The sequence below is a fragment of the Typopeltis vanoorti genome, chromosome 5 (genome assembly GCF_054136105.1).
Source record: "Typopeltis vanoorti isolate ZY-2024b chromosome 5, IOZ_Tvanoo_1.0, whole genome shotgun sequence".
In the NCBI taxonomy this organism is placed as follows: Eukaryota; Metazoa; Arthropoda; class Arachnida; order Uropygi; family Thelyphonidae; genus Typopeltis; species Typopeltis vanoorti.
In genome coordinates, this window is record NC_143553.1 from 163,948,908 (window position 1) to 164,020,996 (window position 72,089).

General features: G+C 35.5%; 1 protein-coding gene across 1 annotated transcript; it reads left to right on the forward strand.

Moving 5' to 3' along the window:
• The first annotated feature begins 32,085 nt into the window (after positions 1-32,085).
• Positions 32,086-60,076, forward strand: LOC150107020 (lysozyme-like). The gene is made up of 5 exons (XM_090392894.1): positions 32,086-32,243; positions 44,343-44,434; positions 46,856-46,916; positions 54,523-54,598; positions 58,485-60,076. The coding sequence occupies exons 1-5, from the start codon at positions 32,114-32,116 to the stop codon at positions 58,570-58,572; spliced, it is 447 nt and encodes a 148-aa protein (XP_090249020.1). The 5' UTR covers positions 32,086-32,113; the 3' UTR covers positions 58,573-60,076.
• Positions 60,077-72,089: the final 12,013 nt, after the last annotated feature.

Sequence of the window (72,089 nt, forward strand, 5' to 3'; positions counted from 1 at the left end):
AAGTAACGTGATAGACTAAAATATCAGTTGTCTCTCTGTAAATAACCAAATTCTAACAGTCGTATTGTTTGAATTTGGTACGATTGTTTTTCTAGTCTGGTGAAGGTATCTACAGATGTAGTAACAAAATTGTCACTTTTCAGTTCATTTGTACTTTATTCACCAAACTACAAATATGTGTTGTCAAGTTTTGAAAAAAAAAAAGAAAAAGAAAAAAAAAAGTTTCGACTGGCAGTGATATGTTTTTAAACTTTTATCATGTACAAATATCTTAAAAGAAAAGAAAAATGTACCTTCTTTTCTTTTTTACATCAAGCTTTTTTAAGAGTTTGGTAACGTGATGAGTTAAAATATCTGCACTCTGTAAAATAACCAAATTTTTATCTTACTTTGTGTTGGGAAAGGTAAAATTTGTATTTGTGTTATCTGGAGAGTATAAACCTTTTTTCTATACTAAACTTTAAGAGTTTAAGTTATGTTTTGGGTAAAATTATCTGCTTTCTCTCTGTAAAATCACCAAATTCTAACAGGTAGGGTTTTCGAGTATGCGAACGAAATGTTTACAGATAACTCAAAAAAAAAAAAAAAAATGTCAATAGGTAGCATTAGACAAATTTCTAAATACTTAATTACAGGATATCAGGTTTCCCATGGTCCTTGCATTAATTTCACATTAGTGATTTTTTTACAATAATTAAACAGAATTGCATTAAGGTATAAAGTTATGGATTTTATTATCAAATTCTAAACTGAATAACTGAGTAAAAATTTCACTGTGGAAAACACAACAGCAACACACACATCTTTGTTCATTTAAGTTTTACAAATGCTTATTTTATTTTGCTGAAATATTACTTACAACGAAAAAAAAAATCGAAACTTGTAATTACCTAAAAATATTTCATAATATTTAGTTTACACTATTTTCCTGAAGAAAGAAAATTTCAAAGACTTTTGTGGTTCACTCATTATTTTACTTTACTGGACCTAAACACCACAACACAACACAATACGATAGCTGCACTGGACAAACGAATTGCAGTAACTGAAAAGACACTCGACTCGATTGTTTTACTTTATAGTACTGTTTACCTGACCCTTTACCCTGACCATTCCTTCCAAATGAAACTTTCGCGCAGGTGACTCACAGACATGTTTTCGCATGCTGATGGATTGATGTTGATGTGCGTTTATCTTACTTTGTGACATTATGGTACAAACTTTATCTCTGTGGCTCGAATTCATCCAAAGGAAGATGAGCGAGCTACCCATTTGTAGATATCTTTTAGTGATGTCACCTCAAACTGATAACCAATGAGATGAACGATCTCGCCATTGCGGATGTCCGAAATTGTTTGGATGGAAAAAAAAAAATAGCATTATGTGTTGGGTGTGAAAGGGTAGTCAAGAGGTTGACAGTGGTCTTCCCTGCAAGGCTCCCCCACCCTCCCTATCCTCCAGAAGATGTCTGCTCATCTAAGGGAGATGAGCTAGTTTGCCGTTGTCGGATTTCTTTTAGTCATGTCACTTCCAACTGATGCTAAATGCTCCCCCATCCCATACTCTAACCCATCATCCCTCTCTCCTCCAGCAGATGTCTGCTCAGGCTAGCGGAGATTAGCGAGATTATTATTCGCGGATATCGTTTAGTGATGTTACCTCCAACTGATACTGATAACTTTGGAGGAAAAAAAATAGCATCAGGTTGTGGAAGTGAAAAGATAGTCAAGAGGGTGACTGAGGTCTTCCCTGCAATACACCCCTAACCCCCTCTCCTCCAGAAAATGTCTGCTCAGCCTCGTGGAGATGAGCGAGCTCATCATTTGCGGATATCTTTTAGTGATGTCACCTCCAATTGATACTGATAACTTTTTTGGGAAAAAAAAAATTTAAAAAACTGGTTTTTTATAATAACTTTTTAGGAAAAAACACGTTTTTTATGAAAACTTTTTTGGAAAAAAAATAAAAAAACGCGTTTTTTTATTTTTTTTCCTACATTTAAACATAACTGATCGCATGTTGTTTGGTAAGCGTAATTCTAATACTGAATAGTTTTTTTTTTCCCCATAAGAATAATCATAGGTTATATATTAGAGTATCAACATGGACACATTAGCGATTTTTTATGTCTAATGTGTGTGTGTGTGTGTTTAAGGACAGGTACTTTAAGTATATAATTAATTATTCAGAAAAGATCGAAACACGAGAGCCATCACGACTTTCTCTAAGAATTCCCACACTTTAACAGGAAAGAAATACCCAAAATGTATTGGAAAATTAGTACAACCATCTAGAGAAGAAAAAAAAACTGTATGTTTGTATGACATAGAATATAGTTAAATTAAATTATCAATCCAAACTCAATAACAACAAACATTCACGTCACGAATCCTAATGTTATCTTGATCTTGTCAGAAGTGTCCCACCAATCACGAGACGATTACTTAACCACTAAAATCATCCTTCCCATTCAAAACAATAACGTCACTTATTTACAACTAACAACAAATATTCACGTCACATTTCCTTATCTTATCTTAATCTTGATCTGGTTTAAAGTGTCCCACCAATCACGACACGATTTCTTATCCGCTAATATCATCCTTTCCATTCAAAACAACAACGTCACTTATTTACAAATGACGATATTTATTTACAAATAACAAATGACGTCACTTATCTACATCTGAAAACAACACACACCCACAACACGAATCCTTATCTCTACCATCACCCATAATTCCATACGCGAACCAAAACACAAGAACTGAAGCCAGTGACACATATGTCCACAGGGAAATTCCAAACGTTCCAAACCCATGAAGCCACGCACACCGGAAGCATTTTGTTCAAAGTGTCCCACCAATCACAACACGAATCCTTATCTCAACCATCACCCATAATTCCATACGCGAACAAAAAAAATCACCCATAATTCCATACGCGAACCAAAACACAAGAACTGAAGCCATTGACACATATGCCCACAGGGAAATTCCAAACATTCCAAACCCATGAAGCCACGCCCACAATGACGTCAACCAATCACGTCACGATTCCTTATCTTATCTTGATCTTGATCTTGTTCAAACCGTCACCCCTACTACTTAGACATATTTGGGATCAGAGATCAATTGTAAAAAGTGACGTGTTGAGGTTCCAAAAAAAGTATTCTTTGCAAAGCGTTTTCACGGGCTTAGAAAGCGCTTAAAGTTCCATTTGATCTCTTAAAGAAAGCAAAAATGCTGATGTACACAAATACTGTTAAGACCACTATTAACATATTATGACTAAAATCAACTTCATGGAGTCCGTAAGACTCATCGAGGATGCCCTAAATGTGTCTAATACTGTCCAATAGTTATTTCTTAGTAACTGAATTAATTCCATTTCCTTCCTCCTTCCGATCTATGTTCCAATTACTGACTTCCCATTCATTGAGTTTATTTGCTGATGCATACGATTCGTATCATCCTTCCCTCGTCCCTAGCAACAACCAAATGTACATTTTTTGTTTGTTTTGTTAGCCTCTATTTCACGCTAGATGGCATCGAGTGCATTATTTTCACTGACTTCCAGCTGAACAATCTCTTACTCTTTTCTGGCCGAAGTTCATCAGCTGTCATTACCGATACCCCTTTATCTCATTCTTCTTTCCCTATCTTCCCTGAAAATACTATATCTTTACATCCAATCCACTCACTATAATAATCTGTCAACTACGTCTCACTACCAATAATTTGGGGCCAAGCAGAACTAACCAATGCTAAAAACTTCCCCGTCTTGTTCCGAATGCTCCTGAAATTAGCGTGCATGAAATCTCTCCCCAGGCTCGGAGCTACCCTTACATTTTATACTAATTATCCTATTCTGATTTGTTACCAGCGGTATTAACTTAGACATTTTTTGTACTTTCAAACTCACTTTGCCTCATTGGTATCTGTAGGCTCACTCAACAGCTTCCCTCTCCCTAGTAGCACTATTTCCCCTGATTTTGCGCCTTCAGTTTCGGTTTATTCAACAACACTTTTTCCAAACTCTAAATACAAAATCTGTTCAAGTACAAACCAACTTTTGGCTAAGAGGAATCTTGTATAAGTCCTTTCTTCTGTCAAACTCAGAAGAAAGGACTTATACAAGATTCGTCTCCCCATCATTCCTCCTGCATGACCAACGCATAAATTCATTTCGTTATCATGATGCTCCTTCTCAGCTCACCTCTGTCATACCATAGCAATAGACTTACTGTCTTAACTCACGCTCTTCCATTTCGCTATTGTAAGCAAGTCCTTCATGTCTTCTCTCATGCCATTCTTGTCTCTTTTAAAATCATTCGTTCCTGCCAAAACAATCAACTCTTTTATCTTTTTCCTTCTGCAAATAACCTCGCTTACATCGTTAATCTCGACACGAAGAAGCATGATCTCTTCACTGCCTCGTCAAACACTCTTCTTATGGAATCGCCATATAAGACACTCTCCTTATTTTTCATTTTTGTTAGTCAAGAGTTCATGTTTCCTTTTTCTTTTCTCGTACTTCTTTCTGTCTGTTCTCAGATATACCATTCAAGTGACTGTGAAACTTGGGCATAATCAAAGGCAGATGAATGATTATTAGAAAGATTATCAGCTTTATAAGAAAATGGTGTGTTATGTGTGAGTAAAAGATATATGAATTATACTAATTGCTTCAATTTTTTTTCTTGAAAAAAAATTCTACTATTATTATCGCAGTCTGTATATGTTTTTGATAGTCTTTCGTATATGGTATTCGTTTATTTATAACAGGAAAATACTCAGATTTTCTGTATTAATGGCAGAAGAGAGAAAGAAAACGCCTCTTACCCAGACTGTTATTCCCACAAAAATATTGACGAACAACACTGAAACAACCATCGCAGTCCGATGTCCTGTCTCTTACTAAACCTTGGTCTCCAAAATTAAGATCTGACTAAAACAGCCTTGCCTAATCCCTGTAGGAAATAAAAGGCGTAAGTGCATTTATTTATTTATTTACTAATAATAATGCAGCGTGTGGAATTGCAAGGACTGTGGAGACATGATTTGAGGAAAGGAGAATGGAAATATTAGACGGTCAGCAGAAATCCCAATTTTTAGCAAATCTCAGAGTCTTTGGGAAGAACTGCAGTTGAAGGCAAAATCAACACATTCAACTACGCTAATTAAACCCATTGCAATTTTGGCAGAGGAATAGACCGAAATGCTGCAATTTGACTGACATCTGGTGGAGAGTTTGCCGAGGGCGAGGGGTATCAGTAATTTGGACCAGGTGGACCAATAGTGTGTTAAGATTAATGAAAATAAAGACATCAGGGAAATAATGCTGAATGCTATGCATTCAGCATTATTATTATTATTATTATTATTATTATTATTATTATTATTATTATTATTATTATTATTATTATTTGAAAAGATTTCTTTTATTGATAAATTGCAAACCAATATTGTATCACCAGATAAATGCTTTTTAAAGACGTGTACAGTACGTGTTTCAGTTTTCAAAAGTGTTTGATCAAGCAAACAATATCCACCTGGAAAGTATGCAGTCTAGAAATGAGAAGCTACTGCGATAACGTGGAAATTTTCCTTGTTCAGTGATTAATTAACATGGTAAGGAGTTAACTTGATAACACGAATAGTGAGTGACTATTACTGAAACCATATTTTGAAAGTATTAGATCGTCTTATGCTTTAAGCATCAGATGAGGATTCGTGTGTTGTAATTAGTAGGTATTCTACACTACAGTAAGTAATTCGTAATGTGGGCGAAAAATGTTATTTGGAAATTTGCAGTTCAAATGTGAATTGCCAATTTCACAATGCGTTTTATTAAAAGGGAGATTTTTAAGCGATTATCTTGAAATAGATTTTTACCTGAAGCCCATAGAGAGGAAACGAGCCTTAAAGGTGTGGGAATGAAGATTCATTGGGTTGAATTGGTACCCAAATCCTCATTGAACTCAGTTGGAATAAACCACTCCAATACAGACGTGGTATTGCAATAAAAAAAATAAGCTTTAATTAAAGTAATCACGGATTATATAAAACAGATAATCAGATTTCAAAAAGAAATTCAAATACTGTACATGTTTTAATATAGCGAAAGGCTTACCTTTGGTCCACAACATCAACCTGACCATGATACTTTTAATGTGACTTTCGAGAATATTTGTAGGAATGGGTTTTTCAAGCTATTGTAGCCTACACGCAAGCACGTATTTAATTCTTTGTATACACGTATAGTATATACAGTACATTCCAGATCAGATGTGTATAAACGTGGTTATACGCGTGTCAGGACAAAATTACACAGGAAAAAATTACACGGGATAAAATTGCGCTGCAAAAATTACACGAGGACGAAATTACACAGGGAAGAAATTACACAAAGAAAAAAATGACACAAACAAAAAATTACACATAAATAAAAATACACTAAGAAAACAATTAAAAGGAAAAAATACACAAGTAAGAAATTACACATAAAATAAAATTTATCAAAAATTGTATAAAATTTATAGGCAGCAAGGAATAAATCACTAGTGCAGATTTGGCTAAGGGGATTAGGGAGGTGGTTGAGTTGGAAACTCAAAATGATGCAGCGATTAGCTACCCTAATTAGTACTCTTACCTCAGATTTACAAGGAATAATTCCTAAGGTAAAACCAATCGACAATTGTTAATCACCATGAACTGCTCAAGAATTTCTAAGAATTGTTTGGATGAAGGTATATAAGTAAATTTTTGTCTAACATTCTTCAGTTCTAGTTTAGTGACTCGTAATACAACCGGTGTATAACGTGCGACATAATAAATTTCGTGATTAATTTTTTAAAATTAATTTTTAATTTACCCATGGCTGATTTTGAGTACAGCGTTAGTAATAAAGGTGGTCAAATTATAATTTACAAAGGATTTGAGTTTGTTCGTCACCGTGAATCTGCTATCGGAAATATTCATTGGCATTGTGCAAAGTTTAGAACTTTACATTGTCGATCGCTGCTTCATACCAAAGACAACAAGATTATCCGTGAGTCTTCAGAACACTGTCATGTTAATAGGACTTTTGAATCTGAAGCTCATAAACTTGCAAATCAAATGAAAAGAAAAATGTCGAATCCAGGCGCAACGGCTCGTGCAATTATAGCTAACAGTTTATTGACTGTATCAGACGGAATAAAAATGTGCCTACCGAAGAAGAGCTCCATGACGAGGCGATTAAATAGATCCAAAGCTAAAACTGGATTATTCATGATTCCGGGTATAATACTAATTGGTCACAAGACTCTTCTAGATCAACTTGTAGTTAACGATTTTTCGCTAGCAGATGATACATTTAAAGTGGTTCCAGAAATATATTATCAGTTGTACAGTATCCATGTCCAATATGATTCAGGCGTCGCTTTTCATTGTCTACTGGCTCATCTACCAGGAGAAAAGGAACAAATATACGTGAAGATGCTAAACATGTTACTGGAGAAAATTCCTCAAGCTCGATCACGAAAAATTTTGACCGATTTTGAAACAGCAGGAATGAATGCTTTGCGTACCGTGTTTGAAATCGAAATTCGTGGCTGCTTTTTCCGCTTATCACAATCTATTATACGTAAAGTAAATAAATGTGGACTAAAATCTCTATATGAATCCAATCAGGCATTTGCAGTACACATTAAAATGTTGCAATCACTTGCACTTTTACCAGAAGAAGAAGTGTTAGAAACATTTTTAGAAGTTGCCGATCTGTTCTCTAATTTAGACGAATATAATGAACAAATCGAGCAAGTTCTCCTTTACTTCGAACGTACATATATTCGAGGTCGCCAGCTCAGGAACGGCACTTATAGCAGATGATACATTTAAATTTTTTTTACTAAATTAAATTGATGACTTATAGACAACCTCTATTCAATATTTCTACTTGGAATCATAGACACTCTGCAGCCAACTGTATAGCTAGAACTACAAATTGTATCGAAGGATGGCACTATGGACTTCAGTCGCTCTTTCAGTGTTCCCATCCAACTGTGTGGAAATTTTTCGATAACATTGTTAAAGAATTATCTTTACAACATACAAACTATTTGCAGCATTTAACTGGTCAACGAAACCCAGGACGTAGTAGGTACATTATGTTAAAACAATATATTTCAAATACAGTGGTATCTCGCTAATCCGAACTAATAAAAACCGTGCTCGTTCCAATTAGCAAAAAGTTCGGATTACCGAATTTCCCCCCCAAGAGACAATAACTAGCGTTTAAGACAAAAATAATGAGATTCTAATGGTACATCAATTTAATTCTGTAAATAAATGAAGTAACTGATAGAAAAAAAAGCTACTGTACTATAATGTAAAACTTAAAAAAAATACAATTTTTTTTTTATTTAGTAAAAAAAATGAGTTTGTATGTACTCTATTGTTGAGGATTCTGATTTAATAAAATTGCAGAGTTCAGTACATAACCTAATTTGCGTAAAAAATATCACTTTCTTGAATACAACACAAGAAAAAGTTTCACAAAATAACACACGCACAAAAAAAGTTTTATTTCTTTGTAAAAACGTCACTGATTTGCTTTTGCTTCTTGGAAGCTAAACTTTTTTCAGATGCGTCTTCTCCGAGCTGCATTAGCAATAAAAGTTTATGGAATGGGGCATCGTTCTGCTTAGCCCATTCTATAAGCTTATTAAAGCTGTCAACTTAATCTTCATGCTTTACTTTTTTTTCTTCGAGTTCTTTATCGTCATCATCGTCTTCTAATTCATTCTGTAGAGTCATATTTATAATTTCAGCATCTGATTTGATTTCGAATTCACTTTCGGTTCTACCTGTAATCCATTCCTTAACATCCGCTTGTGAAATTTCAACATCTGGATTTATATTTTTAACCAAATTATGCACGTTTTGAATTTCTGCTTTTTGTGTATCACTGTACTTATACTGTATTGTAATAATAATAAATAAATAATAATAGTTAAAATAATAATTATTAAATAAAAATAATAGAACACAAAATAATAATGCGTAATAAATAAAACTTGTTTTTTTCTTTCAAACCACAGTTCGGACTAAAGAAGTTCGGATTAGCGAGATACAACTGTATTGTACAAAATTACGACTCTAATAGACGATTGGATTTTTTATATGACTATAGCTTATATGACTTGGTGTTTGTTTTTTTTATTATTTTTTAAAATAAAAGTAATTTTTGCAATATTAAGAAAGTTTGTGTTTAATTTGACAACAAAATACCAATAATATTTTAATCGAATTAAAATCATCAGGTAGGTCTTATAAAGTATTACAAAATTAACGGAACTCTTATCTGAAAATAAATATAAAATTCATAATAAAAATTTAAAAACTCTAAAGTAAAAATCTTCGGTGTGAATATTCAAATTTGTGTAATTTTTTCTTAGTGTATTTTTATATATATGTAATTTCTTCCCTGTGTAATTTCTTCCTTGTGTAATTTCTTCCCTGTGTAATTTTGGCAGTGTAATTTTATCCTGTGTAATTTTAACATGTAACCGGTTATACGATGTTGCACTGGATGCGCTGTTTTAATTTATGTAAAAATTCTTCATTGGAGCTGCTGTAGTTATCCTCTCATGGTGATGTTTCTATAGGGCCCCTTTTCAGCTATCTACATATCGCAAGGTTTCTCTTATGAAATGTCAGGTTACTGATCGATGTCCTAATATAAAACGTCCAAGCAATTCTTCGGTAATGATAGCAATACTATTTAAATGCGAATTTGTTGATTGCAGTCTTGTTTATCTGTTATGAATTTTTAGCAAATTAATATTTTGTTCTGTCTTTGCTACTATAACAGTGGCGTGTTTGCTTTGTTCCCAGAATATCTTAAATATTTCAAAATGTTTTCACAAGTTGTAAAAACATCTTGCGAAAATGTCTGAAGTTGTTTTCACATAACACGTTAGAGATTAGCGTTTAAAATGTATCTGGGATGTTTCATGTATAAAAATGACTTATTTTTATTCGGAATTAGTTTTGTAAATAGTTATTATAATAATAATTATTATTATTACCTAGAACCTTCAAGGAGTTCACGAAATTATTGTGGGTGACTCTTCTTCACACAACCCACCGTACCGCTACCTAATCCTTCAAATCACAGTTCATGTGACTATTCTAGTTTAGATCGGCATCGAGGCGGAGTCTACTGTATCACATTAACCTTTGAGAGCTGTGATTTTACTGGAGTTTTTTTTTTTTCTTTTTTTTTCCCGATTTACAATGTTGGATTGCATGATATTTAGTTTCGATTAATTGGGTCTATGGGGTATGAATACTTTATATTATTAGAATTTCTATGTAGACGTTTTCAGTTAGTAACTGATGATCAGATGAATGTCGTGTCGAATTTTGCATGTTGGTGAACTCCATGAATGAGAACTACCATGTTTATACTGTTCGTGGTCCAAATGAAGGAGCATGTTTAACAAAAAAAAAAAAAAAAAAAAGTGGGAGTTGGAAGAATCCCTTCCTTTAGTCATATGATGAGATAAAGTTCTGCTTGAAATTATTTGCTAACTGTTTTAGGAGAATATTCTCACCCACAAACAACTGTTTTTATTATTATTATTTTTTTTTTAATTTCAGTGTGTGATATCCTTAATGTATGCATTCTACCATCTTACAGATTAGATTTGTTTCACATACATTTTGCAGAAGAAGTTTCTTTTTTTCCCCGATTTTAATGGGGGAAAAAAATGAAGTCAATATGGAAATGAAGTCAATGCAAATGTCTGAAGTGCTACAGACATTTGCATTGAAGTACAATAACTCAATTATTTTTCCTTGTGCTTGATTGTACAGACTACGTGAAGTTATATATTGATAAATGATAAGCACTGTACATTTGTTTGGGACGCCATACTGAGACGCGTTGCTCCTCAAAATTCCCCTCCAGCAAACAAACAAGCCTTATCCATGCTCTAAAGGAGGAGTGTTCAGTTAGCCTCAAGAACTCTTGAATTACTTTGTGTTAAGCATTGTACGACGTTGTGAGAGCTGCATCGCAGTTCAGGAGTGGACATATTCCACACTGAAACGTCTCTCCGCATAGTTTTCTGTAAACACTGTATATTAATTCCTTAACCTACGCCCATAGGAAATTTGTAACTTTTGCAAAAACCTTTTGCAATTATTTATTTATTTATTCAAATTATGATGATAAAACAGCCGTGAGTTCCTTTTTACAGGGAATGAGTATGGCACCAGCTCTTATCTTATTTGATTCCAAGATATCTTATTTGAGATAAGATATCTTGGAATTTTCCCAGGATGACACACATCCGTCATTGTCATCATGTTTTGTCTATAGATGGCAGTACTAATTTTCCAATACAGTTTGGGGTATTTCTTTCCTGTTAAAAGACTATGGGAATTCTTAGAGTATAGTAGAGTCTAGTGGCGGCAGCGTTTAAGCTTTTCTGAATAATTTAATTATATGCTGGTGTCCCTCAAATACACACACACACACACACACACAAGACATGAAAAGTCGCTAATATATCCATGTTGATACTCTAATATGTACCCTATGATTATTCTTATGAAAAAACAAAAAACTATTTAGTATTAGAATTACGCTTACCAAAACATACGAGTAGTGATTATTGAAATTACAATGATCAATTGTTATGTTTAAGTTAAAAAAAAAAATTAACTTACATTTCTTTCCAGAATGGGACATCTTGGTACTATCTAGGTTTTCTGAATATTCCAAATTGTTGATTTTTAACATATATTCACAGCACAGAACACAAACACAATCTGAAAATGCAGTTGACTTTTCATTATAGGTTACTGGGGCGTTTTGTTTATTTCCATCGCTCATGGCTATGCTTTTCCCCCCTTTTTAACCTTCTCTGTTTACCGACATAATGTAAGAAAAGTAAACTCAGTGCTTGCCTTTTCTGTTAATTTCACAAGGTAGTGCGACATTTTGTACTTAGACATGGTATTTGCACTCGTAATTTTTTTTGTCTAATGATTGGTTGTTTTTCTATTTTACTTTTAAAATTCAGTTAACTACATATTATAACCAGAATAACTGAGTAAAATAAATAAATAAACTGTGTGTGAATTATTTTCCCACACTGTAAATTTTCATTTGTCTTGTTTGTAGATAACTTAGTGACTCATATCCGGTCATTTCTTTTCAGTCCTCGTTCAGAGCGAGGGAACATTAGTTTAAAGATTTGTAAATAATCACTTCCTTTCACGATATTCTTCAAAGATAAAATTTTCCCATGGCTGTGCATTACTCACGATTTCTGATGTGCCTAAATGTTTCGAGGTGATACAGGAATTGATTACAATAGTGTTAGGTACCAAAGGTTTGCAGTTTGACCTCATGTGATCGATGAGAACTAAGTTATTCGATGCCACGTGTTCTTGTTATTGTTTTCCATTGGTTCTGATTTTTATAAATAGACAGTAATTGGAGCTTCCCACTTGTCTTTCAGGTATTTGGAATATCTATATGCAATCAGAAATCTGTAGTTCCAATATGAGTTATTCTGGAGAAAATGTAAGTTAATTTTTTTTAACATGACGATGTCATTGAAAATATTAGCAGTAGTTTAGTTTTTAGTTATACATTAGCGAATTTTGTCTAAGTTTTAATATAAGGTTATAAGGTGGTTTTGCAATGGAAATTAAAAATCATGTTCATGAAATATTTCAATCTGTTTTTGTGTTAGTGAAAGCATCACGTAGTGTCGCAATGCAAAATCACTTTATGATTAACTTTTATTTATAAAAGAGATTTCTGAATCTAGAAAGTAATTTTTTAAAGCGATCACTGAAAATATTAACATTAGTTGAGTTTTTTTAGTTACTATAGCGAATTTTGTCTAAGTTTTAATATTTGCAAAATCACTTTATGATAATTATCATTTATTTATTTTTTTATAAAAGAGATTTCTGAATCTAGAGAGTATTTTTTTAATAGCGATCATCAGTCATTCGGTTTGTTAGTGGTGGCAATGTGCATAATCATACACCACTTATTGTCGAAGTTGATTTGACAGCTTCATCTGTAGGTGAAAATGAACAACAACACACAGGTCATGGTGTTAATCCACGTGTTTCTCTTGCTGGTGTGGTTGGAAGCAGCTGTGACCCCCCATAATTTTTACAATCTGAATGTGCAACTAAAACCTCTTCTACCACTACTGACCCTTCAATCTACAGGGATTTTTATACTATTTCAGTGGGCCGATCATGTCATTCTCTCAATTATCAAACTCATCAAATGGAGTATCAAATTATAATTTTGTGATATTGAACTCCTCTCACCAGTCTTTTTTTTGGAATGTTTCGAGATATGCTTAACCACCTCACCGGCCATTATGGATCAAATATGGATACGCATATGCTTCGTATCCATCACATATTTCAATGTAATATCAATGGTATTAAAATTTTAATATGCACTTCACATCCATGATAAACTTGACGTCTATAGACATCTTGGCCGGTAGCGTAGTTAATGAGATCATTCAGCGTTTATCGGGTTCTGGAACTTTTTCTCACGTTCGGTTGGGCATTGATGCATCCAGTTTAGAAAGCAATATTAACTTGCCATTCATGTTGCTTTCTGAATTAACTATCCAAAGGATAATTGATGCATTTTATGATGTCGTCCAATCGAAACGTGAGTTTCTTTTGGCAAATTATCTTGTTATCGATGTCATACTTATCAATATAAGTCACACTGGTGGTGGAAGAACCAATGTAAAAAGAAGAACACTACTTAGCCTGGATGAATTTATGAAAATCAAAAGAGCTATTGTGGAAATTAACAACGAAGACAATCTTTGCATGGCCCCAGCACTTGTTCTGTGTGTTTCTGCATACACTGATGATGCCCAAACATACAGACAAGTGCAGTTAGATAGTAAAAAGATACAAACCAAGAGGGCTTTAACTCTCCATAAAATTGCAGGGGCTCTGTTCACTTCTTGCAGTATTGCAGAAGCAGGCCTCTTTCAAAAGCATTTGACTCTGAAATACCAAATCATAATTTTTTTTTGGCTGATGCTGATTTTTCTGTGGTGTTTTGTGGACCAAATGCCAAAAAACAGATGTCTTTTATTTCGCTCATCTCATTATGATTTAGTGCGTAGTGTCCCAGCTCTGTTTGGTAGTTCCTATTATTACCCCAGCTATTTGAAAACATTCAAAGAATCTATCCAAATGCAGATGCACAGATGAATAAATGTATGCATCTGTTGTCGCACAAACACCTGCCATAGTGTGCAGAACCTTCTTTTGTGTGAGTTATACAATAGATTTTTCTACAGCAATGATTGTCTGAATTTGCACATACAAAATAATATTTGTTCAAAACTCCATCGTTGCAGACAGTGTTTGGCTACTTTCTCTACAGATAAAAGCCACATCTGTCCACCTGAAAATTTCTGCCATCACTGTAAATTAGTTCACCCAAGGCAGATGTGTTTTGTGCAAAAATCAGAGGTCTCAAATAACCAGGTTTCTATGATCTATTTTGACACAGAAACTATTGCAAAAAATCATCGTCATGTTCCAGTATTATGTATAGCTGATTTCTAGTCACGAACGCGAATTCTGGGTGAAAACTGCATGGGTCAGTTTCTAGATGAGTTGTTTTCTGTCAAGAATATCATGAAACGGGATCGAGATGATAGGATCCTTTGGACTGTCAAACCAAAATACGAAAATATCCATGTGATTGACACACTTTCATGGTTTTGACGGGTATTTTATTTTGGAATATCTTTTTGCAAAAAATTTCCAACCCTGTGTAGTGTTTGATGGATGATTTGACTTGCTATCTATTATGACCCATTAAACATATTTCTTGACAGTTTTTTGTACATAAGTGTCACTCTTAGGAAACTACCAGCCATGTTCGATCTCCCAGAAGTTCGTAAGGGTTTCTTTCCTCATAAGTTTCATACATCCGATTCTCTGGATTATCGCAGCGTCATCCCCGAAAAATCATATTTCCAGCTGGAATTTATGAACAAAGAAACTTGCATAGAGTTTGAGACTTGGGAACTCTATGCAAGTTTCTTTCTGTCTGAAAGGGAACTATTAGCTTATACAAAAAATGATGTGCGTGTTTTGCATGACAGTTGCAACACTTTTTGCACTCTCTTCATACAGCTCACCCAGATTGATCCTTTTCTCCATGACATTACAATTGCAGGAGTATGTTTGAGAGTATTTCTCCAAAACGTTTTGAAACCTAACACTTTGGCCATACTTCCTGCCTGGGGTTATTACATAGGGGAAAACGTGCAAAGTCGAAAAGCTTTGGCTTGACTCAAATGGCAAGAACAACAGAACAACATAACCATACAACATGCATGTTCTGTGGGGGGAGAAGTCTGCATCGGACCTTATTTTATCGATGGGAAATGTGGAAGATTTTTACATGAATTCTATGACTGCTTCCATCATGGGTGCCAAAAATGTTACAGACCAAGTACATTCCAACCATGCAGAAACACAGACATAATTTCCCTTTTTGAGCAAATAAAGGATTGCGAAAACTATTTTTGTAGCAAAGGATTCGACGTGATCTCAATTTGGGAATGCCAATTTAATACAGAAATTTCAAAAACACAGCCATGAAAAACTTTATAAAGGCTATTGGTCTTCAATAGCTTTTATCCATGGGTGATGAAATACCAGGTACTTCCTAATTGGCATCCCATAGTTATTCTCGATAATTTTGACTATTCTCCTGGGATATACTTTGGTATTTGCCATGCAAAAGTGGAAGCACTTGCCGAACTCTTTTTACCGGTTTTGCCCATCACAGTGAACGAAAAATTAATCTTCCTCCTGTGTGGAAAGTGTGCTTCTGAAATGGCCCCCATTGTGCTCTCATATGGACGATCTTTCACAAGTTTTTGGTGCAATCCAGAATTAGATTTAGCATGTACTCACGGTTATAAAGTTACTGAATTTTACAAGGTGTGACATTTTTCTCAAAATTTGAAGGTGAAGAAAACGTCTTTGCTCACTACACTGATACCTTTCTGAAGCTGAAACAGGAGGCATCTGGATGGCCTGAAGGTAAAAACTGACAGTCTTATCTGGATGAGTTTTTGCTAAGGGAAGGTGTTATGTTAAATAGTGAACACATTAGTAAAAATCCAATTAAACGTTCACTTGCTAAGCTTTGTTTGAATTCCCTATGGGGAAGGCTTGGTATGAGGATGTTGAGAACTCAGACTCAGGTGATTTCTTCTTATGAAGACCTCACAGAACTGTTTTTAGATAAGAGTAAAATTACTAGTTTCAGAAGAGCAGATGATGGTTGCCTGCTCTCCTGTTGAAGGCACCGAGCCTGAAAATAGGAAAGGGAATGCTGTCATCTCTTGATTTGTAGTTGCCTACAGTAGGATAAAGTAATATGAGGTCATGCACTTTGCAAAGATGGATTTTATACACAGATACCGATTCTGTCATTTTCCGGGTGATTACTCACCTGGTCAGAAGTGTCCCACCAATCACGACATGATTCCTTATCCACTAAAAAAAAATTTTCCATTCAAAACAATAACGTCACTTATTTACAACTAACAAATGATGTCACTTATCTTCATCTGATAACAACAAACATTCATGTCACGATTCCTTATCTTATCTTGATCTTGTTAGAAGTCCCACCAATCACGACACGATTCCTTATCTCTAATATATCTTCCTTTCCATTCCAAACAATAATGTCACTTATTTACAACTAACAAATGACGTCATTTATCTACATCTCATAACAACACACACCCACGTCATCATTCCTTATCTTATCTTGATCTTGATCTTGGCAGAAGTGCACCATCAATCACAACACGAATCCTTATCTCTACCATCACCCATAATCCCATACGCGAACCAAAACACAAGAACACACGTCATTGACACATATGCCCCCAGGGAAATTCCAAACATTCCAATATCATTACGTCACGTCCACAATGACGTCATCATCTCAACAACCAATCACGTCACGATTCCTTATCTTATCTTGATCTTGATCTTGTCAGAAGTGACCGGACTACTACTATCACCGTTTTTGTCTTTGATATAGATAGCTTGCCAATGTTGTCCTGGCAACCACGTCAGATCTGTGTTTACGATGAACATCGACTGTCATTGTCTGATCGGATGTTGTGGCAATTCATCACGAGCACAAACTCCTAAATCCGCCTTTCTTGTGGTGGGTTCTAACTCTAGTATGCTTACTAATTGTTCAGTGTTCATAGGCCAGTAACACAGAACAATCCTTTGTTACAGATAACATACACTCAAATTCTGCATAAAGAACCACCGTGATCTTTTCAGGAAGAGGTTGAGCAAATTTAACTTCGAGGTGCACACTTCCTCTTCTTAACAAATTGACATGGGGGTAACGGCATTTTGATCTGGCGATAAGTTAAATCCATAGAGAACGTTTCCCTTTACGTATTCCTCATAAGAAATGTCATTACCACAGTCTCTGTTCAATTTGCCTAGTGATGTGAATAGCGACATGTAACATCTGCTGTAATACCTTTCTTTGAAGTTCGGAGTCAATGGTTGCGATGGATACTGAATATCATCAGCTGTCACCACAAGAAAATTCAGATTGAAATAATGAAAATTAAATGGATTTCTGTTGAAAGTGCCATTAAATCCATCACTAGCGACCAGTACAATGATTAATCTAGATGGTATTTCACGTAGATACAGATTGCCTCATGTGGCATCTGACATACCCTTAGGAATCGAAAAATAAGACACTTGCACTCGATTGATGGGATATACCATGTTTGACTTGTCTAACACAGACAAGTGAGCCAGTTGAATCTTTGGGTTTATTTTGACTTTGCGGACAAAAAGTGCAGCCTCTTTAATTTGCACTTTAGCATCAGCATTTGCAGTCGGTAAACAAAATTCGGGAGAACTGCAAACCATACGAACACGAACAGAAACGTTGTTGATCAAGTACCGGTCTTGATGCATGATGTCAGCATGTATTCGCCTAAGCATCTCGACACTTTTCGATTGGTTAATTCGAGCAATCGTCTACGCATCCCACATTCCCTTTTGGTAAACATATCACTAACATCAGCCACATCATCTTTAACAAATAGTTCATTTGTCAGTTGACTGTTTTTAGCATCTCTGTCATAATTTAGCAGGTTTTCAATATAAGCCCTATAAGGATACGTGTCTGATGCCACATTCACCAGATTATCTTGGAGAAAAAAGTCAATTTGACTGAACAGGGAATGGAAAAAATTGTTCACCCCACCAACTGAAGAATCTTCAATAGTTTTACTATCATTATTAGTGATGTGCACATGAACGTGTAGGTATGATTTTCCCAAATCCAAGTATTCTTCAGATGTGCCTGGTATGCAAAATTCCACAGGATCTCCACTGTAAGTACTGGATATTGGTTGGTAGGTGACATAAGAACTTTCCACACACAAGTTGACATGAGGGTGGGAAAAAGACCTAACTCTGACATCATATCCTCAGCAAAAGATGTCATATCTCTTGAGCTTTTTTGTATTCGTTTTCTTCTTCTTGCTTCTTTGACCTCTCTGAAGTAATCGGCTCTGAGCTTTTTCAGCAATGGTTTCTCAGCTTCTGATGCTCTGTTTATAAAGGCTCGACGTACAGGTACCCCTTCCAATACATCTCCTATCATATGCTGACCGGCTTTAAAGGCTTGACGACCGACAAATTGAGCTGCAGGTTTTAAAAGTGGACTTAAAAATGAGAAGGCACTTCTGAAAATGCTACCTAATCCGTACTCACGCTGTATTGGGAGCCCCGTAAACACTTGAGCCCCCTGCCTCCATTGTGTAATATCTGAGATAATCAGTCATCCTTTACTTGTCGGAAGTGTAAGTTAACTATTGTCTTTCCGCCACGAAAGTGGAACAACTCGCCACTGTCAGAACGAATTTCAATGCTGATTGACTGAAATGTTGGTTTTCGTAACGGATAATAATCAGGATGAGCAAAAACAAAGGAAGGAATACTTGGTGCTGTACTGAACAACTCTTAACAGTGATGCACATGTATCACCAACTCTCTGTTCTTGGATTAAATCAGAATAAACAAAATATGCGGCTACACCCCTCTTTATGTCAATTGGATATTTCCCAGTGATTGTGCCTTTTAATTTAATAACAATCTGATTAAAACCCAGTAGAGGGCCCAACCCCGGGGCCTCCTTGGGAAACAACAGATTATAATCTTTTGGGACTGTCAGAGAAATGGTGTTGTTTGGGTTCTTTTTTCCAGTAATCACAGAACTCACATCAAACACTGCTTGAAGTTCAGAGGGTGAATTGTAACTGCCATGGGGGAATCTTGTACACTTTGTAAAATCCTTCTTTAGACTTTTCGAAAACTTTATTTACTGTGATGTTGTTGTCGATAGTGTTGACTCCTCCTTCTCCAACTCCACATATCATATGAAACTCATCGTAACCGGAATCGATGTTATTAAATTCTCCCGGAATATGAATTTCGGCAAGAGCAACTTCCCATTTACCTTTAAGTCTGATCTCGTGTTATAATTCCACTTGAAATTTCGTTTGCGTGTAGGAAACATTTTCATACTGGCGTTACTGGGAAACGTTAAGTAAAAGATCTTCGCTACGATCCCAAGAATTATGCGATGATTGGGTAACCGAGCCACTTAACAAAATACTGAAGCTTTCCTTTCTGCTTGCGGTGTTTGTTCGATTATATACACGTCTTCCGGAAGTTCATTGGGTATATCAGCCTTTTGCAGTTGAGGTTCATCGAAAGTTACCTCAATATCTCTCCGTCCCGACCGCTAACTCTATATACTACAGGGTTTCTATTAATAATCCGAGCAATAGTGAACAATTCTCGTGTCCAGTTACCCCAATACCGTTTTCTAACTTTGTGGGTATCATCACTTAAAACCAGACTATCACCTACTTGAAATTTTGGTTTGGTAGTCTCCTCTTGGGTTCTGTACAAATGTTTCCAAACACGATCCTCGTTGTGAAGGTTAACTTGCGAAGGAGCCATACCGATAGTGCGGTGTGGTGTGAGGTTATAAGTATGTACAAGGGTCAGCAATACATTCGTATAACTTTTAGTATACGTCATCCACTTGTAGATCAATGTTCTGATAAATCTTTCTGCAATGGGTGCTTTCATTTCGCTCCTGGTCGGGTAGAAATGAATATTATGGTTCTTAAACAATGTACGAACTTTCTTGTTGCAAAACTCTGTTCCTTGATCAGTGTTTATGTAACATGGCACTTCCTCTTTAAAAATAGACTCGAAAGCATTAACAACAGCGTCTACTGAATTCTTCTTCAGTGTTCGAACCCACGCAAATCGAGAAAAACAATCAATGTATACAAGAAGGAAACACACACCCCCATTCTCTTTTGCAAGGGATGATATATCTGCCAAATCACATTGAAAAGTGTGTAAAAGTGTCGGGACTTATGTTTCTGTATGTTTCTGTAAAGCTTTGATACTAACTAACTAACTACTGTATTAGGATTATAGTAATCTGCTAACTTTTCCATGACTATCAATAATTTTTTTCTTTGCAGGTGAAAATCAAGAACCATCACAAAAGTGGCAGATACTTGCTTTTATAGCAGTACTGCTAATATTAGTGTATGTGGAAATTGCCATACTCATCTGCAAAGCAGTATCAAAATCAGCCAATCGTACATGTCTCATCAAAGAAATGTTACGACAAGAAAAACACCACATGCATATTACATTGTAAATACTATTTGTGAAATAAATGTGTAAACTTAAAAGAACAAACAGTGTCGTTGATGTGTTATGCATATTTAAGTAAGATCACTTTTGAAATCACAGTGAATTCACACAATTTGTTTATTTATTTATTTATTGAACTTTAAGATCTTAATTTTAGACAAATCAAAATATTCGGATGAGTTATGAATAAAATATGAATTAGAATCAGAATATGAATAAAATATGGATGAGTTATGAAAAAAAGTGTGTGTTTGAGGGACACCAGCATATAATTATGTTATTCAGAAAAGCCTAAACGCTGTTGCCATCTAGACTCTCCTCTCCTCTATGAATTTCCAGTCTTTTAACAGGAAAGAAATACCCCAAACTGTATTGGAAAATTAGTACTGCCATCTATAGACAACCAAAGACAAAACATGATGACAATGATGGATGTGTATCACCCTGGGAAAATTCCAAGATATCTTATCTCAAAAACATCGCCCACAATTCCATAGGCAAACCAAAATAACACGTGATTTCACAGAGACATATGTTCCCCATAAATTTCCAAACACATGACGTTACGATTCCTTATCTCGAAAACATTACCCACAATGCTAAACGTGAACCAAACACACTGTGTGATGTCCCTGACAGAAAGGGCCCCCCCCAGTGAAATTCCAAACATTCCAAACTCTATAATAACACATCCACGTCACGATTCCTTATCTTATCTTGATCTTGATCTGGTTAAAAGTGTCCACCAATCACGACACAAATCCTTATCCACTAATATATCTTCCTTTTCCTTTCAAAACAATAACGTCACTTATTTACAACTAAGAAATTACGGCACTTATTTACAACAAATGACGTCACTTATCACATCTGATAACAACACCCACCCACGACACGCTTCATTATCTTATCTTGATCTTGATCTGGTCAGAAGTGTCCCACGAGACGAATCCTTATCTCTACTTTCACCCATAATTCCATACGCGAACCAAAACACAAGAACTAAAGCGATTGATACATATGCCCCCCAGGGAAATTCCAAACATTCCAAACTCATGACGTCACGCACACCATGACGTCATCACCTTATCAACCAACGACGTCACGATTCCTTATCTTATCTTGATCTGGTCACTAGTGCCCCTACTACTACTAGTGCCTGTAGCAAGAGAGCTCAAACTGACTATAAATATCGCCATGATCAAGTGGCCAAAATAATTCATTGGTATGTATGAAAAAAATACGGCTTTCCTACTTCTGATAACTAATGGCAGCATAAAATAGAGACTGTATTGGAAAACGAATCAGCCAAAATTCTTTGGGACTTTAGACAAACTGATCGGCATTTGGAACACAATAGACCTGATATCACAATTATCGAACATCAACATGTTTGGATTATCGATATCGCAGTACCCAGTGATAGCGCCATTATAAAAAACTGGAAAAAAGTGCTAAATATCGAGATCTGGCAATCGAACTTGGCCAGCTTGGCTTAAAACACACTAAACTCATCCCAATACTTATCGGTGCACTTGGTGCAATTTCAAAGAAGCTATCCAACTATTTACAGCAAATAAGCATCACCCATGTGACCTCATATGATCAACAATAAACAGCATTACTTGGAACAGTCCATATTTTACAATACTGCCTGATTTAAACATTTAAACAGTCAAATTGTTAATTTATATGGTATCTTATTTTGACTGTGTATCAGGGACAGCTGGTGCATAGGCACTACGGACCTGCAGCACACCCAATTTTTCTCGATATATAAATATATTTATATCGATATATAAATATATATATATATTTATTAATTTATTTATATTCGCTTGTAATATTTAATTTTATCATCAACAATCCTATACAATTCTCTTATTTTGTATAAAAATAATAAAAACCCATCTTGTAGCATTTAGGAGGGTGAAGGACGTTAGCTGTACTGTGTTTACCAGAGTGTCATATTGCTACGTGCGCAAGCATGTGCACGCACGTCATTGTGAGATGCGAGCTATTAGCGTAATTCGACACTGTCCGTCACGCAGTTCTACTGTTGTTTATAAGCAGTTTGCGCCAGTAGTCAGAGACGTCGTGAGGAATTTTGGCGCCTATGGCCAGGAAAGAAAATTACGCGTTTTTCTAAAAAAAAAAAAAAAATTAAAAAAATCTCAGTTTTTGTGCCTATGTAAAATTAGTGAGTATGGCCGGGGCCACATTGGCCATAGCCTCATTACGCCTCTGCCAGTAGTAGGGTGTTCGTAGTGCTTATCGTGTTTACTCCATCTCTTTAAATATTTGGACATTACAATTAAATACATAACATTTGTTATAGTTTTTATTTTAGAACATTATTGGGGTTATGATAAGGGATTCTATTTTTAAGTAATTTTGAATTATACTAGACTGTATAATTTTATCGATAATAAACAATATCTTTTCATGAAACAAAACAAGAAGATAGTTTTTATTTTTAAGTAATTTTGAATTATACCAAACTCGATAATAAACAATATTTTTTCATGTTTATTTTTTAAAATTTTTTTATCATAATTTTGATATTTTATTCAAACACGTATACACTGTACTTACACTGTGTATGCATATTTCGAAAGTTGCAGCACCCCCACGATTTCAAGCCACGAGCCGCCGTTGCTGTGCAATAAGAATGGTCACATTATTTTTGCCAATGCACATTCGCAAATATTTTTTTTTCCCATATGAAATGAAGAAATCTATAAAACTAGAAAGAAAACAGCAAAAAGGACAGGACGCATTTGAAAGAATTTCTTTTCCAACAAGGGGCTTGAAAAGAAACTGTCGCAAATATGCAATTCCAACCATCCCATTGATGTTTGCAGTTTGTGTATTTTTTATCTCAGAACAGTTTTAAGCAGCTGCTACATAGGCTAGTTAAATGTAAAGGTAAATCGCCTCCACACATGATTTCTCGCAGATGTTCTATTTTGTTAATATCAAGATTCTCAAACAGACAGGTCAGTTCGATGTTATTATCAAGGCAAATTCTCAGACATTTGCTTCCATCAAAAATTTGGAAACCGGCTCTGAAAAAGGTATCAGGCTTTATCAGGTTTATCAATTTTGCTGATGACAATGGCCACCATTAAGACTAGAACTATGACCACTAATATTTATGAGGTGGATCCTCCCTGAAATTGGAATGGACAGGGAATACGTGGTAATTAATTTTTTTTTTTTTTTTTTTTTTTTTTTTTTTTTTTTTTTTTGCTAGACCATAAGCATGATGAAATTCTCTCGACTTTTTGATCAGTTACTTTCGCAGTATTTCTTCTCTACCCTTCAACGTACCACTAAACAGACTGTTTTTTTTTTGTTTTTGAACCTGTTACAGAAGTATTATAAAACTAATCAATTTAATTTAAATTTTGGCATTTTAATATTTCCATAATTAATAATATGAATAACTCCTTCAGTTTCGAAAGTGCAAATACTCTAAAAAAAGAATGACTTCATAACCAGACAAAAATGACGGAACACTAAATGTATCTTTTTCAACTTGTCTGGCTGTTCTTTCACATTCACTGATCTGGAAACCTGGGTTTTTCCTTCCTCAAATCAGGAAATTAGTCTGAGAAGAGATGTACTTGACAGATTGCACCACGAAAGAGGAAACATAACAATAACTACGCATTGACTTTAAAAATGCCAGCGTGTAGTTGTAGTTATGTACATTATAAGGATACACTTACCTCTCCTGTAGAGGAAAATCCCCAAATTGCCGGCACTATTTAAAAAACCCTGATGGGGAACTTTTTTTTTTCTTTCTTTTAAAGAGCATGGGGGCGTCTTAATTTTTTTAAGTATTTGGTTTATATTTTTTCCATAACATATTATGCTTACTGGAGTGTTACAACCAAAAAGCTTTTTTTTTCGTAAAGTTAATTTCTGTAAGACAGTTAATCATAATCCATAATGCTCATGTACTATGGCTGGTTTGTTTGTTTTGTTGAAGGAAAAACCTGAGAAAAATGGGAATCGAACCCAGGACTTTCCAGCCGAAGGATATCCTTCTTTATTTTAATTTTCTTAATCTATATTCCAGCCTTCAGAGCATAAAATTATGAGTTACAAATATAAAGCACATCCTTGACGTTATTTGTGTGACATTATGTAAACCTCGTACGGATGAGATTTTACATGCACATACACTGCTTGGAAAGAGGTCAACAGACACCCATGAGCAAGGCGCATCGTGCCACGTAATGAGTCACGTGTTTGTAGGCAGTATAAATTGGGGGATTATGATGCTCTCAAGTCAGTGCAACTGTGTTCGGATGAAATGGCTGCCAGAAGGGAACTGACCCAGTTTGAAAGAGGCGTTGTGATAGGATGCCATGTTGCAGGCCTATCTGTTCAGTAAATTGGACCATACTGAGATGGAAGCGCAGGTAGTCAACTGCAAGTGCTACCCGCAGTGGACGACCCACCATACCGAACGAGACCGTAGGATGCTAAAATGATATGCAAAACCGTCATTCGTCGGAGGACGCTTGAATGCGAATTCCGGGCATCGACTGGAACACGAATCTTCACAAGATGATCCTACATCTTATGAAGGTGGGCCTTCATATCTTATTGTAGTGTCCGTATGTTTACGCTAGATCATTATTTGGTAATAAATTTCAACTTTTTTATGATAAGTATCATTGCCTACCAACAAAATAAATCTGCTTTTTATGAAATTCGTATGATGCATAAAAATAACGACTTGTTTATGGAAGTTTGTTTGGGGAAGTGATCTTAAGGAAATAAGAGGGGGCACGAAAGTAATGCCTCCTATATTTTCTGAGGGGAAAAACCCTCAGAAAATATAAGTTGGCTTTTCGATGAATTAATCCTCCATCTTTCGCGAGCATTTGTCACGAGTATATTTCAACAAAGTTACCACCATTTTCTATACACTACTGCGTCGCTTGAGTGAAACATTGTATAACGACCCCGTAAAAGGTTTCACTCCGATGTCGGAGCACTGTACAAATAGGTTATTTCAGTTCCTCCTCCTCGTCTGCAAAAAAAGGGATCTTTCGGTGCATCCTTCAGAAGGTTAAAAAGTTCTCGATCTGGGTTGTGGACAAGATGGTGAAGATCAGTGCAGCCAAATGCTGCAATTGCATCAATTGTGCGCAAGTCAGTGTGAAGTCGAGCCTATAAGCATATAAATGCCAAGTGGACTGGATTCAAGAGCAAGTAATTCGTTGAGATTCCTCCTGAAAAAATGAAGGTTGAAGTCTTTGGAGAAAACTTCATGGGAGAAAGCTGTTCCACAGAATTGAGATAGATAGACTGATAGATAAATGAGAGTACCAAGTTCGGCGAATCAGCAGTTCAACAGCAAAAGAATATTAGGCAGTATCCTGGTATGAGGGATCGTTGTTGTTTAAGTTGCTATAGGTTTCGCAGAAATGGGAGTCATAACGGATGCTGGTTCAGCTGAACAGCGTCCTTAGAAATATCCATAGAAGAGGCAATGCAGAAACTGACCATCTATGAGATAGTGGCTGAAGAGAGTCGGTGAGAGAGGGCTCTTCAATCAATCGAACTGTTCTCTTCTGAACAGCATCGAAAAATTTTGAAAGCCGAGAATGCTATAGAAGCCACGTGATTATGCCAGGAGTAAGACCAGAAAGAGAGATGTGTTAGTGATGGCTAGGATGAGATGAGTATAAGACAAAATGTGTTTAGGAAGCATTAAGGCTGCTAAGTTGTTATTCCCATTAGAGAATGCATGGTCGTCATTTTTAGGGCTCTTACTGCAGATGATCTTGGAGCTTGAGATGTTTGAGAGCTGGAAGGTATCATCGACAAAACTATGAACAGGGCTTAAGTTCAGTGAGAGTACCTTGTTTACGTATATGAGTAAGAAGGTGGGTAGCAGAACCCTGGGGTACACTTCCCTTAACAGGAAACTCTGAACAGCGAATACTTTCCACAATAACACGTATTGAACGATCTGAGATAAAACTGGCAATCTAGTTACAAAGGGAGGAAGGAAGGCAGACCATAAGATAGCAATTTGCTAAGACGTTTTTGATGCCGGATGCTATCAAATGTTTTGGCAATGCCCAGTGCAACGGTATAGGCTAAAACTTTTCCATGGCTTGTGTCAAGAGGTCGGCAATGTGGACCAGAAGATGTGCTGTGTATCTTGAGTAGTGAAATTCATATTGTGGTCATTGATTAGTTGACAGTCTTTTCAGATATCGAAGTTGACTGCCAGCTGTATGCAGGGATATCCTAGTATGGAAATTGCTTTCATGGATATCACTGGGTCCTCTCATCCCCAACGAAGGAGCCTGTGTAGCTCAGTGGATCGTTTGCACACCATGGCACTTGGCCGAACAAGGAAGACTTGGTCGGGACTAGAGGAAATTTTTCTAAGCCTTTTTTTGACCGGTTCCCGAGTTAGTCGATCTCTGGCATGGGCAAGCGGATTTTTTCTCCCGGAAAGTCGGGTTTTTCGTCCCATAAACTCAAGAAAATCGACCGTAGAACCCACATTATTTCAGACATTAAATACGAATGTTAGGGTTAGGGACCACGAGATGGCCGCACCTGTAGAGCCGTCTCTCTCTTCACTGCGTGCCGCTTAATTAGTGATAGCCTTGGGCCAGCTATCTTTGATTTGGGTACCAGTGGAGATTGAACTGCCCACTCAGTCTCCAAAAAGTTAGATAGGGCTAAAAACGGTCTCGCCTACTCCCTATACGGGAATAAAAAGGCGTTAGCTGATTTTTTTTTTTTTTTTTTTTTTGAAGTTGACTGCTGATGATGATCTTTTACATTACTTTGAACAACACTGAAGAGAGCAACAGACTGATAATTTTATGGGACAATTATAACCTTTTTTTTTATATTGAGTGTGCACTCATGAGTTAAAATATTATAACCGCCCAGCTTGTTTTCGGCCAACAAGAATTCACATCTGGTCGTAAACAGCTGGATGCGGGGATATTCTAGTATGAAAATTGCTTTCATGGACATCACTGGGTCCTCTCATCCCCAACGAACACGTTTTGACTGCTAATTCTTACCTGAGGATTGTTTCGGATCAGGCATCGGCCCTGCCTGGTAACAAAGCGGCCGATGGATCCAGACTCATCCAGCAAGACAACGGTCCCTGTTACAAGGCGGCTTGCATTCGGCAAGCATGATTCGAAGAGCGTAACCAAGCATTCCGCATGTGCTTTCGTATATATCGAAGACTCAGAATTAACTTCTGGTTGTATAAAGGATCACATATCGTAGTTCTATAAAAATAGTTCGCGCTCTCGGAACGTGAACTATTTTATTTCAACTGGAGTATTCCTAAGAAAATAAAAAAGCAAACAGTTATACAGCACTCAATTTTTCTTCTAATAAATCTATTTTTATTTCAGCATACCAAGAAATTGCTATAGTTCTCTTCTCAGGCAACGTATGAAGTCTAACGTGAAACATGGCATCCGAATAAACTGAGCTTACACATTGGCCAGTGTAGGCAAATTTTTCTTTTCTACCCCACTCCCACTCAAAAAGTCCGCACCCAAACATCAACTCTTCATCGGATTGATAACCATGCTCACTGGCGCGATTACGTTTGCCTCGCTGCATTAGGTCTCGCCGCGATAAATTACATCTCCAGGTAAATAAATAACATTCATCAGACTCACTCCATACATCTAAAAACTCGCACTCATTTCTTCTACACAGACTGAGCACTGAATAATTTGATATCGCAGTCTTCATCTTTTAGTACTATCGTACTCGATAAATAAACTAACAATTTTCAATCTCTCACTTTTCTTTTTCGCTTCTTTCAGCAGCCCTTTCATATCCTCTTTCATATTATATTTATCACTACTTAAAATCTTTCATTTCTACAAGCACTGTCATCTCTTTTACTTTCATTTTCTGTTTTATTCCATTCGTCACGTTTATTTTTGCACCCGGAAGTTTGAAGTAGTGACTCCGAGCGTCAAGCGCTGAATTTGCGCTTGACAAAGGAATCACCGTACCCTATGACTTTTTTTCTGTCGTTCTAATTGAATGCAAGAAAAATTATGTTATTCTCGTTATTATTCACCAATAACAATCAACTTCCGAGCATGAAAAATCAACTTTTCATGCCTCATATTGTTCTCCTTATTTTTCTTATCTTGTCTGTGTTTATGTAAACGTTTCTTCAATTTTTCTAACTCCCTGGTGGATTCTCTAATAATTAGTTTTAATCTGGAAATTTCATATGTCAATTTTTCTTCGCTTGTGTCATCAATATAACGGTCTCCGAAATCTACGTCATTCTTGCTTTTGATGCCACCCCGTTTTCGGCGTCCTTTTTAAAAACTATCTACTTAACATGCCTAAAAATACATTAGTAAATGCTCTAAATACAATAAATCCAGTAAAAATCACAATATACTAAAAAAAGTGCAATGATCCAAACCAATCGCCAGTCTGGTTGGTTGAATAGTTAGTATGTCTGTTCTCCAACCAACAGGCTACCGGTTCGAATCCCGCCGTGGACATGGATGTTTGATTGTCTGATGTTTGATTGTTTGATTGGTGGTAGATAAATTTCATCGCCCGGTATGAGCTCATCATCTCGCTTATTAGCGGTCTGAAAAAGTTTGATGTTCGTATCTGGAGCAAGGTTTCGGACCAGGTAAGAAAAAAAAAAAAATCCTTAGCTCACCCTACGGGATTGATGGTACTATAGGTTTAAAATTTTTCGTGGGTGGGAGTCACATAAAGCATGGAAATAAGCAAAATCACCTCTCTAATATGGCTATCGATAATACACCCAACCTTATAATAGCCTCGCACCAGACTCCCAAATTTAAAAAGAAAAAAGAAAAAAAAAAAGGCAACTGACCGATATGAAAATAGGCCTTGAAAACTTTTTCTAGTTGGTGAATGAAATGAAATCATCAATGTGGCCACGAGTCTACAAAGAACCCCCCTCCCTACATCTACGCTAAAAATGTTTTATCTTTTATCTTAATAGCCGTTCACTCGAAATATATGCTGAATAATTTTATCAAAGAACTAAATTAGGCGGAATTATTCGTAAAAATATTCTTTTTATGTATGTTTCAAGTGAGGATCTTAGCACTTTATTTGATTATTACTGTTTTATTATTATTATTATTATTATTATTATTATTATTATTATTATTATTATTATTATTATTATTATTATTATTATTATTATTATTCCTGATGCCTCCAAGGAGTCCGAAGACTTATCGCGGAAGGACAACCACTACACCGAACCTCTACTACGAATCGTTTTATTTTTACATTAGCGTACAGAATACAAGAAAGGTAAGTATATCTGTTTAGATCTTGATATTAGGAATACCCAGACAATAACAACAACAAAAAAGTAGCTAGAGAAGGTGTGATATTTTTACGATTTCTAGGTCGTCCTACGAAAGCTTTCCCATGAAATATTGAGACCTTTTTATAGAGCTGTTGTTGGGGCACCTCAGTTTTCTGGTCTGTATGACGCAGTTTCATATACTGGTAACCCTGGTATAATGCGGTACTTATACAACGCGGTTTCTATATAAAACGGTCTACAAACTGTAGTAACCTTTTATCGTTTCATATATTTTTCAACGAACGACTTAGAAATCAAATTTTATCTTCGTTAAATTTGAGTCCGTCCGTATTGCGTATGTAGTTATAAGTAGCGAATTTATATTAGGGGAAATACACTTTAGCACGCATTCTGCGCCAATACGTCAATTGTTTACCGTATGAAGTGCTTATTGTTGAAAATTGTCTTCGTTTTTTGCCAGGAAAGCGCATTAAAAATCATAAGTGTGTTAATCTCAAGCAAAGCACTTTATTTTTTGGTGAGTTACAGACAATATGTAATGCTGTTTTTTTTTTATGTAAAAAAAATATAGTAATGGCCACTTAGAGCGCTTTTGCGATATACGCGTTTATTAATAGGGATAAACCCATTCACTGTAAACTGCCAAGCTAACAATTAAACAAATGCATTCTGTTTCGATCAGCACATGGGACTCAAGCCATCGCGAACTTCTTCATAAGTGCTCCAATCTCTTCAATAGTGAATTATAGTCCTTATAAGGACTGGTTTAAAGGGACGAAGCAAGAATGCTTTTCATCTTCCCCGTTATCTGTAGAGGACAGTGTAGGGATAAGGTGTTATTGAGCTATTAAAGCTCTGATCATGGCAGGAGGGTAACAGCAATAGCCGAGCCTCAGTTAGAACTTCATTGGATACAGCATTGCCATCCATTACCCTCCAAGGGTATTGGATTGAATGAATCAATCAACCATTTTTTTTCAATAGTGAATTAATTGATGGGGAAATAGATTTAAATGAGGAGGAACTGGTTTAATAGATGGTGTCTAACCGAATAGCGGGGAAAGTTCTGCCGAAGATTCTGATTGTGAGGAATCCGTTAAAGAATTCAGTTTAAAGAAATTAGCAGAAGGATTGGACTTGACAAGAAAGTTATTTTTTGAATAATGATCTCTGAATGGAGCGCTCCGGAAAATTCACGATACAACTGGATATTTGTTTAGCTCCGTATTATGAACTTAATAAAAAATCGCAGCATAGTGGTAAGCGAGGTCTAATTACTGATTTTTTGATAACTAAACCAGCCGAAGTATGCAATGAGAATTATACTAATGATGTCCAACAGATTTCAGGCCACTCGTAAATAAAGAACATCTACGAAATGTTAGTTTTGAAGAGAGTGATTGACGATTAAAATATACACTTTATTTTATTTTGCCTAAAATAAAATAAAGTGTATATTTTTTGTTGGATATGTCATTGTTTATATACTCTTAATTAAAAAAAAAAAAAAAAACGATTTCGGAACATAACCCTACTTTGAGTCTCGCTTAACGAGATTTATATAACGCGGCATTTTTGTGGAACCTAACATCCGCGTTATACGAGGGTTATCTGTACTCTCTTTTTTTTATCATATTCATTTGCTTCGCTGTCTTTTATGCACTTCAAATCCGTCACGCAGTTCTATCAATATTCGTGAAGCAAGATAAAAACGTCTTTGTTTTCATCGAGGACGCTCACTGAACATGAAAAACAAACACAGAAGTCATCTTTTAAAAAGGAAGTGATTTCTCAATAGTGAGAAATCTTGCGTCATTTCCTGTTCTCGCAGTTCCTCTTTTATTTGTGTACATTACACAGGTATATAATAAAGTGAACATTCTTCGTTTTCTGAGACGCACTCGCATCCGTGATGAACGCTAAACAAGTCATCTCGTGCTGCATTTGTCTGTTGGCGCTGACCACAGCAAGAATAATTAAACCATGCGATCTGGCTAGGACCATGCGGGACAATGGATACAGCATAGAACAGGTTGCTAATTGTAAGTATCAATTTCGAATTCTTCTTCTTCTTCGACTTGCTGTTTTGCCTTTGGGTTTATTAATGTCGCAGTACTATTCGTGCGTATCGTTTAAGGTAGACACTAGTACAGCCGAAACCGAGCCGATGCATGTGATTAGCAATAGCTTGCCTCTTGCTCTGTTAAGCGGGGCTTGTAGCTATGACTTGGGCTATGCTGACACTTCTCGATCGGCGATTTCAGCGTGACTCTCTGTGATTTTCAGTCTTGAACGGTTAAGCCTGTCGGTTAAAACAACGACAACATTACTGGCTAGATGGGTGAAGCTAGGACCATCGCCAGATTAGATCGCGCCCTGAGGCCAACAATTAATATCACCCCTGGTGGATTATATAAGACAGTTCTGCGCCAACCTCTCGCGGATCACTTTCCAATCGGTATTAAAGTGTATTTGCAAGTACAGCACAAAGATAGTCCAACCGAAAACATTCCCTACACAACAATTGACTCCAGAGTATTGAAACATAACTTAAGCCTGGGAAGATATAATAACGGAAACAAATATTGATACCTTGTATCATAAATTTATTGCAATATTGAACAATAAAATACAAGACTCGATTAAAGTTAAAATAATAGACAAAATGAAAGAAACAAAGCCCTGGATTACACAGGAAATCAGACACTACATAAAAATTAGAGATAAAGTATGTAAAAAGTTTTAAAAATACCCGCACAATCAATATTATGAACTCGGTTTCAAGTATTACAGGAATCTGATACATCATAAATTAAAAGAAAGTAAAAACAAGTACTACAGAAACGAATTCCTAAAATGCCAAGAAAACTCCAGAAAACAATGGAAGTTTGTGAACAAATTAATCGGTAAAGATACACATAAACAAAACCTCCCCATACTTAAAGATATCGATAGGAATAGAGAAAATGGAGACAGAGGATTAGCTGAAGAATTCAATAACCATTTTGCCACAGTCAGTGAAAGCATTCTGAAAAATGCTAAACCCACCCCTCGGAATTGCACTCTCAAGGACTTTATAACTCCATATATCTTTTCCCCACTTGTGAAAACGAAATCAAAAATGTCATAGCTAGCCTAAAAACAACCAAAACTTCAGGATACGATGGTATTAACACAAACATTGCGAAAGAATGCCAAATGTACATCATAGAACTCCTAATGTACATTTTTAACTTATCGCTGATGACAGGCACGTTTCCATCAGATTTTAAGAAAGCCGTAGTTGTAAATAGGTACACCTACCTATTTACAAAAAGGGAAACAAAAATAACTTGAAAAATTACAGACCGGTCTTTTCGAAAATATTAGAGAAATTGGTAAAAATTAGACTCGTGAAATTTTTGGACAAAAACAACTGCTTTTCAAAGAATCAATTTGGGTTTAGGCAAAAGTTTAGTACAGAACATGCTTTACTGAACTTCACAAACGCAGTTTATACCTCCCTTGACGAACATAAACTAACATTAGCAGTATTTCTAGATATACACAAAGCTTTTGACTATGTATCACGTGAAATTTTAATAAAAAAATTAGAAGTCATAGGAATACGAGGTACTGGTTCAAAAATTACTTCAATTCCAGATCACAAATTGCAAAAATAAACTACAGCTATAGCAGTTCCAAAACAGTAGACTGAGGTGTACCACAAGGATCTGTCTTGGGACCAATTTTATTTAATATTTATATCAATGACTTCTGCGATCTTAAACTAAACAGTAAAATAAAAACTTTTGCAGATGATACAGTACTAATTTTCTCTACAGACACAGCCGAACAAATGAAAACCATCGTGAATGCTGATCTTTTGAACGTAAAAAATTGGTTCCAGTCAAACAAACTCAGTCTGAATGTCTCAAAAACTAAATATATAAATTTTAACTTGCGAAATACAACTTGCAAAATGAACTTCACTGCACAATTAATCTTGTGTGATTGGAATTGCAGGACAAATTCAAATTGCAACTGCGAGAAAATAGAAAAAGTCAGTGTAATAACTTACTTGGGATTAAAAATTGATAGTAATTTAAGCTGGAAGCCGCATATTACCGATGTCGTAAATAAAGTAAGTATTATGATAAACAGACTTACTACCAAAAAAATTCTTAAATTTAAATATGCGAAAAATATTATATTCTGCCTGAATTCAAAGCACACTACAATATGGTATATTAAGTTGGGAAGGAATCTATCGCACTACGCTGAAACCTTTAGTCTCGACTCAGAATAAAGTAATTAAAATCTTAACTAGAAACAAATATAATGATACTGCAATGTGTAATAAATGCACCATACTAAACATACTACCCCTTAGATATTTATACGTCTATAGGGTACTATTATTCATAAAAAACGACAACGAATACATACATATCAAAGAAGATACTTTCCTTAGTAGACATAAGGGCCTAAAATATTTAGTTCCAAAAGCAAATAAAGAAGCAATACACAAACATTATACTTATTTAGCGCCAAAAGTATTCAACACACTACCTTAACAATAAGAAATGAAACTAACCCAAACAAATACAAAACTCTAATCAAAGAGTATTTATTTTCCCACAGAAATGAAGCTCTGTTCAAAATAATTGTATAAATTATTGGTTTTTAGCATATTTGTATTCAAAGATCCAGTCTTATGTGTAAAACGTAAAATTTAAATGCTATTTAACTGCTTTGTTTTATTTTGTTCCTAATTAATTGTTATGCAACTTTCTCTGATTGATGAAATTTTATTTAATCTGAGATTTTATTATGTAATTATATTATAATAATATGTAATATGTATATTATATGAATGTATATATGTGTATATAATGAAAATGCATTACATAAATTTTTGTAACGTTATGCATATCGTAACCTGGATGAGCTGTTGCTCTTAGGTTACACATATGATTGTTCAACATTTTGTACTATTATAGGAAGCTTACAAATAAAATGTCGAATATTTGTGTAGTCTAAAAATAAAAGAAAATCTCCAATTGCTGTTTTCTTTTTATTACAGAGAAACATTAATGCAAAACAGTTACATAATAATATTTTATAAGCTTCCTATAATAGTACAAAATGTTGAACAATCATATGTGTAATCTAAGAGCAACAGCTCATGAGGACCACTTTTCTCTTGTATTATTTTCGAGAGAATTTTTAATTCTTCAAATAAATCTACTGCATCTATATCAGATGTTGTAAAATATCGTGTTGCCTTAATAAGGTGCCTACCGCAATATGGCTGATCAAGCGCCCTTAATTAAGCGGCACCGTGAGGCGGGCTGCCTCTATGCTACACCCTGTCGACGGTACTGGGTGAAGCAATTATGCTTTTCATATTCCCTTTTATCTGTGTTAGGAAATTTAGGAGTGGGGCGGTTGTGAGCTTTACGCCCCTTTGGGGCTGTGGAGTTAGCTGTGTTCAGCTGGGAGCAGGATTGTCTTGGATCTTTTCTGTTTGCAGAGTTTGGATTTATTGTAGTTGGCAACTGGTCTGATTAGTGGGCTTGGGTGCATGCTTGCCTTTGAGAAGAACTTTTCAGCGAAGTCATGATGGAGTAGAAAGATGTATGGGATCTAGTATCTCGGTGGATATCTGGGTGTTTCTAATAAACCAGTACATTCGCAGGGACTTATTCTGTATTCGTTGCAATATTAGAAAGTTTGATTTCGAGATATGGATTCGTTCTGGGGAGGCGTATGTAATTACAGGGCATATCACCTCTGGTATAATAGTAGCTTGTTTCGTGTGTGTCTAGTTTGCTGCGGCAGTTGCATGAGGTAGAGTTGAGATATGGAGTTGGATGTCTTTGCACTTGAGTTTGAAGTGACTGTTAAATCGGAATTTTTTTTGTCGACTTATACTCCAAGATATTTAGTTTCTCTATGCCATGAAATCTTTTCTCCAAAGAGCTGGATGTCATCGTTGATGGAGGATTTCCTTCTGGAGAATAGAATGGCTGTGCTTTTGTGGGGGTTTACTCGGATCCTCTAGTCAGAGATCCATTTCTCCAGTGTAGTGATACTGTCCTGGAGTCATCGGATTGCCATATGGGGGTAGAGAGATCTTGCAGTGTTGTCTACGATGTAAATTGCGAATAGTAGGGGAGCCCTATGGAACTCTTGCTAGGATTTTGCGCCTGGTTGAGACTGTTTCTCTGATTTTTTACCTGCATGGTTCTTTTGCTGAGGCATGCTTTCATTAATCTTATTTGATTTATTGGCATGTTTGCTTTTATGCGTTTATAGAGAATGCCTTTGTGCCAGATCTTGTCAAAGGCCTTAGCGACTTCTAGAAATACTGCTCTGGTGTGCAGATTCCAATTATATCCTGTTGTGATGTATTCTACTAGTCAGCGGATTTGCTGAGCTGTGCTATGTTCTCGTCGGAAGTCGAATTGTTCATTCGGTATGATTCCTAGTTTATCTGTTATTTCTTGTAATCTTGAGAGGATGACTTTTTTTGATTTTTCCTAGGTTGGATAGTAAACTGATGGGTCAGTAACTTTGAGGAAGCTGGGGATCATTGCCTGGCTTCCTTATGGATATGATGTCGGCGTTTTCCATGCCGTGGGAAAGTACTGCATTCTTAATATTGCGTTTGTTATGTTGACTAGGTGCACTATAGCCTTTCGTGGAAACAGCTTTATAAGTTTGTTGGTGACGCTATCTGGACCTGGTGCTTTTTTTTGTTGTTGTTGAGATGCTTTATGATGTTGATTTCTCCTGGAGTAGTGAGGATGACGCGTTCTGAGTTGTCCTTGAACGGCCCTAAGGTGCGTTTAACCTGTTGATGAACTTTGGTAAATGAGGTTAATGTAGGGTTATCATATTCTAAAATGCCAAAATGCTGACACCCCATCGCAAAATGCTGACACCACTTCTTTTCCATCATATGAAGCAACAAATCTCATCAAGTTGGAAAATTGGTCAAAACATTTACATTATTCTACACTTTCCCAGGAGAGTTCTTTAAGACCTAGCCACTTAAAACCAGAAAATTCATTAAACTGTTGCATCCACATGTTCAAATAGTCTAAACACCCTACATAGTGTTTCCACATTACACCAAAACTTTTTTATCCCAGATTTGAAGCCATCACTTTCCATTTTCTTCAACATGTCCTTTGCTTTCAACGGTATGAAATGTTAATTTTTTCCTTTCCTGAAGAAGATCATGAAATGAAGATAGTATTTCCATTACATCAATATGAGAATTGTCTTCTTTCTCTAGCCTGCTAACATGTGAATGGAACACACCAATTAGAGACTGCAAATGCCATAGATAGATTTCACTGAAAAGGTCTTCAAAAAAAGTTCTTTATTATAGCTGGTGGGCTATTTTCAGATAAAAATAATGACTTAAGAGCTGGATACATTTGAATTAGTCTTTGAACAGCAGGGTACAAGGCTATCGTGTACTGTGATTTAAAAGTTGCTGGTATTCTATATCCACAAACTCACAGAACTCCTTGAGAGACTCCACACGGACAGTGTATATTGAAAAGTAATTATATATTTTAACTATTAAAGTTTGTAGGTCAATGTCAATCAGGTCTGTACCATGTTGGATGCAATTATTAAGGATGTGAGCAGGGCATCCCACTCCGACCAATGATTGGTTAACCACCCTCTTCAAGTTGGCAAATACATTATTGCTTTGACATCTTCAAAACCACCAAGCATGGTATTGCAATTATCATCCCCAAAAGCAACACTCTTATTTTGACGTTCCAAATTGTTTAGTATTTCACTGACATCAGTTGAAATAGTTTCTGCAGTTTCATTTGGTTTGTTCTCAACAGTCACTACTTTAATCTGTAAACCTCCATTCTTGTAGTCAAAATATTGAATAAGGATAGGAAATACTTTCACATTACCATAGTTACTAGCATCTATTGAAAAACCTATAAATGGAATATCTGCCATGGATGACTTGATTATAGTTTCTATCGAAAGAGGAGCAAGAACAGAATTTACAACGGCTTGTATTTTTGTGCGACCACTTGACACTTTGGCTGCAATTTTTGAATCGCTGAAAATTTGTTTCAACAATTCTGAAGCACAGTCCATGGAATTGTAACTGTTGTGATGAACAACAGTATGATATGCAAGGGCCCCTTCAGCAGCACTTATACCAGTGGCGGCTGGAACATAAGCATTGCAACACTGCAGCACCCCCAAGGAAAAAATGAAAAAATTAAATTTTATTTATGTTTATAAATAATAACAATGCTTACAACATTATATAAATGCAATGTAACATGTTAAAGGTTACAGCTTATGTTTCGACATTGATTGAATAGTAAATAATTGGAATTGTTCGATTAACGCTTTAGATTGCGAAATAAATGCACTGCGATATAACGCAGTGTCGGAATTATCACATTCGGCCAATTGCAGCTCGACTCGCCGATATTCGTTTGTGTTTGTCATTGCTCGTAACAAGTGAATCCGACACTGCTCGTTTGAGAAGTGTCGCTCACATAAATTGTATGCTTGCGCGCGTTATTTCTGTGAGATACGAAACTTTTATTATTGGTGCGTGTTCGTGGTGAGGGTGAACTATTTTTTGTAAATCTTATTTTATTCTGTTAAAATAACATATTTATTTATTATAGATACAAGGCTGAATTATGACGAATGTCACTGTCGAAAATATGAAAAGAGTTATATTTTTTCAATTATCGTTACACGAAACAAATGCACTGCAATCTAATGCAATGTCAGAATTATCGCGTTCGGCCAATTGCAGCCAGACTCGCGGATATTCGTTTGCGCTTGTCATTGCACGTAACAAGTGAATCCGACACAGCTCGTTTGAGCAGTGTCGCTCACATAAATTGTATGCTTGCGCGCATTATTTCTGAGATGCAAAACTTTTATTATTAGTGTTCGTTCGTGGCGAGGATGTTTTCAAAGCAATTTTTTAATATGTAAATTTATTTATTAATAAATTGGTTACTGATTAGGAAAAAACGCATTTTTTTTTAAATTTTATATATGCAGCACCCCCACTTAAAATTTTCACCTCCCCTCTCTGACTTACACTGTCTTCCAATTCTGAATTTGGCTTGATAAAATAATCACATAATTTTCCTGTTGAACTCTGTCCCCTAACACACTTTAAATGTTTTTCTGTTTTTGCATGTAGTTCCAAGTCTCTTATCCCATGCTGTGCGGCTGAAACGTATGTACCAGGACTGTATACAATATATTCGGCCTTCCATGGCTCACGTCTAGGGCGAAAACATGGGAATTTTCTCCTAGATTGTCCTTGAAGGAGCACTTTCTTTTAGCTTTAGACATCCTCCAGATAATCTGAAATAAATATAAGATGATATAAAATCTATATCGTAATGTTTAGGTAGGCCTACATAACGGTTATGCCATAACCTAAAACGTGGTGTATATTTTAATTATAATTTGATAATTTAATTTCTTACTTACTTGGTAAGGTCATTAATACTAATTAAGAACGAACAAAACTAAGGATGCGTCTTGATTTCCACTTCAAACACCACCGCTATCATAGCACTAAGCCCGCAGTAACGCTATTAACGTGAGGCTAGCGCCAGCAAAAAAGAGCGAAAAGTTGAAAATAAAAAACGAGTGCGGATATCTAAAAGCGCAATTTGATTCGATTATTGATTCAATTGTTCTATAATATAACCAACCTCCTGCAGTCTTGTTTCAGCAATGTTACCAACACAAGAGAAATGCCTGGGGAAAAATTCTAAAATGCTCCCGCAGAAATGCTGCCAAAACGGGGTTTTTTCGAAAATGTATGCGGACAGATATTTTCATTATCAAAATATGGACATGTCCGCATAAATGCTAACGTATGGTTACCCTAGGTTAATGTTTACGTTAGCGTATGATGGACTGCATTGTTTTTCCAGATTGTGCACGTGAGCTTCGGCTTTTTCCATATCCGTGTGTGCAATACCATGCTTGGCCTGCATGGGGGTAAGCGACTTACGTTTGGTACGAGGGTTCTCAGGAATTTCCAGATTGTATGATCCTCTGGATTGAGTGCTGTTAGCTTGTTTTCCCATTCCTGATTTCTGTTATTTTGAAGTGGTTCTCTGACTTAGCTGTTTAGATTTTTTTTTTTTTTTTTTTTTTTTGTCTTGTGGGACTCTTGTGTTGTGGTATCTCTTTCTGGCTTTGTTTTTTTGTTCTAATTAGGTCTATGATATCCTCTGGGAGCCGCCTGGTCGTCTTGGTGATTATATAAATGTATAACCGACAGGTTATACATCTGTTATCGGTTATATATATTAATGGATGAGCGCATTATGAAATGTGTTAATCCGTTATCATTAAATAGTTCCTTCTGCTTTTTTAGAAGAAAGAAGTAAAAACTGGGTTACTCTACAACATATAGTATACGAAGATAGTTAACGACATAATCCAATTCGGTATATATTGTTCTTGTTTACATATTTGGAAAGTTATATTTGTCCGTATTTTGTTTTGCGAGTTTGAGTGGTTGAATTTTCGCTAGTCTCCCATGTTTTATGATAAAAACTATAGGAGCCCTGTCCACTCCCCAACCAAAAGTGAATGGGCTGGTATTTTAGGATTTACAACGATAATACAACATAATTATCGTTGTAAATCCTAAAATACCAGCCCATTCACTTTTTAAGCAGATACCTGCTAACAGGGAGTACTGCAACAAGACAAGGATTGCAGATTGGGTTAGAAGCCACCCCTATTTATAGAACGCGGTTTCAACTACAACCTATCACACAAAAACTGTTCTTGGTTTTCCGTGAAGATATTGTTGTTGGACAGAATTTGTCAACGAAGTAGACAGTTTAGTTGGATTACGTCCTATATTACTAAATCGCTTAAGGAACTGACAACGTATATAAGAATATAAATTAAATAACACTTTAATAAATATTTCCGATATTTCGGAAACGTCACGTTCCCATCTTCAAAAGGTACTTACAAAAAAGGCACGTGCACGTAGGCACTACAACACAGTAACTGAGAATGAAGTGAGGAAGCTATTGTTCTCCTACGAGAATTATCATCATCCACGGAGATTCCAACGCACGGAAGGCCCGCCAATACGATAGAATGAAGTTGAAGTTATCAAGACAACTAAATCGTCTGACTTTCCTAAAATGCTGCCGGGATAATAAGATAATCCCAAATTGTGTAAGATTCAATCACCGTTTCGTTTCACAAAGAGCTCTCTCTTTTCTATAACCACGCCAGCTACGCTTTGCTTCGGGAACAAATTGCCGCCACTCGGTTTCTGTTAGTAGACATTAACAAAGTTATTCTTGCACTTGAAGAAGAGCTTTCGTGCACTTTAAATCACGAGCTTTGGTCAATTTTACACGACGTCTCGTGTACCGTAGCAGACAAAGAATTTGAGAAAATACAGGGTCGACATATCAAAAATTTAAAAAAGAACTCTACCGTTAATCCAAAACTTTCTGCCAACACGGTAATCAACCTTTCTTCAGTCACCCTGAAGCACTCAACGCGCTTTCACGTGGTCATAACATCGCCATTGCTCCCAGAAAAATACTTAGTGAGGATATTCAGTGGATAATAACTGTCACACTGTCATTTTGGATAATTTTTTGGCTTCGCCTTCCATCACTATGGCGTCTACAAGTAAAAAGCGTAAATCAAGTGATTCTTGTCAGGTTTTTAATGAAAAGTGGAACAAGTTGTGTTTTTTTTTGTACCGATCGACGATAAGCCAGTGTGTTTAATTTGTCGTGAGTCAGTGTCAGTATCAAAAGAATACAATATAAAACAACACCATGAGACAAAGCATGTGTCCAATTTCGATCACCTTCAAGGGCGGCTTTGCGTGGACAGTGAACCGTCTCCAAATTGATTTAAAATACCAGCAAGGTACATTTAAAAGGCAGAGGGAAGAGAGCGAGGGTGTGTCAAAGTAAGTTATGTAATAGCTGAAAAAATCAAAAGCCTTCTCGGACGGCAAGCTTGTGAAAGAGTCTCTCATCGCTGCTGGGGATATTCTGTGCCCGAATAATAAGGAAGTTTAAAAAACCGAGTTTGTCAGGGGTAACTGTAGCACGTGTTGAAGAACTTGCCAATGACATTGAAGGAACTTTAAAAAAAACGGTCGTTCGAATTTACGTCATATTCACTTACTTTAGATGAGAGCAAAGATGTGAAGGATACAGAACTGGATCTTTGTCTGTGGCATTGATCAATAATTCAATGTGACAGAACTGCTAGCGCTCGTACCTATGAAGGAAAAGGCACCGATATTCTTGAAGCCGCCAAGAAAACGCTCCAGCATTTTGACCTTAGCTTAACCAACTTTGAGGGTGTGGTCACTGCTATGGTGGAAAAGAACGAAGGGTTTGTTGCGCTTCTACGGAAAGAACCGGAACTAGAAGGTTAAGATTTCATCCATTACCACTGTTTAATCCACCAGGAAAATTTGTGTGCAAAAACTATTGGATTTGAGAATGTCATCAACATTATTAGGACAAGAGGATTGAATCAATTTCAAGAGTTTTTGACCCAAGAGTGCGAAGCGGATCATGGAGATGTGGTTTATTATAGTGATGTGCATTGGTTGAACAGAGGGAAAATTCTTAAAAGTCTTTGACTTAAGGAGTGAAATACAACAGTTAATACAAATCCAAGGGGAATCCGATTGCAGATTTTAACGATCCGAAGTGGATGACAAACTTTGTGACCGACATCTCGTTGCATATGAATGACCTAAATACATAGCTGTAATCCAAAGATCAACTGGTGCACACTGTTTGATTACATCAAAGCTTGCCTCCTAAAGTTTGAGCCAAGCTCAAACTTTGGGAGGCACAACTCACAAAAAAAGACAACTCATTTTCAGCTTCTCACTGAGTCCAACTGTTCATCTCTTGATGAATACACTACAAAATTAGCCATGCTGTGAAGTGAGTTCGAAGAGAGATTTAGTCATTTTCGTAACCAACAGTCTTCTTTAGATTTATTTTCAGTGCTGCCGAAATGCTGGGCTCAGTACAAATGGAGCTGCTTGAACTCCAAAACAACTCTTCGTTGAGAGAAAAATTATTCAATGTGCCCTTGCTTACATTTCTGAGGATGCATTCCCTAATCTTTGCTGGCATGCTTTGAAGATGTGTGCTTTGTTAGGAAGCACATACTTATGTGAGCATTTCTCCAGAATGAAGCATGTGAAGTCCAAGACAAGAACTCAGATTACGGACCAACATCTCGAGAATACTCTGTGCATAGAGACTTCCAACATTGCCAACATCGGCAAGCTGGTCAAGGAAAAACATTGTCAAGTTGCCCATTGACATTGTAAAAAATGAATGTTTTCTTCATTAAATTATCTTTTTTCAAGTATTGATTGTATTTACCTAACATGAACTCGACTCCTACCTATGCTCTTAAAGCTGAGGTTGTTTATTTTTATAGGATTTTATGTAAAGTATCAAATGCACAGCATTTCTTGTGAATCTGGAAAGCATCTTACAATTGTAAATACCGTATAATAGCTTAGTGGCCTGCGGGCGCCACTGAAATTTTTAATGCAGCCCACACTGTCTGAAAGGTTGAAGAATTCTGTACTGTAGGATTCAAGGACAGGATCACATGGCTATGCAGAAACAAAAAGGAAAGCCACCAACAGAGAGAACTGGAAGGACATGGTGCTGCACCCTCTCACTGAGGAAGCTACATGAAGAAGCGGTGCTATCGTACTGAATGTTGAAAAATTATTTATCACTAAAAAAATACCTGTTTCTTTGCCAATTGATGTAGGATTCACAAACCTCCTTGAGGGCTGGGTAGATCACTCTTTGAGACATTTCAGTTTGCTAAGACATGGCAAACTGAAATTTAGTCTTTGGCTCCACCATGAAGTCTCCCCGTGCCTTGATATGTATCTCAATTATTACTTTGTTACTAATTTGATCTTATTACCCCGCCATTCCTTACTGAAAAGTTGTGGTTTAAGAATAAGAAAAATATTGATGGGTGCTATTTTTACTGTAATTTGGATACATTACATTCATTATTTTAATGTGTACAGTAATACAATAATAATACAATGCAACTCTTTGCAGGGGTGTGTCTGGTGAGATATGAAAGCAACTACAATACCAGTGCCATTGGCGGGCCTAACAAAGATGGAAGCTATGATTATGGATTATTTCAGGTAATTATGTGTGTGTATACACAATTTTTTTTTGAATTTATCAATTTTTAAGTATTTAAAACTTTTTTTTTCTTAATTTACCTGTTTTGTGGGATGAAAAACCGATGAGACCAGCTAACTCATCTTTTTAAAAAACAGCAACTTATAAAGGTTTCAGACCTTAGGATTCGAACTCAGATTTTTCCAACCAAAGGGCTGGAAGATGGCGGCAGTGTGGAGTATAACACGGTATTAGCACCCTCTTGCTCTGACAAGACCAGAAGTAGTGAACTTGGGCTTTTTTTGTAACTCAAAATGTGGCTTTCTTCGCATGGTTTATATAAAAAAAAAAAAAAAAAAGGACATAAAATACTCATATCCAGTTGCAAAATTAGAATATAAAAAAAATTCCAGCAGAAGTCCTCGATAACCTGATTGGTAGTGGTTGGAAATTACAACCGAAGCAATTTAGACTATGAAGCTAGTATATTGTATTTAATTGTCTGTATTCTTCAGCGTTTTGAAATCACTTGATACTGCATGATGATAATAAGCAGAAGATCATTGGATAGCCTGGCAACTAGTTTTCGCTCTTGCTCATTTAACATTAATCAGGGTGCATCATGAGGAGCCCGAGTCATCAAGATGACAGGTCTGATTTTCTCCAAGCTGCACTATCAGCACTAGAATGGATCAGAAACTTAGACATGCAGTTGTAGATTTCATATTATGTTCATGTCCATATTTTTTTTTTATATTATTATTATTCTGTACTCTATGTGCTGATGACTAAATAAATAATAGTGTTGTGAAAAAGTTAAAAACACCCATTCCCATGTGAGACCAGTTCATCCTCACTCTTGAAAGGGTTTTTTCAAATAATTTTGTATGTGAACTCTTTCACTTAATGGGTTCGAATTCCAGGAGGGATTCCAGCTTAGGTCTTTCCAATCGAAAGGTGCATATTGAGATGTGAACCTCATAACAAAGTTATAAATATTAATTGGGATGTGATATTCAATATTCTCCTACTACTTATAAAGACGTGTAACGTTATTGAAGAACAGAACTAGTTTCAAGATTTTGAAACTTGTTCTAAAAATATATCAACACCAATGTTAGTTTTTTGGCCATGCTGAATGATTTCAAATGCTAGTTAGAATGAAGGAGAAAGGTGAGAGAGCAGCAGGATATTTGACGAGGAAGACTGTTTTCTTTCCAACCAAACTATAAGCCATTAAGTAACAAGTGGTTTGTACAATCATGGTTACTGCTAACGTGGTGCTCTGGCTGATTTCTCTTTGGTTTTGTACAAGTTTATTCAACTAGCTTCCTGCCATACCCAACTCAATTATTATCATACTTAATTTCTCATTTTCACTGAAAATTGTACATAAATAGCTAAAATTCCATTCATTAAGTTCACAGGAAGAAATCTAAATAATTTATTTGCAGATGACATTGTTCTGATAGCTAGCAAAAAATAAAAGTTCAGAAAATGCTAAATGATCTTGACAGAAAAAAAGGTTTAAAGATTAACATAATTAAAACAAATTTAACAAATGCATATCAAATTGAACTAAAATTAGCAGATAATCATCCTATTGAATTGTGGATGATCACCTTGGACAATTTGTTTTAAGGAAAATCAAGATAAAGAAATAAACAGAAGAATAACATTAGGAAATAAAGTATTTTGGCTGCATAAAGATTCTATTATGGGATTTACATGTATGCTTAAAAAGGCAGCTATTTAATATGTGCATTATTTCAGTGTTTATTAATGGAATTGAGACTTTAGCAACAAAAAATGCAAAAAGATGGGTCGCACAAGATGCTAAAGAAACTAAAATGTATAACCCATATCATAGGTTAACTATTGAAAATGCAGTGATAGTTTTCTGCTAACATCTATTTTCAAAGTTTTAACCTTTTATTACTGTTATTGATTTTCATGTCAAATTTACACAAAAGTCATTTAATTTTTAATGACACCAAAGGATGTACTTGATTTATTATTAAGATTTTAAATATTTAAAGCCACTTTCTATAAGAATGTGATCCATGTAGATTATAAATAGTAGTGAAAATTATGAACATATACTTAACACATACATATATAACAAATACAACCCATAGGTGTATATGCAGTATACACAGTATTATACATTTCAACAACATAGTTGTATAATTAAAGCATACTATGCGGTAAATAATTCTTGAAGTTTTTTGTTTTTTTTTTAATTAAGCAGTCAATTACAGTTATAGGCAAGCATTTCCATTACCATTGTTAGTTTATAAACTTTACTGTAGTGTTGCTAATAAAGCATACTTTAAGATCCCTGAAAAAAAATACAAAGAAATATATCAGGGTATTTTTGAATTATTTCACAACAAAAAAATCTATGTCAGCCAACTAAACAATACTCATTTTAATTTCAGATTAACAATAAGTACTGGTGTACACCTGGAAAATATAACCAGTGTAATGTCCCTTGTAAAGGTAAGTAACTAGCAAAGTTAAATATATATATACACACACACAACACATATATATGCACTCGACTCGTCACTTCCAAACAGGCAAACTGTCCCACTCACCCACTGCTCTATGAGCGAAAAATCTAGCTCTCATCCCTTTCAAAACTGTGTGCAAACTTAACTTACATGGATGTCATAGTGTTCTCACCCAACCTTCCATCTACATAATGAAAATTTGCATCAGACAACATCCTATAACACCAATTCAGAAGTTTATAGACCTCTACCATATCATCCTTCTTTCTCCTGTTTACTAATATCTGTGGTACACACAATCTGTCCTAATAATCTACGTTCCATACTTTTCTGCAGCTTTATCCTCTCGAACTCCAGGAAACCAAATCTGTGCACGGCAGTCCAGGTGAGGTTGTATCAGGGTCTTGTAAAGAGAAAATGACTTCCTTATAATTACATGTCAATATTCGTTTCAACATTGCAGTCATCCTTTGGGTTGTGTTTGCAACTTTGTGACCATTGAACTCCAAGATTCCATTTACATTTTCTGCTTACTAACATTGAACTGAGAGCTATTATAATTTGTCCACAATTCCAGCTTATTCAAATCATTCAGTAAGTGCTGTATATTGCATTCCCCGATTCCACTGCCAATCTTTGCATCATCAGCAAACATTCTAACATTTCCTGTCAGATACTTTCCAATATCGTAAATGTTTAGACTGAACGATGGTCTGAGGAATTCCTGGAGTATGCCACTGATCAACTTAAATCTGGAAGATTCATACCCACCATATATACCACTTTCTGATATTTATCCATAAGCCATTGCTTATCAAAGGTTATATTCCATTCCCAAATTCTCCAGTTTGAGAGAAGGGGTAGAAATTTTCTGAATTAGTTAATGAGATCATTATGTAAAATGTTCTTATTTTCCCAAAATAAATCCACAAGGAGCTATAATGCACCTTTTTTTATTGTTTCATGTGAGGTTTCACAGTTTTGTCATTAGAAGTCTGAATTATAGCAATGCAGTGTGAGAAAGCAAACCCAGCATGAAAGAAACAGTATGTAGTCTGCTAGTGTTGCCTTCCCCCAAATGAAATTTACTGTTGAATAAATGTTAATCGAAGTATCTTGCTCTGCTTTCTGAGATGCAAATGGAGTAATACATTCACAATTTATGTCGCTGGCATCACAATTAGCTTTTGCATGCTACAAATACTGCAGAAAAATTGAAAGAGCAGTCTTTTCAATTTAAAGTAGTCACATAACCTCAGTCTCTCGGGGGACCCTGTAACCCCTAGAGAGTGCGTCGCCTGGGTGGCGGATAGGAAAGCCCACCATGTGTGTGTGTGCATGCGCGTGCGTGTATACATATGGTGGGGTGGTCCGAATATACTGAATAAGGACTCGTGGACCAACAGGGCCTTAAGGGGCAATCATCTTGATTGTAAGGGAAATGGCACTCCCATGGACTCCTAGCTGGATCTAACCTCTCCTTCTTCTACTTTGAGGAAGATCCACTTACTTTAATCTTTCCTATAAGCTAACTCTTCTTATTTTATGACCCTTATGCTATTAGAGTACTCGAGGGCCATGGGGTCTTTTCATTTCGGGCCTTACAACTATGCCCTCTCTATAAACTTTACTATAATTCTTCTATAATCTACTCTTTCCCCTTCAATATACCCTATTCCTTCCATGGGTTTAAATTTGGAAGAAGGCTAGTTCAGAAGCCTTAAGGTAGCAGCCCTATCACTGAACTATTCCATAGTCAGGCTAGTCCCCTGACATGGAGAACATAATCCTACTTGTAAGCTGACAGAAAAAGATAATCGGATTGAATCTATGGGAAACGACCCTGGAATGGAAAAGGTAAAACAAAAATGGAAACGACAAAATATAATACACATAGCAAACTGGAATATAAGAGGAATAGCATACAAAGAAATAGAATTAGACCAGTTATTAAATGAAAGAAATTTTAAAATAGCAGTAATCACTGAAACAAAAAAAGAAATTAAAAGGAACTATGAGAACTGAAAATTTTAATGTGATATACAGTGGAGTCGACAGAGACCAAAGAGCACAAGCAGGAGTCATGATTTGGATTCATAACTCCCTTTCAAAACAGTTAAAACATAAATTAGAAGCTAGAATAAAAATAGATAGAGGCTATTTAACAATAATTGGTTTATATGCCCCAGAAGAAGGAAGAGAACAGGATCATATTGATTTTTATAATCAGCTACAAAACATATATAATAAAATAAATAAAAATGATTATGTAATTTTAGCAGGAGACTTAAATGCAAGAATTGGAAACACGAAAATTAATAATAATATAGGAATACACGGAGAACATACTCTAAACAGAAATGGTAAAAAAATGATTTACTTTGTAGTTTATAATAACCTAAAAATAATGAATTCCTTCTTAAACATAAAGACATACATAAATATACTTGGGCAGCAAGAGGATGGAAATCGATATTAGATTACTTTGTATTAAATGAAAAGACATCAAAATTTTCACTAGATGTTAGAGTTCACAGAGGATATGAAATAAGCAGTGACCACTTCCTTGTTAAAATAAAATTAAGATTACCACCTAAATGGCTACAAGTAACAAGAACAGAAAGAAAAATCGAAACATTTGTTTATAAAACTAGACTATTGAATGACACAAATGTACAATGGCTATATGAACAAAGAATTAACCAATATCTAGATAAAATAAAACAAAATGAAGAAATAGAAATAGAATGGCTTAATATAAAAACGATACTAAATGCAGAAGCAAATGAAAGCTTAGGAAAGACCAAAAATTCAATGAAAGAAAAAAACTGAAGATCTGGGATGATACAATCAAAGAAATAATCAAAAAGAAAAAAGAAGCCTATCACAAATGGTTAAGCAGTAAAAGATTAGAAGATGAAATAGAATATAAAAGAATAAGAGCCATAGCTAAAAGAGAAGTCAGAAAAAGACAGAGAATCATGGAATAAATTTGTTTCTAATTTAGAACATGATTTATATAAAATAAGACCCAATGTATATAAGATTTTGAAACATTTAAATGCAGATACCAAAGAAAACATAAAATTAAACACTGAATTGAAATTAGAAGAATTTCTAAATTACTACACAGAACTGCGGACAGACAAATATTTTAAAAAAGACAACTGGCAAACAATTAACGAAAAAACTGAAGAATTAGAAATCAGCCTGAAAGAAACAAGAAACGGAAAATCACCTGGAGAAGATAAGCTAGGTTCAGAACTATATAAATACGCAGGAACAAGACTCAAAGAAAGACTCTTATTATTTTTAAATAAAATTTATTCAACTGGTATCCCCCCAATAGAATGGAAAAAAGCAATTGTGATTCCTATCTTTAAGAAAGGTAATAGAGATGAGCCTAAAAACTATAGAGGTATCAGTATACTAAATTCCTGTTACAAAATATATAGCAGAATTTTAAATAGCAAACTAATGAAATATTCTGAAAACTTTATTTTAGAAGTACAGAATGGATTTAGAAAAGGACGATCATATATAGACCTGGCCTTTTGCCTAAAATTAATAATAGAGAAAAGAAGAGATTACAATTTAGAAACACATATTGCATTTATTGACTTTGAAAAAGCATTTGACAAAGTTAAAAGAAGCATATTATTTAACATATTAAAAGAAAGACAAATACTAAATAATATCCTAAAAGTAATCACAAGTATATATGAAAATAATCAAATACAAATAAGATTAAATCATGAGCTATCATATACGAGAGAGATAAACCAAGGGGTCTGACAGGGATATCCCCTCTCAGCAACTCTTTTTAATATCTACTTAAATGAAATAATAATAAAATCAAATAAAAATTTACATCAAGGAATTAAACTTTCTCCTACTGTTAACTTAAACATTCTCCTCTTTGTCGACGACCAAATAATAATTACAAATTCTGAAGATAACTTACAGAAAGCTATTTTAGATCTAAATGAGATATCCAAAGATTATGGTATGATAATATCAACGGAAAAATCAAAAACTATGGCCTTTAAAGGACAAGATCCAGCAAGAACTAAAATAGTAATAGATAACAAGATCTTAGAACAGGCGAATTCATTTAACTACCTAGGATGTATGATCACATATGAAAATGAAAAAGATATAAATGTAAAAAATGCAAAATATTTAAAAATAACAGGTGTAATTAACTCTATATTTAAACCAAACCTAGTTCAAAAACAAACCAGGCTAAAAGTATACAATACATTAGCCCTACCAGTCTTAATGTATGAAAGTGAAATCTGGACAATAAAACAAAAAGACAAACAAAGATTAACAGCAGAAATGAAGTTTATGAGAAAAACTGCAAAGTATACCCTATTTGATCACAAAAGAATTGAAGATATTATGAAAGAATTAAACCAAGAACCAGTAATAGAAAAAATTTAAAAAATATAAACATAAATGGATGAAACACGTTCTAGGAATGAAAACAGAAGGATTACCAAAACAAGCCTTAAAGTACAAGCCATTGGGAAAAAGAAAACCAGGACGTCCTCTTAAACGATTCAACGATGACTTCTAAGGCCGGAACAGGCCATGCTAGGCCTAAATCCTTGATACGCATGATGATGATGACATAACCTTAGTAATTTCCAGGATTAGAGTGCAGAAGAAAGATGCTAGTCATCGAGAAGTGCAATTCTATCAGCCTCTTGAGTTGCATCGATGTGTGGCAATAATCTCTTCCTCCATTGAAGAAATGCTGACTTTTAACCTACCACTTAAAAAATGTGGCCTTAAAATATGAAATTCACTATTCTATAGAAGAATAATGAATGAAGATTCTGGCAACTTATTATATAGTTGAAGTAGGTAGAATACATAAATCATATTTTGAAACTGAAATTACTTTTATGCATGCACAATGATAGTGGATGTGTCAAACTCAGAAAATCAGATAATAGTTTCCTGTTAAATTTGCAGTCATCCCTGATATGGTAGTTGAGCCTTGTTGATTATTTGATAGTCACTAGATGTAGGTGAATAACAGAATTATGAAAGACAAGGTGCATAACAACAGGAAATTTAAAAGATAAGTGGTTGAATATGAAAATTGTATGTGGCAAATCAGGGTACAGCCAAAGTCAGGATAATGAATGAGAAAATTGGGATATTAAAATTATATCGATGACACGAATACAGAATATTACTACAAGTAAACTGAGTAAGGCGCTATCATTCTTCCAATTTATGAAAAAGACTATACCACTTGGGGTAGTAAAAGGACTACTTATGAAGCAATGTTCAGTGCTGCACTTAAGGTAGGTTTGCTTACTTCAGTATTGCCTGAAGATATATTTGGATGAAGATTTAAATAAAGCTTTGGAAAGCATTTCATATGGAAATAATTTTTACAATAAAGAAAATCAGAAAAATTTCTGATTTTCTTTATGATGATCAGAAAGATTATTTCTAATCATCAAGAAGAAAACATCGATTTTCTATGGCAGATATACTCATGTGACTACTCGACATTTGATCAGATTGATAGCCTGTTTAGCAAACTCTCATCTCATGGTCTGCCTTTTATTCTTGATAGCCTATGTGAATCCCACCCACATTAGTATTATTACCATAGGTAGGCCTAAATATTACATAATCAGGAAACCCTGCTCTAGAGAGCAAACACAAAATTTTTTCAAGTCACTTCAGGCCTCCAATAAGCAGGATGGTTTTATACTGGCTGGTGAAATTGATTTACTGCCTGGACTTTCAGTGACATCCATATCATAGTGGTATTTGAACTTACAGCCTATTGGTTGTAAAACAATATGCTAACCACTAAGCCAACAACTGGTCAAGTGGTTAGCATAATATTGTTCTGTCAGTTTGCTTTCTAGTCATTCATTACATGTCATGGCTGATAGGCTTCCTCTTAGATTTCCTCATCAGTGCTGGAGTATCTCAGGGTTCTGTACATTCACTCCTCTTCTTGTAAATGATCTTCTCTTGCTGATCTCATATCCTATCCATAGCTTTGCTGATGGTAGCACACTCCATTCCTCTTCTTCATTAACCAATTACATTCCAATTGCATAGCGCAATTGGAAGAACAACGTACCGTCGTTCTTCCAATTGCGCTACAGAGGCGCTATAAGAAACATTAAGCGCCTCTGTAGCGCAATTGGAAGAACGACGGTACGTTGCGCTCTTCGATCGGAAAAGGCCTAAGTTCGATTCTCGTCATGACGGGAGGAATCTTTATATGGACTTTTTCAATTGAAGGTGAGTTAGCCGATCTCATACGGTGGTAGCAGGGTTTTTCTCCCAGAAACTCGGGTTTTTCATTCCGCATACAGACAAATCGGCCCTTCAGAACACACGCAATTTACAGACAAAAAATTCTAGCGGTGGTGATGGTGGTTGTGGGCAGTAGATGGCGTTGATGTAGGTGATTGGTAGTATAGGTTCTGTGTAGTAGTGGAGATAAAGAGTTGTACAGTAGGTGTCCTCCCGCGATGAGTCTTCGGACTCCTTGGAGGTGTCACTAATAATAATAATAAACATGTAACTTTTTTCAAGACCTCCAAGTGGGGTAGTGGTGGTCTCACATTGGTGATGGAATTCATCTCTCAAGGATAATTACAAGCATCTATGACCTGGCAGGATTCAAACTCATTTCCTGTTGGAAACCGGATAGGTTAACCATTCAGCCAACCAGACTGACTGACTACTTGCTTTTCATAATACCCAGATCTCCAAACATGATCATGTTTCTCTTCTTGGGTTGACTTATACCTCTAACCTCTCACTGCACAAACACATGTCAGCCACAATTTCTGCAGGCTCAAAAACTCTAGGTGTACTGTTGTGCTTAAGACACTATTTCTCATCTGTACAACTGCTAATACTGTATGAATCCCATATCTGCTCAACTGTGGAATTGTAATCACATTTGAAGTGGTGTACCTTAAACCACCTTACACATGCTTGATATGCAGGAAGGTTTAAGGTGCACTATCTGATCAATCTTGCATGGATTTACTCCACTCATTCTCTCAGGCATTTCTGTTTCTGCTTTGTCTCTTTTATAGGCATTTTCATAGACAATGTTCTGCAGAAGTGGTCACTATAATCTCCTTCACTTGCTGCCTGTGAGAACACAAGCAGCTGCTAGTCAACATTCATTTACTGTCCAGTTTAAAACTCACTAAAGTTCTCTTCCTCCTTTTTATCTACCTCTGTTCTTTGGAAACCTCACTATCTCTTCTTTAAAAACTACATCCATCAGCAGTTCAAGAAACATGTCAACAGATTCCTTCATTCTTCTTATGTTCTTAACCACAGATACAGTACTGATGCCATAGGTTTTCAATTCATGCATGGATCAGACATTAAAAAAAATCATAATAAAAACAAGTATGTTATAAGAGCCATGTTATCACAATTTCATAAACAAAATCAATCTTGACTGAAACTAACTTAATGGATAAATGAGGTAATTTAGCAATTAGTAATTTTGAATTCTCATTTATTATAGAAATTATATTTATATCAAGGTAATGAGTCATCATTTTTGAATACCTCAACAGATCTCATAACTGATGATATCACTGCTGCTTTGACATGTGCAGAGAAAATTTACAAAATGCAGGGATTCAAGGCATGGTAAGTAGTCTTTAATTATTAATTGTGAAGAGCTCTCCCCCTCCATGATGAGTTCTTGGATGCTCTGGAGGTTTCATATAATAATAAATCCAAATATGTCAAGCATGAAGAACCTTTGCCAGCAAAGGTTGGTCGATTGGTAGATCCTCTGCTACTAATGGCTCAGCAAAAAAATTAAGCAAGTTTGAGCGCGGTTAGTAGTTATAAGGAGATCAATCGTTCGATGCTGTTGGCACACTCTCCCTCGATGAGTCTGGACTCCCTGGAGGTGTCACATAATGATAATAATGAAGATGGTTTAATCCCCCCCCCACAAAATTGGACTATTATTTTATAAAGTTTCTGATTTGATTAACCTCATATTTTGTGTTGTAGAAAAGCCCAGTTACAACAGTTTATCCATCACACATCGAGAGACAGAAACATGTTTAGTATTAACGAAATCCACATGAAATCAATTCATGTTTAAGTTAATAGTTATTTTCTTATCCATCTGTGTTCATATCAATACCGTTCAATCTATTACAACACATCCACACGTATGAAATCAATTCATAAAAATGTTTAGTGAAATAACTATAACTTTTTTGGACTCTGACCTTTTAAAATTTAGATTATGTGATGCCTACCTTGTCAAGATATAAAACTTCTGTAACTGAACAAAAAGGATGTTCATTTACAGTGACATCTCAATGGCATTAATTCTCTCCACTTATAATTTAGCCAAATATCAGTTCACATTATTACAGTGTACATCATGCAAGAAACAACCTACTACGTATTTCAAAAGAATAAAATTAATAATATTAATGAACACAGATATGAGTTCAGATACTGGTTCTTTCATCAGTATTTGTTTGTAAAACTATATCATATTGCAACAATTATAGTGTTCCACAGTCTTCAATATACCTAAATGTTGATAGACTGGTATTCTGGCCTGTTATCCACCCAAATGGCAATCAATTCCTGTAGTGAAGACATGACAGTCTTCCTCTCAACTAACATTCTTATTTCAAGAGTTCCTTTGCAGAATTCAGGTAACATCTATCATAATCTTTGTACTCCTATTCATCAAACCATGTTACCAGCAAATGAGCATTAGTCCAAATGAGAAGTATTCCTATACCATACCACCACATTTAATGGATTCAATGCAGTCTATTTAAACAACATTTTCCTAGTATCTGTGATACTTGGACAAATGATATAAACAGTACCAAAATTCATCACTCTGGTGACTTACTGTCTACTCACAGCAAGTTTTCTTTGAGGTAATGCTTAACTTGTATGGTGCAGTCTTTCCATTGGGGTTTAGTATATAACATTCTAACTTAATGCACAGCAGCCATGGATGCTCTTCATATCTGGCCGAGAGATATGCTATTGATTAATGTTAGGAGGGATGGGTCAACCGTTTTCCATGCTATTTTATCTTAATAGAGGTTCGGTGTAGGGTGGAAACAGTTGTATAGTAGTTGTCCTCCCGTGCTGAGTCTTCGGACTCCTTGGAGGTGTCACGAATAATAATAATAATAATAATTCTAGATAAACTTATACATTGGTTACACATGATTTTAAATTTTCCAGGAAATGACAACTAAAATATTAATTAAATAACTTTAATCAATACCTTCCTATATTTAGGCAATGTTACATTGCTATCTTCTGGGAACATAAAACTATGATATGTGCATGCAGGCACTAACAATGAGCAAAAAAAAAAACATGCTGCTAGTGCCTGTGCGCACATATCCCAGTTTTATGTTCCCAGAAGATGGCAATGTAACATTGCTGAAATATAAGGTATTGATTCAAGTTTTATGATTAATATTTTAGTATACGTTGTCATTTTCTGAAAAATTTAAAGCTGTTTTATCTTGTCAGCTTATGTGGTTTGCTTGTTTCTTGTATTTATTTATGTACTGTCTTTGATAAGGTTGGTAGCTCTGATTTTTCACTTCTTCCTATCTTGTACTTTGCTAAAGATCTGGATGGTATTTTTGCCTGACCAGTGCTATATGTCCTTTGTATAGTAATGTCTCAGTTGGCCCTTCTTAGAAGTTTACCTATGATCACATTGGTCAGTTCTCTTTCTAGCATATACCCAAAAAATTAAATTCCACCCCCCCCCAATTTTATTCACTAAACTCTGTTTTTTTTGGCTTGCTCTAGAAATACAAATAAAGACATACTTGTTTATAGCTATTTCTGTCCAGTTAATATTCATTCTTGTTAACACTACATTCACATCTTCAGATTTATTTCCATTCCCTTTTTATGGTTCTGAGGTATATATTAATGTATAAGAAACACAACAAGTATGTGTCCATTCTACAATAAGGCTGTATTGAATATTTGTATTTTTATTTCAATTTCCATCACAAGTTCACACCATCCCAGAGAACAGTTATACACTGCTTGAAAAGAAGCCAATGGACACCATAGTGTGAGGAACAAACAGCCATGGTGCCCACCTTAATAAGATGTAGGACCTCCTTTCATTGTGATGACTGCAGCAATCCTACAGAGCATACTTTCCATAAGTGTATGATAGTGATCAATGGGAATTTTGGATCATTCTTCCTGTACATATATAATAAATAACATACTATTGTGGAACAGACACCCCTTGACGTAACCCAACACTCCAGTTCATCCCATAGATGTTCAGTAGGGCTGAGATCAGGGCTCTGAGGAGGGTAGTCAAGGGTAGTGACGTTCATGTTCACAAACCATGGAGTTACTGCAGCAGCCTTATGACATGGTGCATTGTCTTGCTAAAGAGACAATGGTCAGTCCTGTAGAAATGCCATAAACTAGGAAGAATTGCATTGTCCAGAATGTTCAGATACCTGTCAGAATTCAATATTCGTGGCACAACAAACAGAGGTCCAAGGCCAAGCCAGGAATAAAACAGGACCATACCATCACACCACCACCTCCAAATTTCATAGTTGGAGCCACACACACTCTGATAAGAGATGTTCGCTGGGTATCTGCCACACCCATCTATCTACTCGGTGTAAGGTGTAGCATTTATCCTCCATAACACTGCTTTCCAAGCTTCCATGTCCTATGTACATGCTCTTTGCATCACTGAAGATGCTGCATGTTGGTGGGGCTTGTATATTGCAGTACTACCATGGAAACCCATGTTGTGAGCTTTAGTTCTGAATGTTTTGGTGCAGATTTGTGTTCCAGTCGATGCCCTGAACAGTTAAAAAAAATAGATGATCAAATTTGATCGTAACAATGAAAACTTTTGCCAATCACTCTTTTTAAATCATGCGAAGCCCTACACTAGTGTCTTAATTGGACACTTTATGACTATCTCTAAGTTTTTGGAAGTGATTGCTATTAATTGTTTATTTTTATTATTTTTTTTTACACATATATATATATATATATGGAGAAAAATGACATATCACTCATTTAAGTACTTGTGTCCATAAGTACTTCAACTTTACCTGACTTGATTTTCAGTTCAGTCCTTCCAAAAAATTAGTAAAGGGCATCAGAAAGGGCTTTATTTTGCAACAAGCTTATATCCAGAACCATATGCAAAGCTGGAGCATATCTATTCTTATTTTCCATATGGTATGGAGATGTGTGAATACTTTATACCAAATCATACTGACTATTGATACTTCATAATGTACAGATGTTTCCTACATTTCATAATTAAACAGCAGTTAAATAATAAGTTCACCATTATAATATGCACCCCCAAGGGTTGGATATACAGGCTACTATGATAGTACTACATGATTAAGTTTACCTTATCACTAGCTTCCTATCAACAATCTCCTTTCAAATTAATCTTTTATTTGTCAGAAGTCTAACCGCAATTATAGAAGTTAATTTTATTATTTTTAATCCTCAGGTATGGCTGGCAGTACCACTGCAGAGATGGAGATGTTATGAAATTTATCAAGGACTGTGGACTAAAGAAAATAAATGATCTGTTCTAGGGCATACCAAAGACTATTCTAGCACCTGGAAAAGGCCATCAATACAGCAATGGGAATCGTATATATAATCACAAGTGTTTTTTTAACTGCCAAACCATAAATGGTGGACGAAATATATCAACCATCTTAGGCTTTGTACTCATGCTATTTCAATGGTAAACTTAGCATCCTTGTTCTGAATGACAAATTCACGTCATGGGCATCAAATTCACATAATGGAAATCGTTTTTTCTGAACTGCCAAATCATACAGTTAATACTTCAAATATGTGCAAATATTCAAATCTGAGTACTTCATTATGTTTTTAAAACTAAAATAACATTTCTAGCATTCATCATTTGAAAGCTATTTACACATGATAGTCTAACGATGATAATGTCTGCCAATCAACCTTTATATTGAAAAAATAAAATAATAATAATAAAAAAGGAGCATTCTGTTAACTTTATTTTCTAGTCTTACTTTAACCTCAAATCATTAAAAATAGTCCAAAAAGTTTTAGATGACTGGAAATCTTCATAGGATATATTTTTTAGCTAGAAAAACTATTTTTGTTATCCACATTATGGACAACTGGATGGTTAATATAAAATAAAACAACTTACATATAAGGGAAAGAGCTTATAATATTTCAAGCACCGAAAAACAGAGAAATGAAGAATTTTAATATTTAACACAGATCCTCAAAAAAAAAAATGGTTATGAACCTAAGACAATCAAAAAATTCCTCAACACACACCTCCTACAAGCATCTCACAAAAGCAAGATTTCAAGAACACAATCAAGCTTCCATACATCAAGAATGTTACAGCAAATGGCAAATTACTAAACAAACATAACATCAAAGTTGCTTTTCTACCTCTGGAAAAAATTTCAAGATTTCTACATTTTCCCCCAAAACCTCCACATCATCCTTTAAAAAAACCAGGTGTTTATAAAATTCATTGTTCCTGTGGCATCTGCTACGTAGGCCAGGGGAAATTCGCAAGAACGAACACCAAAAAGATGTGCAAAAAAGAAGAGAACACAAATCAGGCCTAGCATACCATACAACTTCCACCGGCCATAATGTACTCTGGCAAAAAACAAACATGTCTTACATTGAAAAAAATTGTTACATAAGAAAATTTAAAGAAGCTGCAAACATGCTTAGAATTCCAACACAATGCAACAAAAACCAGGGCTTAATTCTACACCAAGTTTGGTCAGCATTGATAAAAAAAATATACCCAAGTCAGACCTCGGACAATGTGAACAACAGAACGTGACAGCATCCAGCATTGTTCAAACTTAGCATTGCACTGAATCTGCATTCGAATATTTAATTAAATGAACAGTTAGACAGCCACAGCTGCATAGAATAAATTATTTTGAGTAATTTCTCATTTCTTGTGTTTAAACTTTTAGTTACCTTTAACCCCTGAAGACATAAGTCAAATGACTTACAAAACTTGTCGGGTTTGTTTTTATTGTTACTTATCTTAATAAACATGTGGTCCAATTACTGGAATCTTTCTTATGAACTTACATATAGTTATTTCCTACAGTAAAAAATACTTTAAAAGTTTAATTTGCATTTTATCTTGATTAATTTTTTTTAAAATTTAAATCCATGTGTATACTTTGTGAGATGAATTATGCTAGGCATACTGAAGGGTTGGAAAAAATATCTCAGCAGAATTCATGTCCTGTCAAGTGTCATCTCCATCCACGAGGTTGACTATTACGAATCTCTACCCGAAATCGATAATTTGCAGTAGAGAGAGAGAGAAGGTGAGGATTTAATCTTTTCCATCTCAAAATCAGAATCACGTGTCTGTAGATGTGTGTCCACAGGGCTGGTATGCCTGTTTTGAGGGATGAAAAACCTCAATTTCTGGCAGGAAAAAAAAAACTCCATAGGAGACCTGCTAACTCACCATTTGATTGAAGACAACTAATATTCCTTTTGTCATAAGTGGGATTTGAACCTGGGTCTTTCCAACCAAAGGGCATATACCAACTGAGTTCCAGAGGCTCAGGAGAATGTATAAGAGATGGCAAATACAAAAGAGTGAATAAATCTGGTCTAGCTTTCCATATTATTATTAAAGCCAACTGGGGGAGGGGGGGGGGATTGCTAAAGGGTGCTAGATATACTGGTGAGCAATACTGGGCTAGTAATTGGTACTAAGTTGTCCAAACTCTACTTTGTATTGGTTTAACAAACATAATCTAACATAAATGTCATGCTGGCTACAGCGGTGGAGGTTAAACAAAATCCTATTGTTCAATGTTAACGTTTCTGTAATAAAACTACGTGGAAACAGGAATGAAATAGATAATTAAATGAATAACCTAAAATTTACAGCCTGATGTTTCCACCAGCTCAAGCTAGCATTATCAAAGGCATAACGAATATACATAATCAGCAAAGATTGAATTAAAATGAGCTACAGAGCAAAGAGAGTCGTGTGTGTAAGGTGACAGATGCTCTCTGTGGTGATTTTTAGTCATTAATGCTGGCAGGCAGTGTCCAAAATTTATTTATGTAGAATTAAACCATTTCTATTACAGTTTGCTGGGTTCTGTTGTACATGAGCTGCTTCTAGGAATGGTCTGATTTAAAAGAGGAGCTGTGTAGCAACTTCACTTTTTTCCATCTGATGAAACAGTATGTCCAAGGCATGTTGAGCAAGTCCACTTTTTGGTTGTCCATATAATATATTTTTATGTTCTTTTCTTCTTATTAAGGTGGTTCATCCTGTCTGTCCAAAGTACTGAATTCTTTTTGGTTGTCCATATAATATATTTTTATGTTCTTTTCTTCTTATTAAGGTGGTTCATCCTGTCTATCCAAAGTACTGAATTCCACATTGACAGGGAATACTGTAGACACCTGGGAAAGGGTAGAGAAGATCTTGTCAGTTCTTAATTTGTTTCAGGACAGTGGAGACTATGTTCAAAGTTTTTATTTCAAAGTTTGTATTTTGCATTGTTTCTGGAGTCAGCCAAGCAATTTATCTGTTGTACCTTTAATGTAGGGAAGGAAGATTGTGTATTTATAGTCTATTTGGGGGGAGGATTGTCCTTGAGTTTCTTTTTTTTTTTTTTGTTGTTGTTATTGTTGTTGTAACCATTCCATTCACAAATTGTATGTTGAGCCCATTGTTCCAGATATAATGCAGGTCCTGAGGATGAAATTTGTTCTGCTCTGGAGACTAAAGTTTCAAAAATTTCAAATTTCTGGTACGAGTATTTGCTTGTATGTGGGCTTGCAATAGACTGAACATGACAGGAACCCATCTGATTGCCATGTAACTGAAGTGTCCCAGAAGGCCAGAGCCCCTTTTCCTCTTCACAGTAAAGGCAATTCAGGGATAGATAATATTCAGGAATTATAAAAAAATTGAAAAGAGTGGGCAGATAGGAAATAGCTTAATTCTACATAAATTTTGGAGTGCTACCCTATCTGCCCACCAGTATTAAATCATTGAAATTCACTGCAGAGAGTATCACTGTTGCCCTCCATACACATGACGTCCTTGTTCTGGAACTCATTTTAATTTTCAGTCTTTACTGATTGTGTATATTACATATGCTTTTGATAATGTTAGCTTGAGCTAGCAAAACATCACGATTGTAATATATATTTAGACTATTCAGTCAATTATCTATTTCTACACAGTTTTATTCCAGAAACATTAACATGAATCACTACAACTATAAAAATAAGATCACTGCTATTTTCATTAGAGAAGCAGGATGAACAATGAAAGCTCTGATAGTGAACAATCTCAACACAGTAGGAGTATTATATCAACAGAAATACAGGTAACCCTCGTATAACGCGGTACTTATACAACACGTCTACAAATTGTAGTAATTCTTGTTCAACGTGGTTTCGATATAACAGTCTATAAATTGTAGTAATTGTTGTTCAACGTGGTTTCGATATAACACGGTCTACAAATTGTAGAAACCTTTTATCTTTTCATATATTTTTCACTGTGCGACTTAAAAATCAAATTTTATCTTAGTTAAATTTGGGTCTGCCTGTATTGCGCATGTAGTTATAAGTATCGAATTTATATTAGGGGCAATACCTTTTAGCATGCATGTACATCAATTGTTTACTGTATAAAGTGTTTATTGTTGAAAATTGTCTTTGTTTGTTGCCAGGATAGCGCATTAAAATCATAAGTATGTTAATCTCAAACAGAGCACTTTATTTTATTACATAAAAAAAAGCAATATGTAAAGCTTTTTTTATGTAAAAAAATATTTTTATAGTAATGACCACTTAAAGGGCTTTTGTGATATGGTTGAAAACAAAATTAGTGAATTAATTGGAGAAATAGATTTAAATTAGAAGGAACTGGTACAATTAATAGATGACATCGAACCAAATGGTGGGGAAAGTTCTTCCCCACCATTTGGTTCCGAAGATTCTGATTGTGATGAATCCGTTAAAGAAATTAGCAGAAGAATTGGATTTGGCAAGAAAGTTATTTTACAGATAATGATCCCTTAATGGAGCACTCAAAAAAAAAAAAAAAAAAAAATTCACAAGATAATTGGATGTTTGTTTAGCTCCATATTATGAACTTAAAAAAAATTGCAGCATAGTCATAAGCAAGGTCTTATTACTGATTACCTGAATTAAGTAAATATTTTGTCGAGTACGTCATTGTTGTTCATGTAATTTAAAAAAAAAGTTTTCGGAACATGACCATACTTTTTCTATGTGATCTAAGTCTTGCATAACGCGCTTTATATAACGTGGCATTTCTATGGAACCTAATATCCGCACATTATACAAGGGTTACCTGTATGTTGATATAATACCTTTCATATGAATACAACAAAAGGAAGATCATCACATCACCATCAAATTCCTAACATGTACCCTCAATACAGGATATCATGATAGTACTATATGAAGAACTCGCGTCATTATTAACTTCCTATCAACAATTTTCCACCAAATCAATCTATTATCTGTCAAGACTCCAACATTATCAGATCTTATATTTCTGTCTTCTAAGGCACTTTTTATTGTATCAATCCACCTATATCTTAGTCTTCCTCTGGGTCTTTTTCCTGCCAACCTGGCAGAGAACATTTGTTTTGCTAATCTTTCCTCTTCCATTCTGATTAAGTGACCATACCACCTAAGATTAGCTCTGCTAACACATTCCTGTGCAAACAATGTTCTTTCCTAATATCCTCATTTTTAATATGATATTGCCATTGATGCCATCTGTTCACACCCCCTAATCTTTCTCAGGACTCTCATATCTGCAGTCTTTGGTCAAGTGTTTTATTTCTAACCCAGTTCTCAGATCCATAACTTAAAATTGGCTTGAATACAGCTAATTCAGTGTTTTGACTAATTTCTCTCTTATTCCATATAAATTGGAATAATTCATACAGATAATGAATATTCAGTTGACTTCCTACTATACCAGCTTTGATGATCCTATTGTCTATTTCCATATCTAATTTACCATCTTCACTAAAAATCTTGCCTAAAATGCTTTAGTTGTTCTATAGGTTCTCCATCCACAATGCAAGATATTTTTAATGTCTTTGTGTTGATATTGCTGATTTTTATGCCAAATTTATTACAACAGTTATTCAATTTAGTCAGGGAATCTTGCACTTGTACTGGATTTATTTAAAAGTATAACATCATCTGCATAAAGTAAAGAGCTGAGATTAACATCTCCAATTTTGATACCAGTTTTAGTATCACTTCCTTCATAATGTAATCCATATAGATAATGAATAACAAGGGGGATGGGTGCTTAAGGGTCAAAGCTGTATAACTGAGAGGAGACCTCCACATAGCCTTTAAAGGAATGCGGAGAACCGACCAGGGCTTCTTATTTAACGTTCAATCCTCACCTTCTCGTGGTGCACCCTGTTTGGTATCTACTTGGATAATGAACGATGGCGGATGGGCTGGCAATTTGGGATTTAGCCGACCAAATTGTATTCTTATTGGTCAAACCAAAATAAAGAATAATGGTACAACATGACAAAATTTCATGCCGGCTGGGGCGTCGCCCGGTTAAACAAGGCCCCTGTTGTTTTCGCCAGGGAACCAGGGCGAACAGCGAAAAGTCAGCTACTGGAACAAATCCCAACTCAACATCACCAGAGTTAAAGATCGGTACTATCAACATAAGAAGCCTGAATGGCAAAGAAATGGAGCTAGCTGAGGAATTAGATACGTAGCAGATAGACATAATAGGGGTGACTGAAAAAAAAAAAAGACAAAAACTGGTGAGATCTTTCTAAGCAATAAATACAAAATGTTATATTCAGGAAATGACAATCAAGTTAAAGAAGGAGTAGCTGTAGTATTCAACACAAAATACGAGGCTAATCTCTTGAATGGCAGGCGATCTCAAGTAGAGTGAGGTCGGCAAATATCAGAATGGGGAATTGGACAATGAGACTTATTTGTGCTTATGGTCCGACAGAAAGTTCTACTAAGGTAGAAGTGGAGGAATTTTTTGATGCTTTAGAAAAAGCAACTGACACAATGAAAAAGGAAAAGTTGGTCCTTATTGGGGATCTAAATAGCACAGAAGGAAATGATTGTCAGACATACAAAAATATTTTGGGAAAATTTGGAGAAAAGAGCAAAGCTAATAATAATGGCAAATACCTGTTGGATTTCTGCTCAGGACATGGACTGGTTATTACTAACACCATGTTCCAACATAAAAATGTGCACAAATTCACATGGAGAGAAGAGGCAAGGAATAAGAAGTCTCATTGACTATGTTATTGTTGATTGGTGTTTTCTCCCTGTTGCAGGACACCAATGTGTACAGAGGATTTGACATTGGAAGCCATCACTATTTAGTCTTGAACAGGATAAAATTGAATTTCATATTGAAAAGAATAACACATAAGAAAGTTTTAAAGCAAATAAAAGTTGAGCAGCTCTCAGATGTGAACCGTAGACTAAAATAGACAAAGATTATTGAAGAAAAAATGAGAGTTTGAGAACAGAAATCAAACCTTGGAGATTCAGTGGCAAACTGAAGAAAACATTGATTGATTTTGCCAGAGAGGCATGTGGTGAGGTTGTCTGCAAGGATAAAAAAAAATCAGAACTCCCTGGTGGACACAGGAAGTTAAAGAGGCAGTGAAGGAAAAGAAGACAGCATATCAAAAGTTACTGTCAAATAAGTCAGCTTGTGCTCGTAGAGAATACAGAGACAAATGCAAGAATGCTAAACACTGTGTAAAACTAGCTAAACAAAAGTCATGGGAGGACTTTGGCAAGAACATAGAAAATAAATATCAAGAAGGTGGTAAGATATTCTGGAGGTTGTTGAAGAAGCATAGAAATTAAGGAAAGAGTGCTGTAAAAGGAGTTAGAGATAATAAAGGTGACATGAAAATAGGGGAAAAAGATATCCTTGAAGTATGGAGTAATTACTTCGAAAAATTGCTAAATGAAACAAGCAGTGATGACAGCACAGTGGTAAAAAACACTGACCAGGCATGCAGTCAGGAATACATATCCATACTTGAAGTAGAAAAAGCCATCAAAGGCTTGAAATGTGGAAAGGCAGCAGGAGTAGATGATGTTCGACCAGAAATGCTGAAGTATGGTGGTATAAAAGTCTTACAGTGGTTGCACTGCATAGTTCAGAAAGCCTGGACAGAGGGACGAATTCTTGACACCTGATGATTGGAATAGAGCTCTCATAGTACCCATATATAAAAAGGGAAATAAAACTGAATGTGAGAATTACAGAAGTATTTCCCTACTGAGTGTTCCTGGCAAGATCTATGCAAGTATACTTGAGAAATGGTTGAGAAGAATTGCAGAAGAAAAGCTTGGTGAAGAACAAGCTGGATTCAGGCCAAATAGAGGCTGTCAGGATCAGATCTTCATTTTACGACATAGTCGAGAAAGCATGGGAATATAACAAAGATATGTATTTAAGTTTTGTCGATTTGGAAAAGGCATATGACAAGGTGCCAAGAGCGAAGCTATTCAATACGCTACAGTTATATGGTGTCAATGGGGGATTATATCAAGCAATACTTAGTCTTTATTTGAGTTGTAAGTCAGCAGTTAGAATTGAAAAAAGTAGGAAGACGGTTTAATGTTAAATCTGGTGTGAGACAAGGATGTAAATTATCCCCTCTGTTATTCATTATCTATATGGATCACATTATGAAGTGGTATTAAACCTGATATCAAAATTGGAGATGTTAATGTCAGCTCTTTGCTTTATGCGGATGATGTTATACCTCTAAATAAATCCGCTACAAGTCTGCAAGATTCTCTGACTAAATTGAATAACTTTTGTAATAGATATGGTTTGATGGTCAGTAATAAAAAGACAAAGACAATGAAAATAGGCAGAATCACTGAAAATGTCAACTGTGTTGTGAATGGAGAACCTGTGGAACAAGTAAAACATTTCAGCTACTTAAGGCACGATTTTTACTGAAGATGGTAAATTAAATATAGAAATAGACAACAGAATCAGCAAAGCTGGCATGGTGGGAAGTCAATTGAATAAATTCATATGGAATAAGAGAGAAATTAGTCGGAACACTAAATTAGCTGTATACAAGACAGTGTTCAAACCAGTTTTAACTTATGGATCTGAGAGCTGGGTCAGAAGTAAAACAATTGACCAAAGACTAGAGACTTCAGATATGAGAGTCCTGAGAAAGATTAGAGGCATGAACATATGTCATCAATGGCAATATCATATTAAAAACGAGGATATTAGGAATGAACTTGACATTGTCAGCATCCAGGAATGCATTAGCAGAGCTAATCACAGGTGGTATGGTCACTTAAATAGAATGGGAGAGGAAAGATTAGCAAAACAAGTGTTCTCTGCCAGGTTGGCAGCAAAACAACCCAGAGGTAGACCAAGATATAGGTGGATTGATACGGTACAAAGTGCCTTAGACGATAGAAATATAAGATCTGATAATGTTGGAGTCTTGAAAAGTAACAGACTGATTTGGAAGAAAATTGTAGATAAGAAGTTAGTAATGATGTAATTTTTTTCATGTAGTACTATCATATCCTGTACACCCCTTGAGGGTACATGGCAGAAATTTGATGATGATAACGTGCATTCTTGTCTGACAGCAGATTTAACGTGAAACCATCTTCCTGTACTTCCTTCAATTCTAAATACTGACTTACATCTCAAATAAAGACAAATTGTTGCTTAATGTAATGCCCCATTGACACCATACAACTGTAGTGTTTTGAATAGCTTTTCTCTTGGCATCCGCTTTATGCAGGTCTACAAAACTTAAATACAGATCTTTGTCATTAAGAGAAAATCTGATCCTAACAGCCTCTGTTTGGCCTGAATCCAGCTTGTTCACCAAGCTTCCTTTCAACAACCATTCTCAAGTATACCTGCATAAATCTTATCAGGAACACTCAGTAGAGAAATACCTCTGTAATTCTTATATTGTCTTATTTCCCTTTTTATATATGGGTACTATGAGAGCTCTACTTCAATCATCTGGAATTTGTCCCTCTGAAGCATGCAGTGCAGCCACTGCAAGACTTTTATACCTCAATACTTCAGCATTTCTGATCAAATATCATCTACTACAGCCCTTTCCACATTTCAGGCTTTTTCTACTTCAAGTATGGATATGTATTCCTGTTTGCATGCCTGTTCAGTGTTTTTTACCACTGTGCTGTCACTGCTTATTTCATTTAGTAATTTATCGAAGTAAATACTCCATAGGTATCTTTTTCTCCAGTTTTCATGTCAATTTTATCATTTCTTATTCCTTTTACTGCACTCTTTCCTCCATTTCTGAGCTTTTTCAACAGCCTCCATAATATGTTGCCACCTTCCCGATATTTATTTTCTATGTTCTTGCCAAAATCTTCCCATGCTTTTTGTTTAGCTTTCTTACATTTTTCTCTGTATTCTTTAAGAGCACAAGCTGACGTATTCTCCAGGAACTTTCAATATGCTTTCTTTTCCTGTGTCCACCATGGAGTTCTGATTTTTCTATCCTTGCAGACAACCTCATCACATGCCTCTCTGGCTGAATCAATGTTATCTTCAGGGCTTGTAACTGAATCTCCAAGGGTTACTGTTCTCAAACTCATTTTTTCTTGAATAACATTTGTATATTTTAGTCTACAGTTCACATCTGAGAGCTGTTCAACTGTTATTCGCTTTAAAACTTTCTTACATGTTCTTGTTCTCGATATGAAATTCAATTTTATTTTGCTCAAGACTAAATGGTGGTCACTTCTAATGTCAAATCCTCTGTACACTCTAGTATCAGGCACCAGTGAGAAAACGTCATTATTAACAATAATATAGTCAATGAAATTTTTCTTATTCCTTGCTTTTATGGATATTTTTATATTGGAACATTGTGTTAGTAATAACCAGTCCATGTCCTGAGCAAAAATCCAACAGGTATTTCCCATTATTAGCTTTGCTCTTTTCTCTAAATTTTCCCAAAATATTTCTGTAGTTCTGACAATCATTTCCTACTCTGCTATTCAGATTCCCAACAAGGATCAACTTTTCTTTTTTTTTATTGTATCAGTTGCTTTCTCTAAAAGCCTTAAAAGATTATTCCACTTCTAACTTAGTAGAAGTGGAGGAATCGTTTGGGACAATAGGCACAAATAAGATTCATTGTCCAGTTCTCCATTCTGATATTTGTCCACATCACACTACTTAATGTTGCCTGCCATTCAAGAAGATTAGCCTTGTATTTAGTGTTGAATACTATAGTTACTTCTTTTCCCTGATTGTTATTGCCTGAGTATAGCATTTTGTATTTATCGTTTAGAAAGATCTCACCAGTTTTTGTCGTTTTTTTGTTTCAGTCACCCCTATTATGTCGATCTGGCACTTATTCTTAGCCAGCTCCATTTCTTTGCCATTCAGTCTTATGTTGATAGTACCGATCTTGAGCTCTGATGATGTTGAAGTTGGGATGTGTTTCAGGATTTGTTATCACATTATGGGATTCATTACATTATAATAATTTAACATGGTAATCATGATCAAAACCGAACAGAAAGGTGAACCTTTTGAATGGCATGTAATTTCAAGCAAACTAATGTGGAAAACTTTCAAAATAAGAAACTGAACAGACTTATTTGCACCTGTAGTCTCACGGAAAGTTCTATGAGAAAAGCAAAAGCTGGTTCCAGATGGAGACCTAAATAGTAAGATAGGAAAGAAATCCAGAAATGTTTTGGGAATATTTGGAGAAAAGACTAAAGCTAATAAAAATAGAAAGTACTTACTTGCTGAATTTCTGTTCAGGACATGAACTAATCATTGTTAAAATAATAATTTTCAACATATAGGTGTGTGTGTGTATATATTCACATGAATAGATGAAAAGTCATAGTTGACTTACTATACACAATGCACTATAACCCACTACTCCTGTCCCAGTGAGTTTGCAATAGTAAGATTAGTTTGTCACTAACTATGACTGAACACAATGATGTCCTTCTCACAAGAGGAGCCACGATCAGTGTGACAATTGTTGGGCTGATCACTGTCTTATTTGCTCCACCATAGCCAAAGACTCCCCCTACTGGAGTTTGAGATACACATACAGAAAATTAATTGATGACCAGAAAGACTCTACAAAATGTAGCCAGTCCCAATGCATTCTGAGAAGTACTGGGTGGCATTTAGTCTTGTTATTTGCAAAGAAATGATTGGTTTGTAGTCTAAGAAATATCAAGATAGGTTTGATGAAGATGACAGGGTAATCTAGCTTTTGATCAACAACCCTTCCATCTTAGCAGAATAATCACAATTACTTTGTAAAAGAAAGGCACATCAAAAAATAACAGTACAGATAACATTACTTTGAAAAATCAGTAGTAATTGCAGAAATGTAATACGTCTTGCAAAAATTTGCGATTCTCATCACACGCATTTCCATCTAAGCAGTCATGTAAACAGACGAACCTAGAGGTTTCTTGGTTTTTTTGAGATTCCCATGACTTCTTTATGGCTATCAAAGCATTCTATGGTCCTTCTACTCATAGTGAGATAATTTTTATAATTCATTAATAACTTTTAACTCACACCAGATATGAAGTGGAGGAATTTTATGAGAGTACAGTCAGCCCTTGACTTATGATGGATGCAACTACGGCCACTCACATTTAAGACGGCCATTTCATTAACACATTCCACCAAATGCCACCTCACTCCTACATAAACCATGATTATTATTTAAGAAATACTTTTTTTCTCAGGCTGTTACTGTTCCGTCCAATGAGGATGTGAAAACTCTCAGCAACTTTTAGAAGGAATATATCTTGCATTCTACAAAGAATGTAGATGCATTTATTCTCAGTACGGTATGGTACAAAAAAAAGAAAAGAGAGAGAGAGTGTGCTTAGACAGCCCCCTCAGTACATGCTGCGAGACATGCCATTCGAATGTATGCACATTAATAAAAGAGCACGTGTAGAACCTATGCCAGTACATTTAGCTGTAGCAAATGGCATTGACATTGGACAAAAAGATGCTTATTGTTGAGCATTATTTTCATTCATATAGAGTTGGTAGAGCAAATGTCCAAGCCCTATGACATGTTTATGAGCAGTTTGTTTGTTGTTTTTGTAAGGGGGTGCCCTAAGCAATAGTGTCATCATTGCTTTATTTGAGAGAGAGAGAGATTCTGATGTAATGGGACAATGCAAAGGGATTTGGGGAGATCACGAACTGTTAACACAAGTGAGAATCACAGGCATATACAGGAACAAGTGTTAGAGTCTCCAAAACACTGAACAGCAGTAAAACTCAGGATACCGAGGTGGTCGCTACAGAGAATCCTTAAGGGAGCTGGGTGCCTTTTTGTATGTCATTTGTCTGGATCAATGTTTAACAGCAATGGATTATGCTGCACGGTGGGAATACTGTGCACGTGCTGGCCACTGTGAATGAAGATCCATCTTTCCTCTATAACGTCTGGTTCTCGGACGCAAATTTTCATCTAAGTAGTCGTAAACAGACAAACCTACAGGTGTCTTGGTTTCTTGAGACTCAAATTTGTCTAAGAGAAACCTCTTCACAGCAAGAAGGTCACTGCATGATATGTGGTTTCTGGCCATGGTATAATTGGGCCCTACTTCACTGAAGAGGGTGGTGTAACCATGACCTTGAATAGTGAATGCTACATCAAAAATGTGCTGGTTACATTCACCCAAGATTTGCATTTGATGTGTTGTGTAAAAAAACATTCCATTTCGTGCACAGGTATTCCAACAGAAGGAGTAATCTGTTACATATCAAGTGGTTCTAGAGCGTATTTATCAGAACACTTCCCCAGGAGACTCATTTTGAGGTTCATAGAATTTCTGCACCCTTTGTTCTCCTGATCTCACATCACTTGATGCCTCTGTTTGGGTTAAGTTGGAATGGGTATTCCACTATGACCCACTTTAAAACCCTGATGAACTAAGGGAAAAAATTACACAACTGTCTAGCAGATTTCCCAACCCTTGTTCT

Excerpts from the sequence above, each read along its gene's own strand:
- LOC150107020 (XM_090392894.1), top strand. The coding sequence starts at position 32,114 with ATGAACGCTAAACAAGTCATCTCGTGCTGCATTTGTCTGTTGGCGCTG. Across the intron at positions 44,435-46,855 it reads ATGATTATGGATTATTTCAG|ATTAACAATAAGTACTGGTG; the intron begins GTAATTATGTGT and ends TTTTAATTTCAG. Across the intron at positions 46,917-54,522 it reads GTGTAATGTCCCTTGTAAAG|ATCTCATAACTGATGATATC; the intron begins GTAAGTAACTAG and ends ATACCTCAACAG.